This window comes from Rhinopithecus bieti, unplaced genomic scaffold (assembly GCF_001698545.2).
Source record: "Rhinopithecus bieti isolate Rb0 unplaced genomic scaffold, ASM169854v2 scaffold_2272, whole genome shotgun sequence".
Lineage (NCBI taxonomy): Eukaryota > Metazoa > Chordata > Mammalia > Primates > Cercopithecidae > Rhinopithecus > Rhinopithecus bieti.
This window is the reverse complement of record NW_016804163.1, coordinates 6,882,522-6,936,436: the sequence shown is the minus strand read 5'-3', so window position 1 is coordinate 6,936,436 and position 53,915 is coordinate 6,882,522. Positions and strand designations below refer to the sequence as shown.

Genomic DNA, 53,915 nt, shown 5'->3' with positions numbered 1-53,915 from the left:
GTCTCTACATGTGTACAGAGATGGAAAGTGTGAGTAATTAAATAATTCAGGCAAACCCTTAACTGTCTCTGTCTTTTTATTGAAACTTCTGGCTAAAATAAGCCTGAAAGAGAGAGTATACATGCTTGTGAAACTGAATCAAAGGGCGGAACTAAGAACAGGGAGGTGCTAACATTTTTTTTTTTTTTTTTTTTTTTTTTTAATTTCTTCAGTTGAAAGTTTCCCAACTCTTCAGCCACAATCTCTTACTACAGGAGCAAATAGCCAATTCTGCTCCAGTGGAAGAAAACCAGGTATTGTAAATATTTCTTTGGCTAATGATTTTATTTATGTTTTTCTTCTTGGTTGAAGTGCTTAGCTAAGTAACAAATAATGAAGACCCTTTCTCCCAAAAAAGTCCAGAAATAATAGATAAGGCCCAATCCCTTAAGAATTTTTCTGTATAAGTCGTAGAGTAACCTGAGCTAGTTTGAAGTTTGTACTAGAAAGAGGGATATGGGAGAAAGAACATTCATTCCCCAAAAAAGTTAGAGAAATTGTTTTTCTAGGAATCGTGGAGTGGAATTTGCTCCTTGTTTTACCTGGAATTGTGAAATCAGGAGTGGAGTTTCCTCCAGTCGCTTTTCTGTATCTGTCAAAATAGGCAGAGAGAAATAGAATATTCTCTCAGAACAGTTGAGCCAAAACCCTTCAACCCTTTAGCAAATGTGAGCTTGGCACCCTGAATTTGGATCCTAGTCATTAATATATGGAACTCATGGTTTGACTCTTTAACTGTTCCCCCTCAAACCCAAAACCCCACTCTCCTCTCCTGGCCACCATTTCATGGGCCATTAGCTTTCTTCTCTTCTGTGGAATAACCAATGTTCCGAATCCCCCATATTACACTAGGCGCTCTTCATAAACCACCCCGAACTATTACCTATCTCTAAAAAAGGCCTTAGGTGAATAGAGAGGTGCTGGAGATTGAGGGAAGCTGTCATTCTCTGATACGCACAACTCCATGAGGAGGTAATATTATCATTGTCATCAGAAAGGCAAGAGGCTCTAGGGAGTGTCTCATGGAAAATGGGATAAGAATCCTTCTCCTTACTCTCCAGATCTTCTTTCTCCTCCTGATGGTTCTCCATCACATAATCTCTCTCTTTAGCCACTAAAATCTTAAACACAATGAGATACAATAGCAAAAGCAACTGTATTCAGAGTCAAGAGAATGAAGTTGCAGTTTTGACTGTGCTGTGCATCCTCTGCTCAATCAGCCTCTCTCAGCTTCAGTTTCTTAGCAGACAAAATGGGGGAATTGGGTTAGGGAGATTCCAAGGGTCTTTCCAACTCTGATATGATAGGGGCATGTGACGATGAAATGTCTACGATGAGACGTTTTGATGAATGACACTATCTTTTTCTTGCTTTTTTCATTCTCTTTGGCTTCTCCTCCAAGGCTGTCTACAGGTTAAGCTCATAGATGATCAGTTTACAGCTCTTAAAAACTGAAAAGAGCAATTAATTTTGAAAATGACATGGTAGACTTCTGACCTACACATTTGCAGTCTTCTCTGAAAATATAATTGTCCAACATTTGTATGGAATAATTATTTCCTGTAAAATTTCATCTCACAATTCTACACCCTTCAGAAAGTATTTTTCATTGTTGGGTTAAATATCACTAATGGATGGCTTAGTACTTCATTAGATTTCTTTAAAAAAAGAAAACAAAGAATTGTTTCTCTTGTATGTTCTGGGTAACATCTGATATATAAATAATGATATTAATAAGGGAATTAATGAAGACGAATACAACTAAATATTAAGTTTACATGAGAAATTAGCTTTTATAATAGAGAATTATTGTTTTCCGGAACATGTTACAAGTAAATAAACACTAGAATAACCATAAACTGAGGTAGAAAAACCCCAGCCTCTAAAATGGTACTTTCTCCCCACTTCATGAAGAGTGTGGTTTGGCCAAGAACCAAATGCTTTCCATGTGAATTTAATTCATGAGTTTTAAAAATACAAAGCTTGATATATACTGTATGCAGGTAACAAAATGTTAGTTGAATGAATAAGAGCCTTAAAGGAAGTATAGTGTTATTTTGAAGATGACATTTGATCTGTTGAGGAAGAAATAGTCACAGGCAAATATTCAATATTTTATGAGGGTGTAGAATTACTACAGAACTACAGTCTTTTTTGTTTACTGTTTAATCAAATCATGTCAGCCTGGGATTATCATAAGCTTTTGGAGTAGGCAGGAGCCACACCTAGGGCATGATTTAGAGGCGGGGAAGCTGTTTGGGTAAGTGTAAGTTTATGGCTAGGAGGGATTCCCACAGTATCACTATTAACTCCGAGTTATGATGAAACCAAAACTTTGTCTACACATGTCTCTCTCATGATTAAGTTATTTGAGTATAGAGAATTCCTAATGTCTTCCAAAGCTCTCATTCTAGGTTTCTCAGAAGGCCAGGTGATGTGCATGCAAGGCCTAACTCTATACAACCTTGGCATTAATGAGATTTCCTAGGCCTAATAATTGGAATTATTTTATTTTTTAAATAATTTCAGTTTTTATTTTTGACTCAGAGGGTACATATGCAGGTTTGTTAGAAGGGTATAAAGTATGATGTTGAGGTTGAGGTTTGATTGATTCCATCACCTAAGTAGTGAGCATAGTATCCAAGAGTTAGTTTTTCAATCTTTTCTCCTTTCTCTGTCTCCCCACTCTAGTAGTCCCCAGTGTCTATTTTTGCCATCTTTATGTCTATGAGTACCCAATGTTTATCTCCCACTTATAAGTGAGAACATGTGGTATTTGGTTCCTGTCGTAATTTGCTTAGGATAACAGCCTCTAGGGCATCCAAGATGCAGAAAGGTACATGATTTAATTCCTTCTTTTGGTTGCACAGTATTCCGTGGTGTGTAGGTACCATGTATTCCTTATCCAGTCCAACACTAATGGGCACCTAGGTTGATTTCATGTCTTTGCTATTGTGAATAGTGCTGTGATGAACACATATGTGTGTGTTTCTTTGGTAGAATGATTTATTTTCTTTTTAATGTATACCCAGTGACGGAATTGCTGATTTGAAGAGTAGTTCTAAGTTCCTTGGGAAACCTCCAAACTGCTTTCTATAGTGGCTGATCTAATTTACATTTCCATCAACAGTGTACCCTTTTCTCCACAGCCTCACCAGCGTCTCTTGTTTTTTGACTTCTTAATAATAGCCATTCTGACATATATGAGGTAGTATTCATTATGGTTTTGACTTGCACTTCTACAATGATTAACGATGTTGAGCATTTTTTCATGTTTGTTGCCCACTTGTATGTCTTCTTTTGAGAAGTGTCTGTTCATGTCCTTTGGCATTTTTTGATGCGGTTGTTTTTTGCTTGTTGAATTAAGTTTCTTATACATAATGGATATTACACTATTTTCAGTGGAATAGTTTGCAAATATTTTCTTCCATTCTGTAGTTGTCTGTTTACTCTGTTGATAGTTTATTTTACTGTGCAGAAGCTCTTCAGTTTAATTAGGTCCCACTTTGTTTTTTGTTGTAATTGCTTTTGAATACTTAGTCATGAATACTTTCCCCAACACTGATATCCAAAATGGTGTTTCCTAGATTTTTTTCTAGGGTTCTGATAGTCTGAGATCTGACATTCAAGTCTTTAGTCCATCTTTAATTCATTTTTGTACATGTTGAAAAGTGGGGTCTACTTTCATTTTTCTAGATATGGTTAACCAGCTATGCCAGCACCATTTATTGAATAGAGAGTCCTTTCCCAATTGCTTGTTTTTGTTTACTTTGTTAAAGATAAGATGTCTGTAGGTGTGCAACTTTATTTCTGGGTTCTCTATTCTGTTCCATTGGCCTATGTGTCTGTTTTTGTGCCAGCATCAGGCTGTTTTGGTTACTGTAGGCTTACAGTATAGTTTGAAATTGGGTAATGTTATGCTTCCAGCTTTGTTCTTTTTTTCTTAGGGCTGCTTTGGATATTGGGGCTCTTTTCTGGTTCCAAATGAAATTTAGAATAGTTTTTTCCAATTCTGTGGGAAAAATGATGTTGGTAGTTTGACAGAAATAGCATTTAATCTGAGGTTTGCCTTGGGCAGTACGGTCATTTTAACAATATTGATTTTTCCTGTCCATGAGCATGGAATGCTTTTCCATTTGTTTGTATTATTTATGATTTTTTTAGCAGTGTATTTTTAGCTCACTTTGTAGAGATCTTTCCATTTCTTCATCAGGTATATTCCTGGGTATTTAATTTATTTATTTATTTTTGACTATTGTAAATGGAATTGTAGTCTTGAGTTGGCTCCCTGTTTGAATGTTACTGGTGTATAGAAATGCTACTGATTTTTGTGCATTGGTTTTGTGTTCTGAAACTTTACTGAAGCCATTTTTCGGTTCCAGGAGGCTTTTGGTGGAGTCTTTAGGGTTTTGTAAGTATAGAATTACATTGTCAATGAAGAGAGATAGTTTGACTTCCTCTTTTCCTATTTGGGTGCCTTTTATGTCTTTCTTTGTCTCATTGCTCTGGCCAGGACTTCTAGTACTATGTTGAATAGGAGTGGTAAGAGTAGACATCCTTGTCTTGTTCCAGTTCTCAAGGGAAATGCTTCCAGCTTTTGCCTGCTCAGGATGATATTGGCTGTGGGTTTGTTACAGATAGCTCTTACTATTTTGAGGTATATTCCTTCAACACCTAGTTTGTTGAGGGTTTTTATCATGAATGGATATTGGATTTTATTGAAAGCTTTCTCCACCTCTATTGAGATGATCAGATGTTTTTTGTTTTTAATTGTGTGGTGAATCACATTTATTGACTTGTTCATGTTGAACCAATATAGTACTCCAGGAACAAAGCCTACTTGATGGTGGTAAATTAACTTTTTGATATACTACTGGATTCAGTTTGCTAGGATTTTGTTGAGCATTTTGGCATCTATGCTCATCACAGATATTTGCCTATAGATTTCTTCTTCTGTTGTGTCTTTGCCAGGTTTTGGTATCAGGATGATGCTGGCTTTGTAAAATGAGTTAGAGAGGAGTCCCTCTTCTTCAATTTTTTGAAATTATTTCATCAGGATTGATGTCAGCTTGTCTTTGTACACCTGGTAGAATTCAGCTGTGAATCTACTTGTTCTGGGGCATTTTTTCGTTGGTAGGATTTTATCATTGATTCAATTTTGAAATTTGATATTGATCTGTTCAGGGTCTAAATGTTTTCCTAATTCAATTTTGAGAGGTTGTGTGTTTTCAGGAATTTATTCCTTTTCTCTAGATTTTCTAGTTTATGCACATACCAGTAGTCATAGTAGTCTCTGAGGATCATTTGCATTTCTGTGGGATCTGTTGTAATGTCACTTTTGTTATTTCTGATTGTGCTTATTTATATCTCCTCTTTTTTTCTTTGTTAACCTAGCCTGCAGTCTATCAATCATGTTTATACTTTCAAAAAACCAACTTTTTGTTTTGTTGATTCTTTGTATGGATTTTTGGGTCTCAATTTCATTCAGTTTTGTTTTGATTTTACTTGTGATTTTTTCCTTTGGAAGCTTTAGGGTTAATTTGTTTTCTTTCTCTAGTTTGTCTAGGTCTGATGTTTGATAATATGAAATATTTCTAACTTTTTAAGGTAGGCATTTAGTGCTATAAATTTTCCACCTAACACTGCTTTTTGCTGCATCTTAGAGACTTTGGTGTGTTATGTCTCTGTGTCTATTTCAAAGATGTTGATTTCTGCCGTAATTTCATTGTTTACCAAAAAGTAATTCAGTAGCAAGTTGTTTAATTTCCAAGTAATTCTGTGGTTTTGAGAAATCTTCTTGGCATTGATTTCTATTTTTATTGCACTGTGGTCTGAGAGTATAGTTGGTATATTATTATTTTGAGGTATATTCCTTCAACACCTAGTTTGTTGAAGGTTTTTATCATGAATGAATATTGGATTTTATTGAAACCTTTCTCCACCTCTATTGAGATGATCAGATGTTTTTTGTTTTTAAGTGTGTGGTGAATCACATTTATTGACTTGTGTATGTTGAACTAATATAGTACTCCAGGAACAAAGCCTACTTGATGGTGGTAAATTAACTTTTTGATGTGCTACTGGATTCAGTTTTTAAAAATTTGTTGAGACTTGCTTTATGGCTGAGCATGTGATCAATCCTGGAGTATATTCCATACGCAGATGAGAAGAATGCATATTCTGTGGTTGATGGTGGGAGTATTTTGTAGATGTTTATTAATAAGTCCAATTGCTCAAGTTTTTCTTTGTTAGTTTTCTGACTCAACAATCTGTCTAATGCTGTCAATGGGGTGTTAAAGTCCCCCACTATTATCGTGTGTCTATCTAAGTCTTTTTGTAGGTTGAAGAGTACTTGTCTTATGAATCTGGGAGCTCCAATGTTGGGTGCATATACATTTAGTAAAGTTTTCTTGTTGAATTGAACCCTTTGCCATTATATAATACCCTTCTTTGTCACTTTTTACTTTTCTTGGCTTAAAGCCTGTTGCATCTGGTATAAGAATAGCACCCACTGCTCTATTTTGTTTTCAATTTGTGTGATAGCTCTTCCTCCAACCATTTACATTGAGCCTATGGGTGTTATTACATGTGAGATGGGTCTCTTAAAGACAGCAGATTAATGGGTCTTGTTTTTTAACCCAACTTGACACTCTGTGTTTTTTACATATGGTGTTTAGCCCACTTACATTCAAGGTTAATATTGATATGTGAGGTGTCAATCCTATTATGAAGTTACTAGCTGGTTGCTTTGTGGTTTCCATTGTGTGGTTGCTTTATAAAGTGTGTGCACTATGTACTTAAGTAACAGGTATCATTCTTTTGTTTCCATGTTTAAAACTTCCTTAAGGATTTCTTGTAAGGCTGGTCTAGCAGTAACAGATTCTCTTAGCACTTGGTTAAATCATTTAACCTATTTGAGAAATTATTTTGCCATAAAATCAAAATAGATGGAATTAACTATAGAAACCTAGTTTTAAAAGGCTTTTAAATTAAAATATTGTTGTATCGGTTGGGTATGGTATGTTGGCTTTGGTTTAGAGTGGACTCAGTAGCATAATATCCATGCAGTATCCTCAGTTATAATCATAATCAATGATGTCTGCAGTTGCCTCAGTGGTCTAGGCTGTGAGTGTTTGTGATGGAGGGGAGGTGGTGCACATTTGCTGTGGATTGGGGCACCTGTCATTTTCAGGCCAGGTACATGCAGGTGTGGTAGGCTGGCCAGCTGTTTGGTTGCTTCCATTAGAGATGACATTTAAATGCTGAGTATAATATCAAAAAAGATAAGGAAACCTGAGTACTCTTGTTCCAGAAGACCAGTTTCAGAGGGTCTCAAATGAGTGAGAATAAAGACAAACGGTCTTAACTTCTCAACTTCTCTACAAGCATTTTCCAATTAATTGTGCATGATTCCATGTTTACATAAATTAAAAATGGTAGTTACAGCCCAAACCATGAATATTGTAAATGAGTAATAAAAATGTATAAGCACCCATTTTGTGCAAAATCCTTAGCTAGGTGTTGCTGGGTGCATGAAGCAGCGTAAAGAAGAATATATTGCTCTCAAGAAGCTTATGCTGGAGTTGGAAAAAATAGAGACAAACACATGGAAACAAAACTAGTGGTGTGAAAAATGTCAAAAGAGTTGCAAAAACTATGTTATGGGACTCAGCTTTTAACTGACCAGAATCCATTTATTCTCTAATGCATATTGCGCTAAAATTTGAGACAATTCCCTTAAATTCTCTAAACTTCAGTGTTTTAATATATAAAATACTAATATCAGACTAGAATTTAGCTAAAGTCTATTCAGCTCTTATGACTACATATATGGATATGTATGCAAATATGAATACATATTTTTTCAAAGGTGAAGTGGAAAGAAATATTCATAAGCTGTCTAACTTTTGCTTTATTTTTCTTAGGTTTCCTCAATGGACACTCTAGCAACATCAATCAACCAGTTTGCCTTGGAGTTGAGCAAAAAGCTAGCTGAATCTGCTCAGGGTAAAAATATTTTCTTTTCTTCCTGGAGTATCTCAACTTCCTTGGCCATGGTGTATTTGGGCACAAAAGGCACCACTGCAGCCCAAATGGCCCAGGTGAGTGGAAGAGGTCAACCATCTTCTGTTTCTTGTAAATTAAGTGCTTTCATTGCCTTTTAACTTCAGTTTTCTCTTGACAACTCAATAATTTAAATTTCAAAATAGCATTCTCTAAAACAAGACAGACATTAAAAAATTCTATATCATAAAACAAATCCTGGTAAAGGGAATCAGTTTTCAAACTGTTGCTGGGAAAACCATTTGAGAACCTGTGTCCTTTAGCAAAATAAAACGGAGAAAGGATGAGGTTATCAATTTTTGTTCAACACCGAAACCAATTTTATTTTGATGATATTATTTCAAAAAGTAATCGGTCAAACTTTAAATAACAGAATTATTCAGCATCTTTATAATCACGTAAGGATTTTCTTGGAGACACAAAAAAGAAAAATAGAAGAATTCTGTTTCTCACGCTTTGTTTGATTCTCTCTTTGTTTAGTCCCTGGTTATCTGAATGGAGTCCTGGTTATCTGAATGGAGCCCATTAAGATCATTAAAGTAACAATATAATACTATTGTACACAGAACTATTTTTGCAATAAGCATCCTCAAAACATTGTGCGTATATAAATATACATATATAGCCATAGATAGCAAAATAGCTGTATGTGTAAAAATATATATGAATGCATATACATATATGCAACAATATGTATATATAAATGTGTTTTTAAATAAAAATAAAAACAGAAAGAGTAAACTTGGCCCCAAATCTTGCAAAATCAAAAGGCCAAGTGACAGAATTTTCACCCAAGAAGGTGACTTCCTTGCAAAGTGTGGGTATGAACACAGCTGGTAATTCTGAAAGATGTGGGCAGGACACATGCTCTATTAGTCTGGACTTGGGATATCATCCTTACTCTTGTGGTTCACAAGATATCAGGTAGTTTAAAAAGTACAACAGCAACAACAAAATCCTTGTTCACAACCTGTTAATGATTGGTTCATTAGCTCAAAAGTCTTAATAATTAATGTGATAGAGAATCTTAAGTGGATTCCAGTGTGAGTCTATTTCATGTAAATATATTGCTGGATGTTGCTTGTCCTTGTTTCAGATGTTAACACTTTCAGTTGCAAATGAGCCTCATGAATTAGCTGTGCACCCCTTTTATGGCAGGTGGCCCTTGTTTTATTACCATGGGTCAGTGCAACCCTTGATGCAATATACTGTATTTTTTATTGTCAGCCAGGTCCAGGACATGGGAGATAAAAGTATTTCCTTCTGTCCTTCTGTTCTACTGTTGCACAATTCCAAGGAAAGAAGGGTATCTACATCTTTCCTGTTAACTTTCCAATGAAATGCTGGGGTGAACACGAACATTGTGCCTATATATGTCAAGTGGTGGTAGACAATAGGAACTGAGCATTTAACTAGAAAAAAAACAACTAAAATTCCTTAATTTTCCACATAATTATGGCGTTTACTTAAACCGTCTAAATGATTATCTCAGTTGCACACCTAGCATTCTTCTTAAAACAACCATGAGTAAAAAGGAAATATGGAAAATAAGAGAATTTTACGTCAAGGTTTTCCCAACATCATTCTAGTTATAAAACATAGGAAAATAACGAGACTAGTAACTTAAATTGGACTTTAGAAAATGTGTTTAAAAGCAGTTCTTGACTTATTTTATTAAACACATTTTTTAAGTTAAGTCAGAGCCCCTTTTTAAATTAATTATATGTTCTGCAATTATAGGAATGACTGACTTGTATTTACAGATGATGTGTAATTTATATGATTAATTCTCTGCAGTCTATTCATTTGTCTTTTTATTGAAATTACAGGTGCTCCAATTTAACAGAGACCAGGGAGCCAAATCCAGCCCTGAAAGTGAAAAAAAAAGGAAAATGGTATATCTTATCCTTTAATACACATTTGATAATTAAGGAAAAAGTACTTTTAGCACATGTATTTTAGTGATAATTTAAGCAACTTTTATCAGGTAACTTTTCTTAGAAACATATATTAAAGTTATAGAAACTTTTTTTCGGAATACAAAATGTCTACACTTTTTGAAAGATCTCTTGTCCCCACGCCCTTTAAATCTCTCTAAAAATTTCTCCAGTTTCAAAATTTTTCTTGCCTGCTTTTGCAAACTAAATGTGAAGAAAATTATGGCCTCAATAACATTTCATTCTTTTGTACTAACACTAAGGAAAACATTTTTATCCACTTTAGGATCATTTTCAACTTTTGTTTGCAATTCACCAAATAATTTTATTTAGCTTTAGTTTGCTAACATGTACGTAACTCTTGTTCAACATTTTTATTTGACTAATTCCTTCTATTTTAAAGGAATTCAACTTGAGCAACTCGGAAGAAATACACTCTGATTTCCATACACTTATCTCAGAAATCCTCAAGCCCAACGATGACTACCTACTTAAAACAGCCAATGCGATATATGGTGAGAAAACGTATCCATTTCACAATGTAAGTACAAATGTCTTATTTTAAGCTAATGGAAAAGAAAGCAATATGAGACCTATCAGTAAGCTCTGTATATTTCTTTCTATACAAATAAATGTACTCTGTACATTTATTTCTATTCATGTACATAATTTTTAGATTCACTGTTGAGTAATATGGCGAGTAATAAGTCTTATCTAAAATACATAGGTCAAGCCATCACTTTACCAAATAGGCAAGAAAATTATCATCTCCCACTAATTTCAAAGAAGAGTCCAAGGGTAAAAAGCAGAAAATGCAAAAAGGAAATTGAAAATATTGCTGCATGCATGGTTCTTAAGGAAAAATATCTACTAATAACAGAAATGTGGCATTAAATGTGCTATAGAATCTTAAATACTTTTGAAAATAAGTTCATGTTCAAGTATCAGGGACAATCTTAATGTGGTCAGTACCTCCCTGTGAACAATCAATTAGACCAATCAACGAGTGTCTAGTGGTAAAGGAAACTAATAACAGGTCTCAAACCAGATCTAGCACTCAGATATTTCTGTCTAGAAAAAAGAGGTAACCCCTGAGAATGGCCTACAAATACATATGGAGACTTGGCTGGAGACTGTCTACTTGGGAGCAAAACTGATCTTGGGATGAGAGAAGTAAACAGTTTTCACATCAAGACTTTACAGACTTTGGGAACATGAAATATGAAATAATATCAACTTCTCTTTGCTCATGGTTGAAATCCCACCAATGTAGACCATGAAGACTCTGTCCTCAGTTAAGAGGGTCACATGACAACCAAGGTCAATAATTTACTTCTTTGTCCATCATCTCCTTGGGCAGGACAACCCACGTGTCCAGTGGGCAAAGAGTAAGGAAATTAGATAGGGTAGAAGAATAGCAATAAGATAAAATAAAGCTACCTTGTGATTTCAAGCAATGCTATCCTTGTTCAAATCTAGTGAATTCTGGGGAGTTCAGGACTTGAGCTTTGTTACCACTAAAGATATAAAACCAGCCAAATGGAATCTTAAAGACAGTTTCCTTTCTTGTAGGCTCATGGACTCCGGTTTGATTCAGAAGTAGGAGAAATGATTGACTTAGTGGGCACTTGGAAACAAAAGGGACACAGAGATAGAGACAAACATATTTTTATATGTCCACAAGCCCTGAGTTAAGACAGGCAGTGGTCCCTCATAAATATTTAAGTTTTCTTTTTACTAGATTTTAAATTCCACAGAATTTAGACTTCATAATCTTCAAGCCACTTCCTGGCAACAGAATTAACTCATCACTTTTTACTCCCTATAAGCCCTCCATAAAGTAAGCAAATTGAAGGAATACTACATGGTCTTGAAGAAAAAATTATGTTCCCAAGGCAGGTGCCCCCATAAGAGCCACCTCAGTCATAGCCTACATGTGATGACTGCCACTGTGTGAACATCAGAGGACCAGGAGAAGTTAGAGGCCTCATTTCTTTTTTTTCCCTCAGAATGCCTAATATAACATTCGACTCTGCTTACAAATCCATTTTCATGGCAGAATATCATTTTCTTCAAGGGCCCTCCACAAGGTTCTTGATGTTTAGAATCCACAGAAGGAAGCTACCAGTATCACAACCCTCACTTTGGTTGCATCCCTACCATAGAAAGTCAAGTACAATGCTCAATACCTCTTGACCACTGGGGTCACTCTTTTTATTTGTAGTCCCTTTCCATTCTAGCCTCATTTCAAGGCATGGATAAAAATAGAAAGGAAGAGGATGTGGAAGCCCCAAAAATGTGGGCATCAGTACTTCCTTCCACAGCTGGAGCTTTGCATAGCTAGCCAGTGCCCTGCTAAGTTTGGAGAGGGAGGTATTTAGCTTTTGACCAAAACTGGGAGTCAGGAAAGAGAGAATGGAGTGATGGTGTGGGAGTGTGCAATTGCCTGCCTACCTAGTTCTTTTGATAATCTAAATAGATTTGATTTCTCAATTTTGAACAAACTCTACAAAAGAGGATTTTATCTATGTCTTTCAGAAATATTTAGAAGACATGAAAACATATTTTGGTGCAGAGCCTCAGTCTGTTAACTTTGTGGAAGCTTCTGACCAAATCAGAAAGGAGATCAACTCTTGGGTTGAAAGACAGACCGAGGGTAAGCTTTCCCCAAGGGGCTTGGCAGCGTGCTTTTCCCAAACATCCTTGTATTTATTTTAGTTAGTGTCATGTGTAAGTATGTATATTCCTTAAATAGAAGTGTGGACACATTGTAAATACTCAGAACATTATTTCTATTCATGTACATAATTTTTAGATTCACTGCCTAATAACAAGTTTTATTTAAAACACATAGGTCATCACTTTACCAAATAGACAAGAAAATTATCATCTCCCACTAATTTCAAAGAAGAGTCCAAGGGTAACAAGCAGAAAAATGCAAAAAGGAAATTGAAAATACTGCTGCGTGCATGGTTTTTAAGGAAAAATATCTACAGAAATGTGGCATTAAATGTGCTACAGAATCTTAAATACTTTTCAAAATAAGTTCATGTTCAAGTATCAGTTAGACTATGGATTAAACTACTCTAAAGAAGAGACCCAAAATATAGTGGCTTAATAAGACACAAGTTTGCCTTTCTCTCAAATAATAGTTCAAAGGGAGTTAGGCATCCTAGGTTAGAGAGAGCATTCTGTCTTGCAAGGCCATCCAGAGATCCAGGCTGGTGTTCAGCGCTGCCATCCTCAATACATGGCTTCCATCTCTAGGTGCAAGATGGTTCTTAAAATAGCCAGTTGTACTAGCAGCAGGAAGTGGGGAAAAAAAATTTCAACAAAAGCTAACTTGTCTTTAAGGGGATGCCCTGGAAGTTTCAGACGTCAATTCCACTCATATTCCACTGGCCTAGACGTAGTTCATGGCATACTTTCTGCTAGGGTGACCAATACATTCTGGTTTGCCTGTGACTTTCCTAGTTTTAGGATCAAAAAGCCCCTAATTGCAGGCAAGAGTGACCAACCACATTCCAGTCACTATACTTGCTGGAAGAAAGACCTGCTAAATGGAGTTTTCAGCTGGGTTGCCACTTGTCACCTAAATTTCAGGGTTTTATTTCTAAAAGGAAATAGTAGACGGATTCTCCCCGGCAATTTAACAGTCTTTTATTATTATCCTTAGTTTAGACATAAGGAAGCTGAGATTTTAGAGAAATTATCTATGATTACACAGTTCAAAGTTTCAGAAATAGGATTTCAAATATGTCAGTTTAGGTCCAAAGTCTGAACTGGTTTCTACACGTCATGCTGCCTTTTAAATCAACATTTCAATTGATATTCTATTCTATCTTAGGAAGAAATACAAAGGCATCATCATTAATGAAGATTAATTCATCATTCATGACTTAATGAAGATTAATTTATCATTTGTCATTAATGAATATTAATGATGATGCCTTTGCTTTGTGTTTAAGCACATGGAATGTTTCGCTGTCTTCTCCCCTGAACTTCAGGACTCATAACAAATACCTGCTAGACATAATTGTCAAGCGTCCCATGCCTTTCAAATTCAACATACCTGAAATCACATTCAGAATGGTTTTCCCAGACCTTGTCTTCCTCATGTATTCTGCATCTTGGTGAATGGGTACACCAACCATACACTTGCCCAGAATAGTAATCTGAGAGATATTCTAAATTCTCCCCTTTCCTTTGCTTCCTCTTAAGTGTTTCTCAGAGTTCACTCTTCCTTTCAAATCCCTTCCTCCACAGTCTTTCTTTCTTTGCTATCTTGTATCCGCACAGATGCAATAATTTGCCTCTAATCTTGTTCCCTTCAAATCTAACCTCCATTTACCACCCAAATTACCCGCCTAAAATGTAAATTAGACCAGATAGGCCATGTCACCCCTCTACTCAAAACTGATTCATGCTGCCCCATGACCTGCGGGATCAGCACAAAGCCCCTAACCAGACACATAAGGCCCAATGTGCCTGTGGAGCCTTGCTTGTCTCTCCACTTCAACTCTTGTCACTCCCTGGATTAAAATTTATATTTCAGGGATTCTACACGTCAGAGTGTCACGAACTCCCTATGCTACTTAATGGCCCTGTACTCATGCTATTTCTTCTATCTGAAATACCTTTCCCTGCCCTGCCACCCCAACCCCTCCTTTGCCCCCAAATAACTTATCAGGGCTTCATTCAGGCTAAACATCCTCCTCTTTGCTCCCATGACATTTGTGCAACCCTTTACTTTGACACTTACCACACTGTTATCAAAACTAACTGCTTATACATCTACGTCCCCTGCTAGACTCAAGGACTCCATGTGCGATAACTCTACCTTCAGCTTTAGTCACCCATAACAGGCCTGCTCATAGCAGTTGTTCAGAACATTAACATTTATTGGAATGAATTGATAACATTGGCAGCCCTAAGTGTTCAGTTCCTTTTACATTGAACCCGTGACTCAAAAGCCATGGTGAAGCAAGAGTGACCATGGTACTTAACTTCCATCCTCATTTGCATTCATCTGAAAATAAGTTTGTTTTGTTTAGAATTATAGATTAGCTAGCATTTACTGAGTACTTGCACTTTTGCAGCTTGTGTGAGACCACATTTGATTGCATAGGCAAAAGTATGTTGTGACCTGCAACACAAATTCAACATAGCAGGAGTAGGAGTAAGAATAGTGCTGGAGTTGGACAAAATGTTAGGTCTTAGATTCCTAGCCTGGCGACTGTTATGTTGTTTGGAAGTCAGGTGGGGATCCTACAGATAGGCAGGCTGGGGCAACTAATCTGCTAGTTTTGGATCCCAGCAAAGCCTTTTAGAGCCAAGAAGATAGCTGTTGTCTGATGCCACATAAGCACAGCTCTTAGGACTTGGTCCTTGCCTTGCTTCCCCAGCTTAGATTGATGCACTCAAGGTACATGACAAGATCCAAGTGTCTGGATTACAGAGCTGTCCAGAAGATCTTCCTATGAAGATGGAAATGTGCCGTAAATCTGCACTGTCCAGTGCAGTAGCTTCTATTCCCATGTGACCATAGGTGATATGAAATGTGGCTAATGTGACTGAGGAACTGAATTTTCAACTTTATTTCGTTTCAATTAATTTAAATTTAAGTAGCCACATGCATCTAGTGGCCACCATATTAGGCAGCGTAAGTCTAGAAGTTTCGGTTTTGAAGAAGAACTGAGCAAATAATCTTTTACTTTATGGAAGAAAGGGCAGACTGCTGATTATAGTACTATATGGCCATGGTATGGGACATTCACACTTTAAAAAATTCTCTGTTATCATACCACTGGTCAAATGAGAGGCACCAAAAAATAAGCTCATGGTGGACATAGTCCGAATCTTTCACTGAGCCTTGTTTGCCACATCCCATGATTTCATTCCTCCAGCTGACCCTCCTCATTCTATTCCTCAGAAATGGAATTGTCCAGAGAGGGAGAAAGCTGTAATCCTTCTGTATTTTCTATCTTGGACACAAATATCTGCTCTTTGGAAGCATTCAACATCAAATAAAATAAGGAATTAATTAGCTATTCAGAAACTTAGACTTTGTCGAGGCAGAGTTCCATGTGTCCTTAAGGGAAAGTTGCTAGGATGTTTGGCATGACTAGGTTCTACCTGAATCATCTCAAAGAAACTTCTTTCCTCGAGCTTTCAACAGGTCTTCTCCAAGGTCTTCATTTTTCCTTTAGACAGCAGCATCCAGTATCATTAATAAAAACAACACACCTGCACCCTAAACCTTCCCTAGAAGATTTTAGAATATTTTCTTTCTTTTGGTGTTCTGAGGTTTCAACATTATGTTCTAGGCAGGGGTCTTTTTATTTTTATTTATTCAGTTTATAATTTTCCTGGCAATCATTTTAAATCTAAATATAAAGGTCTTCAGGTAAAGGAAATTGTGTATATTACTTATTTCATGATTTTCTTCTTTTCATTCTGTCCCTTCTTGCCTTCAGTACTTCCAATAAACAAATTTGAAATTTCCCAATCTGTCCTATCTGTTTTGATTTTCCATTTATATTTACTTTTCATCCCTTTGCCCTTCTGTTATCCTTTTCCAGCTCATGGTTTTGCTCCAGCTGTGTTCATTCAACTGTTCAGTCAATCTATTCAAGAGTTTTATTCCACAGTTATGTATATTCAGCTTTGACAATTATTTCTTTTCCCTTCAAGACTTACGGTTATTGGTTATTCCTTTTTCATTAGTGAAATCAATCAGCTTTCTCTGAATATGTAAATTTTGCTTATTTTTAAGTTTTTTTGCTGTATTAATTCTGTTCCCGTTAGTATGTGTTGATGTTGGTGCTTCTCTCTCATAGGGTGGATTTTCTTAACTGTTTAATCCTTTTGGTTTTCTGTGTGTCTTTTTGAGTGAGGATCCCATTTCACCAGTCTTAGTTTATAATACAGATCACAATACCTTGTCTCTGGTGACCGTTGGGCTGACATTGATGTGCTGTGTTTATAACTTGCCTTCTGGGCATGGGAAGTTTCCAGTTTTTCTTGGGAGTTCCTAGCACCTTGGGAACACTGTTCTAACTCCCCTGTGACATAGGGTGCCCTCACTCATTACTCTAGCCTGTAAGCTAATTTGCAGCCCATTGCTGGTACCCAGGGAGGTATAGAAAGTCAATACACACAATTGCTCTAAACCAGTGACTCTCAATCGTGGCAACATATTAAATTGAATTTACTGATTAGTAAGCCTAACTCCAGGTGAACTAATTCAGATATCTGGGAGTGAGGTTCAAGCATCAGTATTTTTTTAATCATAGATACACACAATTTATATATTTTAAATTGGCAAATATAAATTATATACATTTATAGTGTACAAGGGGATGTTTTGATAAATAAATACATTTTGGAATGACATATTCATCACTTCACATTCTTATCATTTTTTGTGGTGAGAACATCTAAAAGCTCCCTTAACAGTTTCAAGTAAACGATATATTGTTACCAACTGCAGTTATGATTCTCTACTAGTGCACATGTACCCTAGAACTTAAAGTATAATAATAAAAAAATTAAAAAATAGATAAAATAATAATAAAATAAAATAATAATAAACGTTGCCTTAGTGAAGTTAGAAAAAATTGAAAATTGAACAGCCACATAATCCAGAAATTCCATTTCTGGGAATACATTTAAAGGAAATGAAATCAGTATTTCATAGGTGTCTGTATTCCCATGTTAATTCAGCATTATTCACAATCACCAAGATATGTATTCAACCCAATTGCCCATCAATCGATGAACAAATAAAGAAAATGTGTTGTGTGTATATATATATACACACACAATAAAATACTATTCAGCTTTTAAAAACAAGGAGATTCTATCATTGGTGGCAATATAGAAGCATCAGTATTTTTAAGTCCTTAGAGATTCTAATTTGCAGTCAAAGTTAGGAACCACTACAATAAATGGAATTATTTCATTAATCTCACTGATGTTCCCTGCCCCCAACAAGTTCCATGAATGCATGGCTTTGAGTTTCTAACTCCCTGTGAGCAACACCCCAACCTCCCAAGAAGTCATCTGTGATGCCTTTCCAGTCCTTTAATGGCATCTTGGCTTGTAGCACTATTCCAGATGCATTCTTTTTAACAAACATATGTTCTAAAACATTAAATACTTTTGTAAAATAGCATTTTTGAGTATAAATCCAAAGGTTAAAACAATGTAAGCATACATCGACTATGTATTTTAAGGTGGAAAAAAAGTATACAAATATTATACCCTAGTTTTTAAATTTGTTTTAATAGAAGAATGGATTTACAATCCTGAAACTAATTTATGTTTGTTCTAGGATTAAGCAAATAAGGAAATATATTGGAAATCATGAGAGCCAGAAAAAGAAATTATAAATAAGGCAAAGACAAAGGCTACAATGAACCCTGTGTTATTAGATTGGAATTGAAAGTATCAATATGACCCCCTACTCTTCAATATATATGCAGAAAGATAATTCAATAGATAGATGTAAAAATAGATACAGATGTGTGTATAATATGTACATTTTCTACCCCATTTGCTGAGAGGATCGAGAAGCAATGACATCCCAGCAGTAATCAGCATATCTGACACCCAGATCTTGATTTCTAAACTCCTTCTTTCAAAAACGGAAAGCAGGGCTCCTGGACAAAACGACAGTAACAGAGCTGTGACAAGGGAAGTACAAGATAAGGACATTCTGTGGTGACAGAATGTAAGGAAATGCTCAAAATACTTGGGAATACATCAGAAGGATACAGGAGCCAACAAGGGAGGCTTCCAATGACAAAATCTGGAGCAATTTGTGCAACAAAATAAATAATGATAGTAATGGATTATAACCCAGAGAATAAAGCAAATACCCCTGAGTCTATACTAATATAAACAAATAATTGAAGATCCAAATAAAAGAAGGGAAGGCTCTTTCTCGTAGTAGAATTCTAGTTAATAAACACAGAAGAATGATGGAAATAGAAAACCACCATCTGCAATAGTAACTACAGTAGTAATTGTTTTAGATAGGAATCATAATTGGATACTAAAATTAGTGGACAAAAGCCCGATGAGAAACAGAATATTACACACTCTCAAAGTATCTTCCCACATGATACCAAAAAATTAAAAAAAAAAACACCCAGTCCTTTTACATTGGAAAAATCAGTGTTCAAATTGATAGCACCAGTAATAGGACATATGAGCATCAAGCACTTCCTTATATGATTCATTGAGAAGAATACAGCATGACTTCGGTGGTTGTATTAGTTTCCTGGGGCTGTCATAGCACATTAAGGTAAATGGGGTGGTTCAAAACAACAAACATGTATTCTCTTACAGTTCCGGAGGCTAGGTGTCAAAATCAGGCTGTCAGCAAGGCCGTGCTCTCTCTGAAGTCTCTAGAGAAGAAACTTGCATGAGCTTCTCATAGCTTCTGGTGGTTGTTAACAATCCTTGGCATTTGTTTGCTCGTGGATGCATCACTCCAATCTTTGCCTGCATTGGCACATGGCTTCTTCCTGTTGTCTGTATCTCTCTTTTGTCTCTGCATCTTCACATGGCATTCTCCTCTCTCTGTACCTATGTCCAAACTCCCCCCTCCTTACAGAGAGACTAGTTATTGGATTGGGTCTCACCTTAATCCAATATGACATCATCTTAACTTGACTTCATCTGCAGGACTCTATTTCCAAATAAGGTCACATTCTTAGGTACTATGGGTTAGAACTGGGACACGTCTTTTTGGGGGACACAATTCAACCCACCACGGTGATACTCTCACAAAAATGCATAACTTGAGTATTATCTTGATTCAACATCAGACAAACCTAAACTGGGAATTCAGAGGAATTCTACAAAACAAATGGAAGTCTTTCTTAAAGGTGTCAAGCTCATGAAAGACAATGAATGAGAGAGAAGCTGTTCCAGATTAAAGGTCAATAAGAAGAAATTGTAACTAAATGCAATGCAAGGTCTTGTATTGATTTGTAACCCAGAATAACTGATGAAATTTAAATATGACTGTCAATAATATTCTATTAATGTTAACTTCCTGGTTTGGATGATTGGTATATATAAGATGTTATCATTTAACAATATTTTATAATCACAATTATTATAAATGTGGTGTATCACTAGAATGTAAATTTATCATTTGCTAATTGTTTATTGTTAGAAGATAAGAAAATAATTGTTTAGTGTAATGAGTGTAACAATACCTAGAGAGAACTTCTTACTAGTTTTCATCGTTTTTTAGTTTATTCTCCTTGCTTCCTTCTTATCATTTGCAAATAATAATTTTGTCTCTTCCTTTTATATAATATCTCATCTAATTTTTTTTTTGCTTTACTTAGTATTTTGAGAAAAATGCTAAATAATGGTAGTCATAGCAGACCATAAATACCACTAATGTTTCTGGGTTAGTATTATTATGGGTTTGTTGAATAAAAATATAATTTTTAACATTACAGAAGTACTCTTCATTTTAATTTACAAAGTCATAATTTTAAAACTAGAAATGAATGTTGAAGATCAAAAGTATTTTCGCAGATGATGACATGATTATTTTTCTCCTATCAATCATCAAAGCAATTGTCTCAGTCCCTTATGGCTGCTATAATAAAACATCTTAGACTGGGTAATTTATAAGTAATAGAAACGTATTGCTCACAGTTCTGGATGCTGGGAAGTCTGAAATCTAGGTGCCAGGAGATTCAGCCTGTGGCTAGGGCTTGCTCCATAGTTCCAAGATGACGCCTTCTCATTGCCATTGCATAGTGGAGGGGGCAAACAGGCTCCCTCAGTCCATTTATAAGGACACTAATACCATTCATGAGGGCAGAGCCCTCCTGATCTAATCCTTTCCCACATTGAACATTAGGTTCCAATACATGAATTTTGGAGGGACACAAATATTCAGGCCATATCAGCAACATGTTACCTTAATAGATTTCCTGATATATGTTTCTTGCATTCCTAACGTATGTTAATTAGATTTATTTACTAAAATGTAATTTAGGGTTTATTTGTTTATATTCACAAGAGAAATGGGTTTACAGATGGGAATTTTGTGCTTTCTTGTCGTGTTTTTATACTAGGATATGCTAGCTTGATAAAAGTAATCAGAGAATTTTCTATTTTGTGCCTTGAAACTGTGCTAATAGTGTAGAGATTTATAATTTACCTGGAGGTTGAAAAGAATTTACCTGTCTATGTGACTGGGGTTGATGCTGTTTCCACAGGAGGTAATCACTTAACAGTTGTGAAATTTCAATCGTGCTTAATTTTTTTTTCATATTTTCTACTATTTCTTGAGATTCTATTAATATTTTCCTGGAAAATTATTTTTTAAATTAAGTGCCACAAGCTGTCTTTTATAATTTTAACAGCTTTTCCATGTCTGTATTTTGGCAGTTTAAAAGATCATCCCTTTATTCTGAGTAGTGTCTGTTGCAGAGTGAAGCTGGGTTGGCCAAGATGTTCTCAATCCAGTTCTATCTACCTCAGTTATCAAACGTGTGCCTCTAGAGCAAACCTATAATACTTGCTTTGAGAGATTTATATTTGACATATTTTTATAAATCGTTCAAGGTGCTTTAGTAGAGAGTTTGGAGAGAATGTATTCGGGGTTGATAGTCAAATATCAGTTTAAGTTGTAACTACAACAATCTGATCAAAGCAATTGCACACAGCAGTATTTTGGGCAACAGGAAAACATTGGCACAACCTTTCAGATGTTAATCAGAACAGCTTACCGCTTGTGGCTACAAACGGAAGTGAAAAAGAAGGAAGCGTTTCAGTCCCCTCAAAATAGGGGTACAAATGAACTCATATTAGAGGGAACTTTCTATAATTAAACTGCAAATTTGTATTTTATGTGGAATAACGCTTACTGACCATTCAGCATATTGTTTCTTCAGTGTTTCTCCCTTTATTCACAGCACCTATTCTGGACAGGAATAGTAATTGTCCATTTCTGGAAAATCAAAAACAAGGACTTTTAAAGGAAACTTGTATAGTTCCAGAAAAAATAGAAGCCTGGTTGTCTTTAGTTAAAATATACATATTTCTACAAGTCATTTGCAACCTGCCTTTTGTTCTTACAGGTAAAATCCAGAATCTCCTACCTGATGACTCTGTGGATTCCACAACCAGGATGATTCTGGTGAATGCCCTGTACTTTAAAGGAATCTGGGAACATCAATTCTTAGTGCAAAACACCACAGAAAAGCCTTTTTGGATAAACGAGGTAGGAACCTTATAAAGATCAGTTTGGATTTTCACACGGCATTGTAAAAGTGATTCTCTTATAAATTCACTCTTCTTTTAGATTTTATGTTCTTGTGAACTATGGCTCTTACTAGGGAAGTGATGGCTGGGCTAAAAGCCTCCAGTTCCATGGGGAATTCAATGAAATTCCCCTGTCCTTGTTCTTCTCTGAATATACCATCACTCAGTCCTTGCTACCCATGTGAGCTGGGTAGGGTAGTTTTCACATTTATTTCCTAGGTGAGAAAAATACAGTGTAGCCAAGTGACTGGAGGCAAGCCTGAGTTAGAAGCAGTCCAGAAAAAGAACCTAAGAGTCCTCACTGTAAGTTCTGTACCTGCCCTGCTAAACCAGTACTAACTTCTACCAAATTCTTACCCTTACATAATAAAAGCAATAAAAAGGGAGACTAACGTAAGGTTATAGATCTGACTCTCATGAATGGGCTGGAGTGCGGCTGGGCCTTGGGACCTGATTGGAAACAAGGACTCAAATGTTGTCAGGATTTTTTTCCTATATTTTTTCCAACTCTGTTTCTACCATAATTCTTCTCTCAGGTTGAAGTCTAACTTTCTCTGCTTCCCCATTCACAATGACGGAACATAGCTACCCATAGGACCTTCTCCATTCTAGAGACCAGTTGGAAAATCCCATTCCAAATTCCTAGGAAAGGAACTAGTGGACCAAGGTTTGTTACAGTTGTTTAGTCTAGGGATAGGCCACAAACAGTGCTGCTGTGGAACTATGGCTGTAATGAATGTGTGCAATAGGCATTTCTCAGTGGGGTGAGGATGGGGAAGGAACTGAACACATAATCCAATAGGTTGACAAGAAGTGAGCTGGATAGTTACCTGGGTTTGTATATTCACTGGAAATTTTCAGTTGCAAGTGATAGAAAAGTATTCCAAACTAGCTCTGGCAAAATGGGAATTGCATTGGAATTAGCTTAGTTAACAAAAAAACTGGGAAGTCCAGGAGTGAGTGATTGGGGGTATTTAGAGTCTCAACACATAATCCCAGTTCATTCTCATGCTGTCTCTTTCTCTTTTTCTCTCTAGTTGCTACTCTCATTCTCTAATAATGATCAGGGAATATAGCTGCCTCATATTCAGCCTTCAAGCTTCACAACTCTAGTAGACAGAGAAAGTGTTTGCCATTAGCTCTAAAACAGTGATCACAAGGAGGGCTCTGGCTGGGGCCATTCATGGGCTCTCTCTGGAAACAACCACAGTATGCTGGAGTACACCCAGTAAACAGCCCTTGTCATATGGCCACCACTTTAGCATATGGTGGGGCTTTGTGATTGACAGTTCCACACATAGAATGGAAAAGTAACATATGTCTACAACATCTAAGTTGCACGGGTGTTTGTTTTGCTTTTATTTGGCAATTGGTCTTATTTTTAAATTAGCTTATTTTAGAGCATTTTAGGTTTACAGAAAAAAATATGCAGAAAGTGCAGGGCTCTCATATGTCCCCCCTTCAACATACACAGTTTCCCTTATTATTAATATCTTGCATTAGTGTGGCATATTTGTTTTAATTAATGATCTAAGATTGATACATCATTATTAACTAAAATCTATAGTTTACATATGTGTCCACTCTTGACGTCGTACAGTTCTACGGGTTTTGAAAATGCCCAGTGTCATGTAGCCAGCATTACAATAGCATTCTGAATAGTTTCACTGCCCTAAAAGTGCCCTGTGCTTCACCTGTTCCTCCATTCCCCCTAAATTCCTGACAACAACTGATCTCTGATTGTACAGTTTTGGCTTTTCTGGAACGTCACATAGTTGGAATCATACAGCATGTAGCCTTTTCAGGCTGGCTCCATTCACTATGAATTTAAGGTTCCTCCATGCCTTTCCAGGGCTTCGTAGATCTTTTTGTTTTATTGCTGAATAATATTTCACGGTACAATTGTACCACAGTTTGTTATCCATTCACCTATCGAAGTACATCTTAGTTCCTTCCAGTTTTTTGGCAATAATAAATAAATCCGCTATAAACACTACACTGTGGGCAAGTTTTTCTGTGGACACTGTTTTTAACACATTTGAGTAAATACCTAGGAGTACAATTGCTGTATTGTATGGTAAGACTAGGCTAACTTGGTAAGAAACTGCCCAACTAACTGTTTTCCAAAGTGACTGTGCTACTGTGCATTCCCACTAGCAGTAAATGACAGTTCCTGTTGCTCCATATCTTTATCAGCATTTGGTGTTGTCAGTGTTTCATGTTTTAGCCTTTCTAATAACCTTGTGCAATTTGCAATTTCCTAATGACATATGACTGAGCATTTTTCATGTGTTGTATCTCTTCCTGGTGAGGCGTTTCTTAGATATTTTGCCCATTTAAAAAAAAACTGACTTGTTTGTTTTACTATTGTTGAGTTTTGTATTATTTGTTGAGTTTTTATTATTGTCTCTGATAAGCATATGTTTTGCAAATATTTTCTGCTCATCTATTGCTTGTCTTTGCATTCTCTTAGTGAATGTCAGTTTTTATAATACTAAAATACTTTCTCAAATATTTTCATGTAAAATATGCCTTACTCAGTTTCTGGACTATTGGCATTTCCATAACTTACACAGGGTCATATATTAAGAATTTGATTTAATACATGTTACTATGATTTATAGGGGATACCATAGTCGTGTTAGAAACAGAAACTCACATATCTGCTATTGGCGATACTTTTCAGGGGGATAGATATTTCCATAAAGGAAGGTCTGGATAACTTTATTCAGCATTTAGCAGAGGATCACCACTTTCACCAACTGGGAGCCAATGATGGTAGAGAATTGAGTTGGTGGAATACTTCTTCAAAACCTTGTTACCTTTTTGTTTTTTGTTTTTTTTAGACCACAAGCAAACCAGTGCAAATGATGTTTATGAAAAAAAAGCTTCAAATTTTTCACATAGAAAAGCCACAAGCAGTGGGCCTTCAACTCTACTACAAAAGCCGTGACCTCAGCATGCTTATCCTACTGCCAGAAGACATTAATGGGCTGGTACAGGTAAATAGCATCAGTGTGCCCGATGTGAGGGTGCTTCCAGTGTTTACTAAAAGAACTGGTTGGCCAAGGTTTCTCCCAGTTGTCCTCAGGAAGAATGGTCTCCCTATTATTTAATTCCTATAGAGAAAAGTCACCAATGTATCTTGAGTTCTAGGCACTTCACTTTCACAATATTATTTAAACCTTACAACACTCTATAAAGTTAATATTACTGTTCCTCAGAAAGGCTAAGCAATGTATAGACAGCTCCAGCCCGGGGTCATCACACACATAGCCACATGTACAACAGGTACAAATATACCTTGTCAGTCACAGAACTGTGTGGATTGATCATAACCATCTTTCAGTCAGTCTAGGTTTCCCTCTGGTAGGACCTATGTAATTTGAGACTAATATTTTAATCATTTGCATTAGTATACACACACATCAAGCTGTCTTCCAAAACTTATTTTTTGAACATTTTAATCAAGTAAACAACCTTCAGGAGAAAAAGTCTATATCAATACTGTCTTCAAGAATTATTTAAGCTGTTTACCAGCCAAATTTCTATTAATCTGGACACAACTTTGGTCAGACCATGCTTCTGAGCAATTTGCATGTCTAAACGGAACATGAGTCTCATGCAACAGATGGCCTATCTTTCTTTGCACCATGTCTAATTTTTCACATGTGTCAGACTCTTAATACTTATAAGTTTCCATGATCCTACTAGTATGTAGAAAATATTTCCAAATTATGTCATAAAATTTGTGAAACTGGAGAGAATAGTAAAAATAAAACCAGTGTGGACAAATAACCATTACAGTCAGCTCTTTTAAGATAAAAACCTAGAAGTGCAATTTCCTGAGCTGAAGGTATTGTCATGTTATTAATGTAAATGGTTTACAAGTATGCCATTGACAGCCAAAACTTCCGTCTAGAAAGTGCATGTGCATTAAAACAAACATGTCATTTAAAAAATCAAATATATACATATATACATATGGAGTATATACACACATATATTTATTATTTAAAAAATTTTAAATATAAAGAAGAGGGAAAGCATCCTTAAACTCAATATAAAATAATTACTTTTGAGATTTGGAGGATTTTCTTATTTTTTCTTTCTTTTTTGACTTAGTTGATAATTATTAATCTCATGTTGTTTTGATTAGAGTATAGACATGTTATTTTATTCCAAATTTTGCTTTCAAAGAGCTGTCTCCCATGTTGACAAACAGGTTTTTTTGTGCCTTGGCTTACATCTTGAACTAGAGTATATGCTTTTGTATAGATAACATCTAAATGTATATTTACATTGATGTATTTGAGTGTATAGTTGATGTCTTGCATACTATAGCCGAAGTACTTCCATTTTGAATTAAACTCTAATTCTCCTATATCTGGATAGCAATTAATCTGCAGAACAAAGATTTTGAAGGTCAACATTATACAACCAAAGGATATCCAGATGTGTGTGTGTTGTCACCCTGAGTAATGGGAGTGATCATAATTCATCTATGTAATTCCTAGGGAGCTCTCTCAACTACTGGTTTTCATTCCAGTTTGGAATTACTAATTCTTTCTTTCTTGGTTCCAAATGGGCAGCTGGAAAAGGCCATCACCTATGAGAAGCTGAATGAGTGGACCAGTGCAGACATGATGGAGTTGTATGAAGTGCAGCTACACCTTCCCAAGTTCAAGCTGGAAGACAGTTATGATCTCAAGCCAACCCTGAGCAGTATGGGGATGAGTGATGCTTTCAGCCAGAGCAAAGCTGATTTCTCAGGAATGTCTTCAGCGAGAAACCTATTTTTATCCAATGTTTTCCATAAGGCTTTTGTGGAAATAAATGAACAAGGTACTGAAGCCGCAGCTGGCACTGGGAGTGAGATAGATTCACGAATTAGAGTCCCATCCATTGAATTCAATGCAAATCACCCATTCCTCTTCTTCATCAGGCACAATAAAACCAATAACATTCTTTTTTATGGAAGATTATGCTCCCCTAAATCCCGCATATCTCTCAACAAACAAGGCCATCTTACAGTGTGAAAATGTACCATGAGATGGAAAAGCACAATTTTCACAAAATGAGTTTGTAGTCTAAACCTTTTTCATATTTGAATATAAGTAAATAGATCTTGAAATAATGCATTCTAATGATCCTGTCATATCTGTACAGCTGGAGAGAATAACGAGTTTTATTTTTACCACGTTAACATTTTGTCTCAGTTGACTTTCATTTACATTTCAGAAGAGCTACGCTATTCAACTGAATGCCTTGCAATTCTTGATCACTTGCAATATCCATGATACTTGTTATCATTATATATTTCGTATACATCATTAAATGAAAAAAATATTTATAAAGGTGATATGATATTGATAAATAAGAATTTTCTCAAGAATATCATTTTGATCAAAATTTTAGCTGGGCATGGTGGTGCACACCTATGGTCCCAGCTACTCAGAAGGCTGAGGTAGGAGGATTGCTTGAGCCCAGGAGGTTGAGACTGCAGTGAGCCAAGATCACACCACTGCACTCCAACCTGGGCAACAGAGCAAGACCCTGTCTCAAAAAAATCATTTTGATGGTTCATAAATTACCATTGTAAAGCTAAATCCCCTTTTCTGCTATTTAAAATACTTATTTTTTAACTTTAACATTAACTTTAAAAACTAGTGAAATCCAAATGAAATCTGTAGTTCAGCTAGTAGCAATCTCTCAATGTTGGTGCCCTAGTTTTGACAAATGTACCCTGGTAATGTTAAGGTGTTAGCGCTTGGGGAAACTGTACTGGAGTATATGAGAATTCCCTGTATTATCTCTGCACCTCTTCTGCGAATCTAAAATTATTCCAAAATAAAAATTTTATTAAAAATAATCATTATGGATGGCTGAAATACTCAAAACCAACATCTCCCAGTAACCTTAGCCCCGGCGAGCGCAATGCAGCGCGATCCTCATCCTGGGCGCCCATCCTCGGCTGCTGCCTCTTCCTTTCCGGCCCCTGGGCCTGACCTTCCTTCCGGGTCCGCACGGAAGGCCTGAGCGCGTCGCCTCTAACACTGGTCCAGCGCGGGGAACGCGGTGTGCCTCGGCTGCCGTCTCCTGGAGACTAATTCTAGTGGACGTCGAGAGTGAACCACAGCCTCAACAACATCTAATTCTAATTACAGCTGGTGATCGGTGAGGTGACAGAAATAAACAGGGCGCTGTGGCGGGAACTAATAGATGGTCTCCTTAGGGTGTATGAGGTGTCCCTGGACCCTTCTCTCCCCGAAGTGGACATCAAGGTGACTCCTCCCCCCAGGACCTCCTACCCGTGGCGTCCTGCGACCCCCACCCCTGCTGCCAGCCCAGTCCTCCCGGGAACCCTCGGGTGGAGCACGGATTTGGCTGAGGGGTTGGAGGAGCTTCTATGGACACAGTCAGCCCCGCAGGATGCAAGGGGCGCAGAATCCTTGAAAGAGCTTCCGAGTGAAACCCACGCCCGCCAGTGGGGCGGAGCCCTAGCGGGGAAGGGCGAGTTCCCGCCAGGCCAGTGCGGAAGGGAAGAACGCGGTGTGGGAAGGCAGGGGCGCAGGAGGGGCCCGCAGCTGGTGCTCAGAGCCGGGAGGAAGGAACTCCCCCGGGAGTGGAGGGGTGGCCCTCGGGACGCCTCACGGGCCCCATCTCTCAGCCGAGCTCCAGGCAGCCTCCCCCATCGCTCCTGCACCCCACGCGCCCTGGCCCAGAAATGGCGCTGGGCTCGGGCGGGGATCACCTCGAGGCCGGGGCTACCCCAATTTTAGGGCCTGGAGATACCTGTTGCTTTCAGGGACTCCAAGCCCTGTATTTCTCCGTCTGACTCAGCTCCTAGTCCGCACGGGAGCCTCTGCTCTTTTCCCGACATCTCCGGATTTCAACATCTGGCTCGGCTTCCTCGTCATCCGTACCTGCACCATCATCTATCTGTCCACGTATCTACAGCTTTCGGTTCCTCCTAGATGCCCGGCTAACCCCCAGCCCATAAGATTCTACACCCGCTCGATTCTAGGCACTTTTACTGCCACTTAACTATGGCCACGCACTCCACGACCCCATATGAGCCTGTCATCTTCCCTAACTGCCCAACTTCCTCCTCAAAAGTCCTCCTCCTTTTATTCGTTGTTTTCAATAACTCTCTTATCTGGTTCTTTCTGTGCCTCTCTTGCCTCTCTAAGTGTCTTTCTCCGGCTCTTTTTTTCCTCTATTGACCGCTTATATTTTGGCGTTCTTAGGGCTCCGGTGCTCTTCACACACTCTGGAAAATCTCTCCATTCCCGTGACTTCAGCTATATCGATTTGCTAAGGACCCTCAAGTTTTTCTTTTTTGTGGAGACAGGGTCTCACTATGTTGCCCAGGCTGGTCTCGAACTCCTGAGCTCAAGTGACCCTCCCACCTTTGCCTCCCAAACTTCTCCTGAACTTTCCATGTAACCTTAGCATGTCAAAAACGAAATTCATTTTCTCCTCCAAATTCATTCAGTTTCCTCTTTCCTTGGTCTTGCTTATTGTCACTGCCAATCACCGACTTGTCCAAGTCAGTAAGTCTGGAAATCATGCCAGCTTTCTTCTTCCTTACCCTCCCATCCAACAATCCCCAGGTCCTGTCTATCCTCCTTCTTAAACAGCTCTTCCATCCACTTTTTAGTTTTAGGTTTTTCATTAAATGAAAGACATTTCCCTAATTTCCTGTATTTTACCTGCCGTTTCTGATTGTCACTGTTCAGAAGGCAAATGACATGGTAAATGCCATCTGTGCTTACAACACCATCCTTGTTCCAGCTTCTGTCTCTAGACAGCATGCTCTCTCTTGTTCCTCAAGGCTAGGTTTCTTGAAAGAGTAGTCGAAGAGGGCTGTCTCCACATTTCCGTTTTATATCTCAATCTAATTCAGTTTGATTTTTATCCCAACCACTCTCACTAAGGTAAGTAATGACCAGAATATTGAGAAGTGACCTCTCTTTAAGCTTAACACTCCTTTTCCTCTAGCATCAGCTGCTGATACTATTCACCTCCTTCCTTTCCTTTGTCCAGCTTTTTCTGTATCTTCTCCTTTTTCACATCCTCTTTGCTATGTCCTCTTTCTGAAGCCGTATCTTAAATGTTGGCATTGCTGGGCATGGTGGCTTATGTCTGTAATCCCAGCACTTTGGGAGGCAAAGGTGGGAGGGTCACTTGGGCTCAGGAGTTCAAGACCAGCTTGGGCAACATAGTGAGACCCTGTCTCTACAAAAAAGAAAAAAGTTAGCTGGGCATGGTGGTGCATGTCTGTGGTCCCAGCTACTTGGGAGGCTGAGGGAGGATCACTTAGGCCTAGGAGGTCAAGGCTCCAGTGAGCCGTGATTGTGCCACTGCACTCCAACCTGGGAGACAGAGTAGAGACCTTGTCTCAAAATAAATAAATAAATAATACATAAATAAATAAATATTGACATCCTCTAGGCTTCTTTCATCAGACCAATGTCTTCTTGATATGCAAGCTCGCTGGGCCTATTTGTCTCCCGAAAGTTCACTTGGCGCCTATACACCATACCTCAGTCTTTACTTCTGTCTCCAGACATTTCTACCTGCTACTCCTTCCCCCCATGTTCTCTCTCTCTCTGTTAATAATGTCATCATGTATCTAACTATGTGTGTTAAAAAACGAAGACATACGGTACTCTGCTCTTTTCCTTGCCCTCTCCCCCAAAATCAACTTGGTCATTAGCTCCTGTGATTTCTGCCTTCTAATGAGTTCTTGACATCACCATTGCTATTGTCTGGGCTTAGGCCCAAATTACTTGTGTTCTGGTCTCCTCCTGCATCCTAAGTATTGACATTAGAGTAAATCAGACAGAGAGAGAGAGAGAGAGAGATCAATAAATCATGCTGTAATGCCACTTCTCTGGTTTTAATTCTATAATGATTTTCCATTGCTCAAAGAATAAGCCGCAAATTTCTTAGAATGGCATGAAGAATCTTTTCCAGTTTAGCCTTGACCTACTGATTGGGTTTAACCTCATTCAGGGTCATCATGGGCCACTCCCCAGTATACACCTTCTATTCTACCCACAAAATATACCCATTCTTCACCTGCTACAAACCTTTTCACAATCACGTTTTTAGAAACATGTCATCTCTGCCTAATATATTCTTTCTCCACTCGCCATCTGTAAAATCGTTCATCCTACAAGACTCATCTCAACTGACGTTACTATGGAGTCATCCTGAGTCACCGGAGCTACTATTTCCATGATTCTGTTCTCATCCTGCTGTGTACCTGCTCCATTAGAGATGCTGTCCACTCTGTTGTAAATACAACCTGTCTTTCCTATTCATCTGAGATACAGAGAAAAAGAAGGTACATATTTTATTTAGTTTTGTTTCTGAACTTCCTTATGGCCTGTTACAGTGCTCAGTACACTAAAAGTCTAATAAATGAAGTTATGGGCAAGTAGTAAATGGTTTGTTTTATATCATTTCTCATATCTGTTATTTAGTAAAGAAGGGATTTCAAGGGATGAACAAATTTGATGTGGGAAGGGTTTAGAAAATATCTAAGCATCTAAATGTAAAAAATGGTCTGTGGTTCAAAACTACAATCACTTTTCTCTTTTAAAAAATAGTACAATAGAAATCTAGAGTGGAGCAGGAGAGCATGGCCTTATTGCATCACTGAGTCCTTCTCCCTCAAAATGAATTATTTTGATTTTAACTGTGGGAACAAGAGAGGTAAATTTATACTGAATTTTTCTGTGAATCCCAGTAAGGGGGAGAAAAAAGCAATGTTGCATCTATATTGAAGGACTATGAATTTACTTCAATTCCAGACCTATTATTTCAGTTTAGGGAATGGAAGCCACTAGGGATAAGGAATCTTCTTCAGCACTTGGTCATTACCAGTCTGTAAGCAGAGATGCAGTTTGTTGAGTGCCAGAAAAATATGTTTCAGCCTCAGTGCTTGACCCTCCACTAAGATATTTGAAGATATGGCCCGGCGCGGTGGCTCACGCCTGTAATCTGAGCGCTTTGGGAGGCTGAGGCAGGTGGATCATGAGGTCAAGAGACTGAGACTATCCTGGTCAACATGGTGAAATCTGTCTCTACTAAAAATACAAAAATTAGCCTTGCTTGGTGGTGTTCGCCTGTAATTCAAGCTACTTGGGAGGCAGAGGCAGGAGAATTGCTTGAACCTGAGAGGCAGAGGTTGCAGTGAGCCAAGATCGTGCCACTGTACCCCAGTATGGTGACAGAGTGGGTGACACAGTGAGACTCCATCTCAAAAAAAAAAAAAAAAAAAAAGAAAGAAAGAAAGATATTTGAGGATATTAGGCAGGTTCTTTGCTCCAATCCCAGAATACATCCGACATAAGCCAGCCCTTTGCAGTAAGTTCAGGATTCCAGTGGAAGAGCCAGCAGGACTGTTCTCACAAGTATAGAATAGCAGCTGGAGTTCAGAGATTAGAGTTTTAGCCAAATAGTCCTTAGAAAGGAAGCCTAGAGAACTCTGAGGTCCACGTTCTAGCTGTGCTCACATGCCCAGTGAGAGGCAAAGAACAGCCTATTAGCTACCTTTTAAGTGTCTTTTTAGAAGAAGGTTTTCTGGGATAGAAAAATTAATGACCTCAATCTTCTAGATGCTTTTCTTCCAGGAAAGAGGGTTGCCAATTCCCTGAGGAAATGAGTGTGCATCCTTTATTTGCTCACTGCTTTCAATCTCGCCAGATCTCTGCTTCTTATATCTCCACCACTTTTGACTATCTCATTATAAATTGTCCTCTTTGACTCAAACAGCTTTCTTAGGTAAGTCACTGGGAATGTCTGCTATGATTTCTTTGGGGCAAGTGTTAAGACATTAAATGTGAAAATCTAAAAGTATTATAACATTACTGATTGGATATTGGTATATGTCACTGAATCATGTTTCTATTGTTCATTGAAAACATTGCAATGTTAACTAATCTATCATGGAAAACCAAATAAATAGGTGCAGATAGCTACCTGGGAACTTGTTTTATGTTTTCTCTTGGAGGGCAGATATTCCAGCTCCAGATCAATCCCAATGTTTTGCACTGTATGTATGTAGTAAATATTTGCTTAACTAAGGTAGTTGGGTTAGTTAAGCAATTGATCTAATCATGATGATTTAATCCATTAGGGTCAATTTTTTACTCATTTAAGGTTACAGTTTACAATTTAGACACTTAGCCTTACTTGGATAATTTGAAATTTGAGTTATCTATGCAGGAAAATTTGTAGCATTGAATGCCTATATTAGAAAAGAAGAATGTTTGGAAGTTCTAAAGTGACTCATGATAGCTTCCAACTTAGGATACCAGATAAAAAAGATTAAATTAATCCCAAAGTGAGCAAAACAAAATAAATGACAAAAATCAGGGCATAAATCAATGAAATTTAAAAAATGACGTCAAGAGAGAAAATCAAGAGAGAAACCAAATGCTGGCAGTTTGAAAAGATCAGTAAAGTTGATAAGACTGTAGCCAGGCTAATAAGAGATTATAGAACTAATAAGAGATTATAGCAAGGTTGCAGGATAGGAGTTAATATATAGAAGTGAATCTGTTCCCTATATACTATCCATGAACAAATGGAATTTGAAATTAAAAACACAATACTCACTACATTAGCTATCAAAAACTGAAATACTTAGGTCCAAATCTAACAAAATATGTATAAGATGTATTTAAGGAAAACTACAAAACTCTGTTGATAGAAATCAAATAACTACATAAATGAACAGATATTCCATATTAATGAGTAGGAAGACTCAATATTGTCAAGACGTCAGTCCTTGCTAACCTGATGTATAGATTCGATGCAATCCCAATCAAAATTCTGGCAAGTTATTTTACAGATATTGACAAACTGGTTCTAAAGTTTATGTGGAAAGACAAAAACCTAAAGTAGTCAACATGACACTGAAGGAGAACAATGTTGGAGAATTGACACTGCCCAAATTCAAGGCTTGCTTTAAAGCTACAGTTAGCAAGACAGTGTGTTATTAGTGAAAGAATAAACAAATAGATCAACAGAACAGAATAGAGAATCTAAAAAGAGACCTATATAACTACAGTAAACTGATCTTTTATAAGAGGGGCAAAGAAAATGCAATGAAGTAAAAATAGTTTTTTCATCAAATGGCGCTGGAACAACTGGACACCACATGCAAAAATAAATGAATCTGGACACAGACTTTACACCCTTCACAAAATTAACTCAAAATATGACACTATAAAATGCCTAGAAGATAACTTAGGAAAATCTAGATAATTCTGAGTTTGGTGATGACTTTTAGACACAATTCCAAAGGCATGATTTATAAAAGAAAGAATTGATAAGCTGGACTTCATTAAAATTAAAATTTTCTGTTTCATGAAAGACGCTATCAAGGGAATACAAGACACACCACAGGCTCAGAGAATATATTTGCAAAAGATACATCTTATGAAGGACTGTTATTCAAAATATACAGAGAGCTCTTAAAAATCAACAGTAAAGAAATAATCAACCCAATGAAAAAAGTGGCCAAAACTTTCACAGACACCTCAGTAAAGAAGATATACAGAAGGCAAATAAGGTTAAGAAAATATTCTCCACATTATATATCATTATTGAATACATATATAATGGCCAAAATCTGGAATACTGACATCACCAAATGCTGGTGAAAATGTGGAGCAACAGGAGCTCTCATTCATTGTTAGTGGGAATGCAAAATGGTATATCCATTTTGGAAGACAGTTTGGCAGTTTCTTTCAAAGCTAAACATACTCTTACCACACACTCCAGCCATTATCCTCCTTGGTATTTACCCAAAGGACTTGAAAACTTATGTTCACAGAAAAACCTGCACACAGATTTTATAGTAGCTTTATTCATAATTGCCAAAACTTTGAAGCAACCAAGATATGCTTCAGTAGGTGAATGGATAAAGAAACCTTGCTACATCCAGACAATTGAATATTACTCATGCAATAAATAAATGAGTTATCAAGTCACAAAATGGAGGAAATATAAATGCATATTACTAAGTATAAAGAGCTAATATGAAAAAATTACATACTGTATGATTCTAATTACATGACATTCTGGAAAAGCTATTCAAGACAATAAAAAGATCACTGAACTATTGTTGTTCAACAGGGAATTGAACAAGAGCAAGGGGTAGAAAGTTTATTCAAATAAATTACAATAGAAAACTTTCCAAAACTTGAGAAAGAGATCAACATCCAGATGCAGGAAGGTTAGAGAAAGCCAGTTGCAAGTTAATGAAGACTACCCCAAGGCACATAATAAACTCTCAAAAGTGAAAGACAAAGAGAGGATCCCAAAAGCAGCAAGAAAAAAGCAAACAGTATTTATAGGAGCTCTAATTCATCTGGCAACAGACTTTTCAATGGAAAACTACAGACCAGGAAGGAGTGGGAAGACATTGTTCAAAATCCTGCCATTTAAGAATACTATATCCAGCAATGCTATCATTCAAAAATGAAGGAACGATAAAGTCTTTCCCAGAAAACAAAAGCTGAGAGAATTCACCACCACACACACACAAAAGAAGCTAATGAGAATTCTTCAATCTGAAAACAAAACAAAACAAACAAAAAAAAAACACACTAACTTGCAAAAAGAAAACATTTGAAGATATAAAACCCACTGGTAAAATTAAGCACATGGACAAACTCAGAATACTCTAATACTGTAGTTGTGGTATGTAATTCATTCATAACTCTAGTATGAAGCCCAAAAGGTAAAACTATCAAAAACAACAATAGCTACAGCAGCCAGTTAAAAGATAGGCAATATAAAAATATGTAAATTGAGACAACATAAACTAAAATTGGGGATAGAATTAAAGTGTATTTTTTTTCATTTTCTTTGTATCTATTCTCTCATTTATAATCTGAGTTGTCACCTCTTTAAAATAATTTGTTATATGTATAAGGTTTTAATATTATAGGCCAATATCACTGATGAACATAGATCAAAATATCCTCAAAAAATTACTAGCAACCTAGACTTAACAACACATTAACAAGATTATTCACCATTATCAAAGGGAATTCATCCCAGGGATGCAAAGATGGTTCAATGTATAATATATAAATCAATAAATGCAATACACCACATTAACAGAACCAAGAACAAAAACCATATGATCATTTCAATGATGCTGAAAAAGCATATGATAAAATTCAACATTGCTTTGTGATTAAAAAAAATGAATTGGGTATAGAAGGAACATATTTCAAAGTAATAAAGGCCATGTGACAAACAGATAACTAATATTAAACTGAACAGGAAAAATTGAAAGCTTTTCCTACAAGATCTGGAAGAAGACAAATATGTCTAATGTCATCACTTTTATTCAATATAGTACCGGAAGTCCTGACCAGAGCAATTAGCAATTAGGCAAGAGAAAGAAATAAGGGGCACCCAGATTGGAATGGAAGAAGTGAAATTAGCCTTGTTTGACGATGACATGGTCTTATATTTAGAAAAACCTAAAGACTCCACTAAAACAGTAGTTAGAACTGATAAATGAATTTGGTAAGGTTGTAAGATATAAAATCAACATATAAAACACAATAGCATTTCTACACATCAACAATGAACAATCTGAAAAAATCAAGAAAATAATCTCATTTACAATAGCTACGAAGAATATAAAATGACTAGTAATCAATTTAATCAAATAAGTTAAAGATCTCTACAAGAAAAACCACAAAACAGTAATAAAAAAATGGAAAAGAACACACAAAAACTGGAAAGATATTCATGCTTATGTACTGGAAGAATTAATATTGTTAAAATATCCATTCTACTGAAAGCAATTTAAAGAGTCGATGCAATCCCTATCAAAATACCAATGAAATTCTTCACAGAAATAGAAAAAAAAATTCTAAAATGTATATGGAACTACCAAAAAGCCAGAATAGGCAAAGTAATTCTGAGCAAAGAAAACAAAGCTGGATGCATACCACTATCTGATTTCAAAATTTACTGCAAAGCTATAATAAGCAGATCAGCATAGTTTGGCATAAAGACACACATACTAATGGAACATAACCTAGATATAAATAACCTAGATATAAACCTAGATATGAATCCACACATTTATAGCCCACCCATTTGTGTTTTTTTTTTTCAAGATGGTGTCTCGCTCTTGCCCAGGCTGGAGTGCAGTGGCGCAATCATGCCTCAGTGCAGCCTCGACCTCCCCGGGATTAGGTGATCCTCCCACCTCAGTCTCCTGAGTAGCTGAAACTACAGGTGCACACCACCATGACCGGCTAATTTTTGTATTTTTTTGTTGAGATGGGCTTTCACCATGTTTCCCAGGTTAGTCTCGAACTCCTGGCCTCAAGAGATCCACCTGCCTTGGCCTCTCAAAGTGGTGGGATTACAGGTGTGAGCCACAGTGCCCAGCCCAGGCAACTCATTTTTTTTACAAAGGTGCCAAGAATACACAATGGAGAAAAGAGTGTCTTCAATAAATGGTGCTCGGGAAACTGGATAACCATAGGCAGGACAATGAAACTAGAGCCCTATCTCTCACTATACACAAAAATAAAATAAAAATGAATTAAGTTCTTTAATGTAAGACCTGAAACTATGAAACTAATAGAAGAAAACACTGGGGAAATGCTGGAGTACATTGGTCTGGGCAAAGGTATAAGACCTTAAAAGCACAGGCAACCAAAGCAAAAATGGACAAATGGGATTGTATCAAGCTGAAAAGCTTCTGCACAGCAGAAGAAACAATAAAAGGAAGAGACAACCCACAGAATGAAAGTATTTGCAAATTATCCATCTGACAAGGGATTAATAACCAGAATATGTAAGGACTTTAAAAGACTTAATAGCAAAAATAATAATCATAATAATAATTTGATTTAAAAATCGGCAAAAGATCTGAACAGACATTTCTCAAAAGGACACATACAAACAGCCAATAGCTATATAAAAAAATGCTCAACATCACTAATCAAAGAAATGCAAATCAAAACCACAGTGAGCTATCATCTCCATCAAGTTAAAATGTCTTTTATCAAATAGACAGGGAATAGCAGATGCTACTCAGAATGTGGAGGAGGGGGAACCCTCTTATACTGTTGGTGGGAATGTCAATTAGTACAGTCACTATTGAAAACTGCACTGAGGTTCCTCAAAAATGGAACTACCATTATGACCCAGCAATTCCACTACTTGGTATATATCCAAAAGAAAGGATATCAATATATTGAAAAGCTAACTGAACTTCCATGTTTATTTCAGCACTACTCACAATATCCAAAATATGGAATGAACCTAAGTGCCCATCAGTGGATGAGTGGGTAAAGAACATGTGGTGTATACAGACACAAGGGAATATTATTCAGCCATAAATATTCTAAACATTCTTTTAAAAGAATGAAACGAAATCCTGTCATTTGCAGCAACATGGATGGAACTGGAGGCCATTATGTTAAGCGAAATAAGTTAGGTTCAGAAAGAAAAACATTATCAGATGTTCTCACTCATATGTGAGAAGTGAAAAAGTGTATCTCATTAAAATAGAGAGTATATTAGTGGTTATCAGAGACTGGGAAGGAAGATTAATGGTAGAAATATGCAGTTTGATAGAGTAATAAGACCTAGCGTTTGATAGGTCAGTGGGGTGAATATGGTTTACAATAGTCTATTGTATATTTCAAAATAGCTAGAAGATAATTATTTAGATGTTTCTAGCCTAAAGAAAAGACAAATATTTAAAGTGGTGGACATCCCAGTATCACTGATTTGATCTTTGTAAATTGTATGAATGTATTAAATTATCACATGTACCTGAAAGTATATACAGCTTTTATCTATCAATAAAAAATAAAACAAAAGTAAAATCCAGCTATTATTCTTCCTACCCCCAGTCATCTGAACCCTTTCTGTTCTCCATGCCTGCTCCAAAAAGGTAAACAGGGTTTTCACAGTCATTTGTATAATTTGTCAATGCCCTGAAGTCCAATTCATATCACTAGACGACTGCATAGATTTGTCTATTTTTGATTTTTGTTCTGCAACGTGCAGCTTATTCATATCACTAGACGGCTGCATAGATTCGTTTATTTTTAATTGTCGTTCTGCAATGTGCTGCTTCCACGTACCAAGAATTGGCACTTTTCTGGTCACTGAAGTAATAATTCACAGTTATTTTCAAAGACACATTAACTCGGGGTGAGAGTCGGGGGGGTGGGAGTAATACTGCTTCCTGATTGAAAACTCCCAGAGAGCAGCGTCTTCGTTTTATTCGCCTGAGCGTTCTCAATGCGCCGCACCGGAAGCCCCTGCTGTCTGCGGGACTCGCACCGCGCTCCTACTTACGCGCCAGCTGGGCTGGGGAGGTGCCTGGCCGGGTGCCGACTCTTGCCGCACTCGCTACCCCGCTAGGATCTGACAGCCGCCTCGGCCAGACATCTTTATCCCCGCAGCTCCGACCCGGTCTCTCTTCGCTTCTGGGCAGCGGCGCCTATAACTGGGGTACGTGCCTGGTTTGGGGAGCGGCTCCCACACGCGGGCACCAGGTTATCCGTTCTTGCGCCTAAGAAAGGGGCAGGAAGCTGCGAAGGTGAAGCCAGGGATAGTGCACGCCTTCCTGGACCTGGGACGTTTTCCTGGCGCTTCCGGACGGCAGGGGCGTAGCTGCGCCTGACTGAGACCCCTGCCGGTCCTGACGAGGACGCGGGTGGGGAGGATGGGTGCGGATCTGGGGAGTGCCTGTCTTGGTTCGTCTTGGCTCACCCTGCTGGAGCTGGGAAACAGGTGCAGACATTCAGGCCGCCCAGCCCACCCTGCTGAAGTACTCACTGAGGGCGGGAGGAGGCTGTGACTCCTCGGACCACTAGGACCCCAGGACTCGGGGCCGTGCACCTGGAGGCCCAGGAGGAGGCAGGGCCGCCTGCGGGATGGGGGTGTCGAGGAGCCTCTAGGTCTGTAGCCTGGGGCCACCTGGCCACAGGTGACCCTGCAGGGAACAGTGCGTTGGAACTTTCTGAGAAGAATGGAGACCCTCGAGAGAGAACTAGGGGCGGGTCCCAAAGGCAGCCTGGACCCTGCGCCTCCCCCAACACCTTTTCCAAGAATGAGCGCATGGGTGTCACAGCCCTCTCTGGCCTCCAGAGTTCGGCCAACACCACAGCACTTTTGAGGTCGTCCAGGCCTGCAAAGATCATCGTGAGGGGCATTCCACATCTGTTTTAAATGAACTCATTGCAAGATAAAATATTTCAAAATTCGGTATCCTTAAGCTAAGAGAAGATTGGGTGTGTGTGTGGGGGGTGCATTTTAATCGTATTTAGATTTTGTCGTGTAAGATAAAATTGGTACTGGAATTAGTTTCTTCTCACCCATCCCTTAAAACTCAGTTTCGGAAAACATAAGTTATAGCAAATTAATATTCAGCACTGTAGGGGTCTAATTGTGCCTGACGACGGAAGTGTGACTGAGAGCTGTAATCTCCCTGTTGTAGTTCATAGGCCTGATGTGTTGAGTCACGTTTGTGTTTGATCCTGGGTTTCCTTGTATTCTGGGTTTAAACAATGTGCACGGTGATGATGTGAAACTAAGAGAGGAAGCAAACAGTGGACAAGAGATTTTCGCCGATTTTTGGAGGAGGAAAGAGAATAGAAGAATGAGACGGGTGCCCTCAGTGCCTTTTGTGGGGTGGGGGTGGGAAATAACCTATAAAGAGCTCTGAGGCTTCACGTTGGAGGCACTAATTACCTGAAATGACAGGAGGGAAATGCAGGGCTGAGAAATAGGGGCCTTGGTCTAAATCTGTTTACAGAATGGTTTGATTCCCCTGATGCCAGTACCCACCTTGGCAACCAACCACCCTCCCTCCCCTAGCCAGCTACCCAGTAGCAGACCAATGTCTCACCCCTACAGGATCTGATGGTCAAACACAGGGACCCACAGGTTCTGTGAGGGGATAGAGGAAGGCACCAGGCTGGAAACCAGCTAATGGCCAAGTGAAAGTCCCCTCAGTCCCCGACCCCACCTGCTTCCATACCACCAGAAGATTGGTGTCTCGAAAAACCCACTGGTCTCAGAAAAAAAGACCTTCATTTCCTGGTTCCTCAACAAAATCACATTGCAGTGAATCACCTTTCCCTCCCATAGCCTCCACCCTTACGGCCAAAATGACCTACCCATGTAAAGAGAATTTCTAATTAGTGTTTTCATTTTAAACATGGACTGGAAAGTTCGGCATTTCTGGAAAAGCCCATGTATGAAGAGAGAGATGTAAATAATAAGATTTAGTGTGTATCTAAATAAACACTTAGTGTTTAGATAACCACAATGGCAAAGACATCTGAGAAAGTGAGGCAGCACCAGAAGCAGAAGACAGCACAATAAAACTATAAATGATGTTCTCTAGGGAATTAAAACTGAATGCTGTGAAAAAGGAATAACAGGGCATAAGTAGGATTTTTTGGAAATCAAAATTTTACTAGCTTAAATTTTAAAAATTAATAGAGGCCAGGTGTGGTGGCTCACACTTGTAATTCCAGCACTTTGGGAGGCTGAGGTGGGAGGATCACTTGAGGCCCAGGAGTTCAAGACCAGTATGGGCAACATGGTGAAACGCCATCTCTGCCAAAAAATGCAAAAATTAGCCAAATATGGTGGTGCATACCTGTGGCCTCAGCTACTCAGATGGGTGGAGGGGCCTGAGACAGGAGGATTGCTTGCGCCTGTGAGATCGAGGCTGCAGTGAGCCATGATCACAGCACTGCACTCCAGTCTGGGTGACAGAGTGAGACCTTGTCTCAAAAAAAAAAAAAAAAAAAAAAAATTAATAGAAAGATTAGAGGATAAACCCACAGATGTCTTTCGGAAAAATGGAACAAAATATCAAAGTGATGTAAAACTTGATAATTGGAAGATTAAAGGGGAGTTTTCAAACCTGAATGCCTATCAGGGTGTTGTGCCCTGGGTGAGGTAGCAGATGTGTCAAATATTGATCCCTACAACTCGGGATAGCTGGGTGAGATCTGGGTGGCTGGAGTTGGTCATTCCTGTAATGGGCAGTTTCGTTTATCCCAAGCTGCTGTTCATATATTTTCTGAGAGTGACAGGGCATGAAGAGGATTGGGAAATTCCAGATGAGGGGTTCAATCCAAGAGTTCTAGCACCTGACTAACAGAAGGGACAGAAAAATAAAACAGAGAATCTGTCTGGAGGAAATTGACAAAAAGTACAATAAAAAATCTTGAATTGCTAGATTGAAATGGCTCACCAAGTGCCCCACAAAAATGATGAACTGGGTTCACAGGACACAGTCTTTGTGACATTTTAGATGACCAGGGATAACGATAAAGTTTCGTAAGCTTCTAAAGAGGGGTAAACTGGAAGCGGGGAGAGAACTGGGATCTGAGTGTCATTAGACTTCTCAACAGCAAAACTAAAGGCTGGAAGGCAAAGAAGCAATGCCTCAAGACTTCGGAGGTAAAATGATTTGCAATCTGGATTATGGACTCGGCCAAATGATCAATAGTATCTAATGGAAGAATAAAGATATTTTCAAATATGCAATCCATCAAAGTTTGTGCATTCTGTCTTAGAAAGCTATTGCTCCATCAAAACAAAGCAGTAAACAATGAAGCAGAAAAAACATGAGTTTAAAACAAAGGACATTGGCGAAGGGTTGTCTTAGATGAGATAAGGTCGCTGCACACAAAAGAGCAATGGGTTCAGAAAGGAATAGAGTCAGCAGTATCAGTGATCAATAGCAGTGGACGCAACACATTGGAATTATGAAAGAGAAGGTAGTACAATTGAGCCCCAGTGGACAGCCTCTAAATGAAAGTATGTTTCAGAAAGGGAAGATGTATAAAATCTTTAAATGCCAATTGGATTTACACATGGTATACTTAGGAACTAAAAATAAACATCCATTCCAGTTTTGTCACTGGTAAGGCGTTAGAAGAGCAGCAGTGTTTTTGGTCAGTACCTAAACTTATATGCTGCCTGAGTGTCTAAAATTCATACCTTACAACTCTCCTCCTTTAAAAGAAACCAGCAGAGATGCTGATACCATGTTTTTGGAGAATCTAGCTTACTGTATTTATAAGTGTTTAACTTTGTAAGTTTGTTATTAAAGTTGTTTAAAACTTTCAAACATCTGATATATTAGAGTTTGTAATCAATGATTAATAAAACATCTGATAGGCTGGGCATAGTGTCTCATGCCTCTAATCCCAGCACTTAGGGAGGCCGAGGCAGGCAGATCACCTGAGATCAAGAGTTCAAGACCAGAATGGCTAACATGGTGAAACCCCGTATCTACTAAAAATAAAAAAATTAGCCAGGTGTGGTGGCATGTGCCTGTAATCCCAGCTACTCAGGAGGCTGAGGCATGAGAATCACTTGAATCCGGGAGGTGGAGGTTGCATTGAGCCGAAATCATGCCATTGCACTCCAGCTTGGGTGACAAGAGCAAAACTCTGTCTCAAAATACATAAATAAATAATAAATAAATAAAGCATCTGATTATTAGACTTCATAATTAATGCTTAAAGATTTAAAAAATGACTTATTTGCTGTGTAAGCAGTATGCTTTAAAGTTTAAGAAAAAAATTAGGTTTATCATATTGGAAAACAATAAATTGATCAATAAAGTATAATAGTAGGGAAAGTTGTTCTCTGCTTGTGAAAATTCTTTTTTGGTCATGAAAATTTTAGACTTTAAGAATGCTGCACTCTTCAGCAGACTGAAAGACTGTGGGAGATGAAAAATGGGATTGATAGGTTCTTCATATGTGGTTGAACATATAAAGTAATTACTAAAAATGTTTGACTGATCTGTAGAAAATTTAGGGGAAAATTTGCCAGACATACATTGAAAACTAAAGAAATGAAGGAAAAGCAATATTAACATAAGGAAAAACAGCTAATGCCCCATTTCTTTGCTTGTAAAATGCAGATATTTACAGCACCTACCTCATCATGTTGTATGGATTAAATGAAATTTTGCAAGGAAAGGCCTAGTGTAGTTTTTGCATGTGTACCTATTTGCTCACTGAACAAAAGTATTAACCATATTTATTAATAAATAAGAGTAAAAATACAATACATATGTAAGCCCACATTGATGTAATGTTGTTTTTAAATCCATTGTTTCAGGTTCACTGTCATGGACGCTCTATCAGAAGTAACTGGCATCTTTGCATTAAACCTTTTGAAAAAGCTAGGGGAAAATAACTCAAACAACATATTGTTTTCACCCATGAGCATGTCGTCAGCCTTGGCCATGGTTTTCATGGGAGCGAAGGGAAACACTGCAGCCCAGATGTCTCAGGTACCTAGAGCCACTTCAAGACAACAATAAATGCTACTACTCAGTTGAGCTCTTCTTCTACATTTCAATTCCCAAAGAAATTCCTCTTTTAACAGACAACTTTGATAGTATCATAGGATGTAGATGGAGAGTTGGCAGGATGGAGCATGTTACCACTGCCTGACCATCCGTGGTGACTTGGGGTCACTCATGTGGGTGCGTCTGCAGGCTACTGGGCTAGAAGGTCCAGGAAGGTCTCACTCACTTGTCTGGGTCTTGGTGCTGCTTGGTGGCTGGGGCCTTAGTTCCCTACAAGCAAGTCTTCCCATTCCTCCGGGCCTTTCTGTGTATCCTTGCTTTAGCACAGCTTGTGCTTCCTTACACCATAGTAGCTGGGTTATGAGACAGCAAAAATGGAAGCTGCTAGGCTTTTTAAGGACAGTATCATATCTGCACTCTGATATTCACAGCAAGTCACAGGACCAGCCCAGATCCCACAGGAGGGGAGAGAGACTCCATCTTTTGATGTCAGGAGCAGCCTGTGCATGCAGAGATGGAACATATGGTTGGCAGCTGTGTTTTCAGACAAACTACCACAAATAGTGAACATAAATAACTAGATACATTTTGTTAGGATTTGCCAAAGGCATTTCCACTCATACTAATACTTAGAAAACTTTGGTTTCCTTTAGGAAGTAATTATAGGCAGGACTGAGAAGAGCTATACGTAGGGAGACTGGGTGGCTTTCAAGACACTTTTCATCTTTAATTAATCATCATTTAAGCTACAATAAGGATCTGTAAACCTCTTAGTGAAAGTTTAGTGTTTTGCCTATTTCTTGAAGTCAGGGAATACTGAAAATGTTATTTTCCTCTGTGTTTTTGTTTTGTTTAATTTCAGGCACTTTCTTTTAGTAAAATTGGAGGTGAAGATGGAGATATTCACCAAGGTTTTCAGTCACTTCTCACTGAAATTAACAGAACTGGCACTCTGTACTTGCTTAGAACTGCTAACCGGCTCTTTGGAGAAAAGTCTTATGACTTCCTCTCAGTAAGTCATACTTGTTTTTCATTGGAGAAAATAAAGATAGTAATGGGTGATGGACAGTAGTAGAAAGAATGTGGGCTATGAATTCATACAGGTGGGCCTGAATCCAGGACTCCATTCAGGAACCTCACACACTCCTCTGATTCCATTTTATCATTTATAAAATGGGTCTTAGAGCAAATACTGCCCAGTTTTGTGACATGATTGTATATTTAGAAAACTCCATTGTCTCAGCCCCAAATCTCCTTAAGCTGATAAGCAACTTCAGCAAAATCTCAGGATACAAAGTCAATGTGCAGGAATCACAAGCATTCCTATACACCAATAATAGACAAACAGGGAGCCAAATCATGAGTGAACTCCCATTCGCACTTGCTGCAAAGAGAATAAAATACCTACGAATACAACTTACAAGTAATGTGAAGGACCTCTTCAAGGAGAACTACAAACCACTGCTCAAGGAAATAAGAGAGGACACAAACAAATGGAAAAACATTCCATGCTTATGGATAGGAAGAATCAATATCATGAAAGTGGCTATACTGCCCAGAGTAATTTATAGATTCAATGCTATCCCCATCAAGCTGCCAGCAACTTTCTTCACAGAATTAGAAAAAAACTACTTTAATGTTCATATGGAACCAAAAAAGAGCCCACACTGTCAAGACAATCCTAAGCAAAAAGAACAAAGCTGGAGGCATCATGTTACCTGACTTCAAACTATACTACAAGGCTACAGTAAACAAAACAGCATGGTACTGGTACCAAAACAGAGATATAGACCAATGGAACAGAATAGAGGCCTCAGAAATGACACTACACATCTACATCCATCTGATCTTTGACAAACCTGACAAAAACAAGCAATGGGGAAAGGATTCCCTATTTAATAAATGGTGTTGGGAAAACTAGCTACCATATGCAGAAAACTGAAACTGGACCCCTTCCTTACACCTTATACAAAAATTAACTCAAGATGTATTAAAGTATTAAATGTAAGACCTAAAACCATAAAAATCCCAAAAGAAAACCTAGGCATTACCATTCAGGACATAGGCATGGGCAAAGACTTCATGACTAAAACACCAAAAGCAATGGCAACAAAAGCCAAAATTGGCAAATGGGATCCAGCTTCAGCACAGCAAAAGAAACTATTATCAGAGTGAACAGGCAACCTACAGAATGGGAGAAAAATTTAGGCAATCTATCCATCTGACAAAGGGCTAATATCCAGATTCTACAAAGAACTTAAACAAATTTACAAGAAAAAAAAACCCATAAAAAAGTGGGTGAAGGATATGAACAGACATTTCTCATAAGAAGACATTTATGTGGCCAACAAACATATGAAAAAAAGCTCATCATCACTGGTCATTAGAGAAATGGAAATCGAAACCACAATGAGATACCATCTCACGCCAGTTGGAATGGCGATCATTAAAAAGTCAGGAAACAACAGGTGCTAGAGAGGATGTGGAGAAATAGGAACGCTTTTACACTGTTGGTGGGAGTGTAAATTAGTTCAACCATTGTGGAAGACAGTGTGGTGATTCCTCAAGGATCTGTTACCAGAAATACCATATGAGCCAACAATCCCATTACTGGGTATGTACCCAAAGGATTAAAAATCATTCTACTATAAAGACACGTGCACATGTATGATTATTGTGGCACTGTTCACAATGGCAAAGACTTGGAACCAACCCAAATGCCCATCAATGATAGACTGGATAAAGAGAATGTGGCACATATACACCATGGAAAACTATGCAGTTCATGTCCTTTGCAGGGACATGGATGAAGCTGGAAGCCATCATTCTCAGCAAACTAACACAAGAACAGAAAACCAAACGCCGCATGTTCTCACTCATAAGTGGGAGTTGAACAATGAGAACACATGGACACAGGGAGGGGAACATCACACACCTGGGCCTGTCGCGGGGGTGGGGGCCTAGCGGAGGGTAGCATTAGGAGAAATACCTAATGTAGATGACGGATTGATGGGTGCAGCAAACCACCATGGCACGTGTATACCTATGTAACAAACCTGCACGTTCTGCACATGTACCCCAGAACTTAAAGTATAATAATGAACATTAATTTTAAAATAATCAATTAATTAATTAAAACATAAAATATACAATCGATGATACATTTGGATCTATGTATATATACATATACACACCTGTAAAAGCAATCTAGATAATGAACATATCCATCACTCCAAAGTATCCCCTTCTCCTTTGTACTGCCTCTCACCCACCTCTCTCTGCCCTGTCCTCAGTTCCATGTTGCATGCAACTACTGATCTACCTTATATCCCTATACATCAGTTTGCATTTTCTTGAAATTTATTTAAATAAAATCATATGATATATAAAAGTAAAGAAAGTGTGTTTTTAAAAAATATTTGAGATTTTGAGCATAATTGTGGGATAAGACTTCAAAAAAGTGAAGGGGTTAAAGATGAAGGAGTGAAGGTAAATATTTGCTTAACTAATTTAGCTTAGTGAGTTAAACAATAGATTCAATCACAGATTATTTAATCCACTAGTTTCCATATTTTACTCACCTAAGGTTAGAGTTTACTATTTAGACACTTAACATTTCTTGGCTTACTGGACAATGTGAGTCACCTCTTCAGAAAAATTCATGGCATTGAATGGATAAATGTAAAAAGTAGAAACTTTGTTTTAAAAACTCTAAAATCAGTCAGCACAGTTTCTACTTTAGAACATCAGAAAAAGAAGAGTAAATTAAACCCAAGTAAGCAGAGCAAAATGAATAATAAAAATGGGGGCAGAAATGAATGAAATCCAGAGATAAAAATCAATGAAAACAAATGCTAATTATTTTAAAAGATCAATGAATTGATGCGACAGTAGCCAGGCTAAACAAAAAGAAAACCCTAAATTACTAATATCAGAAATGAAAGTGGTGACATGCTAAAAATCCCATGTACAATAAAAAAAACATAAAGGAATACTCGGGACAGCTCTGTGCCCACAAATTTGATAAACTACCTGACATGGATCAATTTCTTGAAAGACACAATCCGCCAAAAGTCACACAACAGGAAATAGAACATTTGAATAGGCCTATATCTACTAAAAAATTTAATCAATAATTAATAACCCTCTAAAATAATCACCAGACCTAGATGGACTCACTAGTGAATTCTAAAAAAGTAAAAATAAATAAGAAAACATTTACACCAATTCTCTAAGTCTCTTTCAGAAGATAGAAGCAGAAGAACTGCTTTCTAATTCATTCTATATGACTGTAATTACTCTGATAACAAAACCAGACAAAGACATGAGAAGAAAAGAAACTTAATGACCAGTATCTTTCATTAGTATAGGTGTAAAATCCTGAGCAACATGTTCACAAACAATATCCAACTATGTGTAAAATAGTTGGATTATACATTGTGACTACGTAAGATTGATTGCAGGTGTACAAGGCTACTTCAACATTTGAAAATCAAGTAAAGGAATCCATCACATCAACAGGTAAAAACAGAAAAAAATCCTCAAAAAATTGCTAGCAGCTCCAATTCAACAACACATTAAAAAGATCACTCACCACGATCAAGTGAGATTCACCGGGGTATGCAAGTATGATTCAATAAACACAAATCAATAAATGCGATACATTACATTAACAGAACCAACAACAAAAACTACACGATCATTTCAATAAATGCCGAGAAAGTATTCAGTAAAATTCCACATCGCTTTATGATAAAAATCCTTAACACATTGGGTATAGAAGGAATATACCTCAAAATAATAAAAACCAAAATGAAAAACCCACTGCTAATATATTGAACGGGGAAATATTGAAAACCTTTCCTGTAAGATCTGCAACAAGACAAGGATGCCCAGCCTCGCCCCCATTATTCAGTATCTGACTGGAAGCCCTGGCCGGGGCAATTAGGCAAGAAAAAGAAACAAAGGACACCCAGACTGCAAAGAAAGAAATAAAATTAGCTTTGCTCACCAATGGCATAATCTTATAATCGGAAAAACCAAGAGACTCCCCTGGAAAAACTGCTAGAACTAATAAATGAATCAGTAAGGTTGCAGAATACAAAATGGATATAAGATATCAGTAAGATTTCTATACATGAACAGTGAACAATCTGAAAAAGAAATCAAGAAAGAAATCCCACTTACAATACCTATAAGAAATATAATGTATAAAATACCCGGTATCAATTTAATCAAAGAAATGAAAGACCTCTACAAGGACAACTATAAAACACTGATGAGAAAAACATGAAGAGGACACACAGAAAATGGACACATATTCATGCTCACGGGTTGGAATAATTAATGTTAAAATTACAACGCCACCCAAACAATTTACAGAGTCAGTGCAATCCCTATCAAAATACCAACGTCATTCTTCACAGAAATAGAAAAAAAAAAAAAAAATCCTACAATCTGTATGGAACCACGAAAAACCCCAAATAGCCAAAGCGCATTATCGCTTCTTGACTGAAAACTCGCAGCCAGTTGCGGTTTTTCACCCGCACAGAGACTGGCCGCTTCCCGCACACCTGGGCCTGTCGCGGGGTGGGGCCTAGCGGAGGGTAGCATTAGGAGAAATACCTAATGTAGATGACGGATTGATGGGTGCAGCAAACCACCATGGCACGTGTATACCTATGTAACAAACCTGCACGTTCTGCACATGTACCCCAGAACTTAAAGTATAATAATGAACATTAATTTTAAAATAATCAATTAATTAATTAAAACATAAAATATACAATCGATGATACATTTGGATCTATGTATATATACATATACACACCTGTAAAAGCAATCTAGATAATGAACATATCCATCACTCCAAAGTATCCCCTTCTCCTTTGTACTGCCTCTCACCCACCTCTCTCTGCCCTGTCCTCAGTTCCATGTTGCATGCAACTACTGATCTACCTTATATCCCTATACATCAGTTTGCATTTTCTTGAAATTTATTTAAATAAAATCATATGATATATAAAAGTAAAGAAAGTGTGTTTTAAAAAATATTTGAGATTTTGAGCATAATTGTGGGATAAGACTTCAAAAAAGTGAAGGGGTTAAAGATGAAGGAGTGAAGGTAAATATTTGCTTAACTAATTTAGCTTAGTGAGTTAAACAATAGATTCAATCACAGATTATTTAATCCACTAGTTTCCATATTTTACTCACCTAAGGTTAGAGTTTACTATTTAGACACTTAACATTTCTTGGCTTACTGGACAATGTGAGTCACCTCTTCAGAAAATTCATGGCATTGAATGGATAAATGTAAAAGTAGAAACTTTGTTTTAAAACTCTAAAATCAGTCAGCACAGTTTCTACTTTAGAACATCAGAAAAGAAGAGTAAATTAAACCCAAGTAAGCAGAGCAAAATGAATAATAAAATGGGGCAGAAATGAATGAAATCCAGAGATAAAATCAATGAAAACAAATGCTAATTATTTTAAAAGATCAATGAATTGATGCGACAGTAGCCAGGCTAAACAAAAGAAAACCCTAAATTACTAATATCAGAAATGAAAGTGGTGACATGCTAAAATCCCATGTACAATAAAAAAAACATAAAGGAATACTCGGGACAGCTCTGTGCCCACAAATTTGATAAACTACCTGACATGGATCAATTTCTTGAAAGACACAATCCGCCAAAAGTCACACAACAGGAAATAGAACATTTGAATAGGCCTATATCTACTAAAAAATTTAATCAATAATTAATAACCCTCTAAAATAATCACCAGACCTAGATGGACTCACTAGTGAATTCTAAAAAAGTAAAATAAATAAGAAAACATTTACACCAATTCTCTAAGTCTCTTTCAGAAGATAGAAGCAGAAGAACTGCTTTCTAATTCATTCTATATGACTGTAATTACTCTGATAACAAAACCAGACAAAGACATGAGAAGAAAAGAAACTTAATGACCAGTATCTTTCATTAGTATAGGTGTAAAATCCTGAGCAACATGTTCACAAACAATATCCAACTATGTGTAAAATAGTTGGATTATACATTGTGACTACGTAAGATTGATTGCAGGTGTACAAGGCTACTTCAACATTTGAAAATCAAGTAAAGGAATCCATCACATCAACAGGTAAAACAGAAAAAAATCCTCAAAAAATTGCTAGCAGCTCCAATTCAACAACACATTAAAAGATCACTCACCACGATCAAGTGAGATTCACCGGGGTATGCAAGTATGATTCAATAAACACAAATCAATAAATGCGATACATTACATTAACAGAACCAACAACAAAACTACACGATCATTTCAATAAATGCCGAGAAAGTATTCAGTAAAATTCCACATCGCTTTATGATAAAATCCTTAACACATTGGGTATAGAAGGAATATACCTCAAAATAATAAAACCAAAATGAAAACCCACTGCTAATATATTGAACGGGGAAATATTGAAAACCTTTCCTGTAAGATCTGCAACAAGACAAGGATGCCCAGCCTCGCCCCATTATTCAGTATCTGACTGGAAGCCCTGGCCGGGGCAATTAGGCAAGAAAAGAAACAAAGGACACCCAGACTGCAAAGAAAGAAATAAAATTAGCTTTGCTCACCAATGGCATAATCTTATAATCGGAAAACCAAGAGACTCCCCTGGAAAACTGCTAGAACTAATAAATGAATCAGTAAGGTTGCAGAATACAAAATGGATATAAGATATCAGTAAGATTTCTATACATGAACAGTGAACAATCTGAAAAGAAATCAAGAAAGAAATCCCACTTACAATACCTATAAGAAATATAATGTATAAAATACCCGGTATCAATTTAATCAAAGAAATGAAAGACCTCTACAAGGACAACTATAAAACACTGATGAGAAAACATGAAGAGGACACACAGAAAATGGACACATATTCATGCTCACGGGTTGGAATAATTAATGTTAAAATTACAACGCCACCCAAACAATTTACAGAGTCAGTGCAATCCCTATCAAAATACCAACGTCATTCTTCACAGAAAAAAAAAAAAAAAAAAAAAAAAATCCTACAATCTGTATGGAACCACGAAAAACCCCAAATAGCCAAAGCGCATTATCGCTTCTTGACTGAAAACTCGCAGCCAGTTGCGGTTTTTCACCCGCACAGAGACTGGCCGCTTCCCGCACATCAGGAAATCCTGGCGGCCTGCGGGACCCGCCCCGCCCTCTTGCCCAGGCGCCCGCTGGGTGGTTCCTGGCGGGGCCCGACTCCGCCCGCCTCCCCACTCACTAGGAACTGATACCCCGCGCCGCTCCGACATCTCTATTCCCGCCTCTCCGACCAGGTCTCACCTCGCTCCTGGGCAGCTGCGCGGAGAATTGGGGTAGGTGTCTGGCTTTCGGAGCGGTTCCCACACGCGGGATTCGCATTATCTGCTCCTGAGCCCAGGAAAAGGGCTGGAACCTGCGAAAGGGAAGCCCAGTGAAGTGCTCAGCGCACCTGTTGTCCAGACCTTTCCCTGGGGCTGCCCTTCTTCACTTGGTCTCTGGCGGGGCGTCCCTAAGGGCAGGGACTTGGCTGTACCTGGCTGTGTGCCCTGTGGGTCCAGGCGCGGGGAGGAGAGGCCCGGGCGAATGGGCGAGGAGCTGGGGGGTGAAAGTCCTGCCTGGGCTCCACTCCTCCTGTCGGAGCTGGAAGTAGGTGCAGACAATGAGGCCTCCCACCCTGGTGAAGTTTCTGCTGGGCGCTGGAGGGGGCTGTGAGGCCTGGGACCTCCAGGAATAACAAGAGCAACAGTATTTATTTGTCGGTACCGAAACATATGCTCTCAGTATTCAGAATTTGTACTTGGCATTCCTCCTCCTTTAAAAGAAACCAGGAGAGGCGTTGATGGTATGTTTTTGGACTGGAAAAAAATCAAAATGAGGAAGATAGTGTTGCCAGAAAGCAAGAATGTTGGGATAGTGTAAAAAGAAAGTAACCAATTTAAAGAGATTCCCAGTAGATAAGTAGAGAGAATTTGCTCAAGAACGAAAACCAGCATGTGTTAATTGAAATACATGTTACTACAAAGCCAAGAAAGAGTCCTTGAGTAAATTCAGATAAAACAAGTAAGATGGGTCGGGCGCGGTAGCTCACGCCTATAATCCCAGCACTTTGAGAGGCTGAGGGGGGGGGGGCACGAGGGCAGGGGATCGAGACC

At 37.9% G+C, this 53,915-nt stretch overlaps 2 protein-coding genes and 1 pseudogene across 2 annotated transcripts in view; all 3 read left to right on the top strand.

Moving 5' to 3' along the window:
• Positions 1 to 225: 225 nt before the first annotated feature.
• Positions 226 to 28,215, top strand: SERPINB10 (serpin family B member 10). The gene is made up of 8 exons (XM_017867103.1): positions 226 to 293; positions 7,965 to 8,141; positions 9,933 to 9,998; positions 10,444 to 10,581; positions 12,579 to 12,696; positions 22,160 to 22,302; positions 25,190 to 25,345; positions 26,936 to 28,215. The coding sequence occupies exons 2-8, from the start codon at positions 7,974 to 7,976 to the stop codon at positions 27,380 to 27,382; spliced, it is 1,236 nt and encodes a 411-aa protein (XP_017722592.1). The 5' UTR covers positions 226 to 293; positions 7,965 to 7,973; the 3' UTR covers positions 27,383 to 28,215.
• Positions 28,216 to 44,607: 16,392 nt separating this feature from the next.
• LOC108526334 (serpin B6-like) overlaps positions 44,608 to 53,915 on the top strand; it is a 16,217-nt pseudogene continuing 6,909 nt past the window's right edge.
• LOC108526363 (serpin B6-like) overlaps positions 53,011 to 53,915 on the top strand; it is a 45,831-nt gene continuing 44,926 nt past the window's right edge. The window contains exon 1 of the mRNA XM_017867102.1: positions 53,011 to 53,096. The gene's annotated coding sequence lies outside the window, so the exon portion shown is untranslated. The remainder of the gene's footprint in view (positions 53,097 to 53,915) is intronic.

Bases quoted from the DNA above. Each gene is read 5' to 3' on its own strand.
- SERPINB10 (XM_017867103.1), top strand. From the start codon at position 7,974: ATGGACACTCTAGCAACATCAATCAACCAGTTTGCCTTGGAGTTGAGC. The intron at 10,582-12,578 runs GTAAGTACAAAT...TATGTCTTTCAG, and splicing joins AAACGTATCCATTTCACAAT to AAATATTTAGAAGACATGAA. The intron at 25,346-26,935 runs GTAAATAGCATC...CCAAATGGGCAG, and splicing joins ACATTAATGGGCTGGTACAG to CTGGAAAAGGCCATCACCTA.